The 66486-nt window shown below is 46.7% G+C and overlaps 3 protein-coding genes across 4 annotated transcripts in view; 2 read left to right on the forward strand and 1 right to left on the reverse strand.

Moving 5' to 3' along the window:
• Positions 1 to 39372: 39372 nt before the first annotated feature.
• FKBP6 (FK506 binding protein 6) lies at positions 39373 to 50922 on the reverse strand. Its single transcript, XM_006088289.1, has 8 exons — positions 50890 to 50922; positions 47380 to 47497; positions 46828 to 46917; positions 45851 to 46053; positions 44486 to 44605; positions 41257 to 41451; positions 41026 to 41135; positions 39373 to 39463 (listed from the first exon to the last, which is right to left on the reverse strand). Exons 1-8 carry the CDS (start codon positions 50920 to 50922, stop codon positions 39373 to 39375), a joined length of 960 nt encoding a protein of 319 aa, XP_006088351.1.
• Positions 50923 to 53182: 2260 nt separating this feature from the next.
• On the forward strand, positions 53183 to 60690 carry TRIM50 (tripartite motif containing 50). 2 transcript variants are annotated; one of them, XM_023753402.1, is made up of 6 exons: positions 53183 to 53581; positions 56522 to 56617; positions 57445 to 57675; positions 57780 to 57802; positions 59059 to 59183; positions 60101 to 60690. In XM_023753402.1, the coding sequence occupies exons 1-6, from the start codon at positions 53183 to 53185 to the stop codon at positions 60688 to 60690; spliced, it is 1464 nt and encodes a 487-aa protein (XP_023609170.1). The 2 variants fall into 2 exon arrangements, with proteins under 2 accessions (XP_023609170.1, XP_023609171.1); XM_023753403.1 differs by having other exon boundaries at positions 57783 to 57802.
• Positions 60691 to 65286: 4596 nt separating this feature from the next.
• NSUN5 (NOP2/Sun RNA methyltransferase family member 5) overlaps positions 65287 to 66486 on the forward strand; it is a 10372-nt gene continuing 9172 nt past the window's right edge. The window contains 7 exon segments of the mRNA XM_006088251.3: positions 65287 to 65418; positions 65517 to 65603; positions 65605 to 65652; positions 66115 to 66271; positions 66274 to 66288; positions 66371 to 66456; positions 66459 to 66481. Coding sequence (XP_006088313.2) covers positions 65326 to 65418; positions 65517 to 65603; positions 65605 to 65652; positions 66115 to 66271; positions 66274 to 66288; positions 66371 to 66456; positions 66459 to 66481 — 509 coding nt within the window. The 5' untranslated portion in view covers positions 65287 to 65325.

Genomic DNA, 66486 nt, shown 5'->3' on the forward strand with positions numbered 1-66486 from the left:
AGTTCTCCCGTCTGTAAAGGGTAATCATGGTACCTGCTTTGCTGCTGGGAGTATTAAATGAGTTAATGGCACATGACATAGAATGTTGGCTACTGTCACTGCCAGTCCTGACCCAAGAATTTCCCAGGGAGCAGTGGGAAGATGATGATGCCTAATATCCTGTGGCAGCCCCAGCATTCTTTCCCTCTGATGAGTTCAAGGGGCCCACCCTTGCCTTTCACTCTGATCGTTTCCTCTCGGACCACAGCCTCCCAAACAAGTGACAACCTCCTGATCCTTATGCAGCTGGAAGAAGCAGGAGAAAACATGGACACCCCCTGCCCCCTGACTTGGTTTAGTTTTTATTTTTCAAGGAAGAAACCTGCCGTTTATTTACCACCTTCTCCCTTCTCATTAGCACCCTCTTGGTGTCTTGCATTGGGTGCTGCCAGTTCATCAGAAAGGAGAACCCCTGATGGGAGCAGAGGGGAGCGATCACAAAGCCCAAGCACTTTGAGCAGGGAGAGCAGCGCGCTGGGGGAGGGGCGGGGCAGGGGGGGGGATGTGCTGACAGAAAAGTGGGTAAGATTATGGCGTCTGGTTAGCAACCCTGCTTGACGACTCTCTCCTCAGCAATTGGTCTGAGCTATAAGTGGATCGAGCAGTAATAAAGAGAGACAGCTGAAAATGCTGGGAAATCTAGTCATCTGGGCTATTTCAGTAAAAGGCCAAGTAGTATTAAAATTTAAACACCTGAGAATATTTTTATATTGAGAAAATCTTGGGACACATGAATAATAATACTAAGGCTGTCTGTGTGCCAGACACTATCCTAATGTTTTGCAGATGTTAATGCAATAATCCTTACAACTCTCTAATGAATTAAATATTATCTATCCTCAAATATCAGAAAGAATGGCTGGAGCAGTGGTTCTCCAAGTATGGTTCCTGGATCAGCAGCATCACCTTTACCTGGGAACTTATGAGAAACATGCATCCTCTGGCACCAACTCAGATTTGCTGAATGGGAAACGCAGTGGGTAAGGCCCCGCACTGTGAGTTTTCGCTAGCCTTCTGGGTGATTCTAATGCATGCTCCCGTTTGAGAACCGTTAAGCTGGATTTGCTGTGCTAACAAAAACTCCTGACTCTCAGTGGCTTACAACAGCAAAGAACGAGTTCTCCCTCACACTGCTTGTCCACTGGGGGTGGGAGGCGGACTTTGCTCATCACAGCACCCAGGCACCCTTTGGAAATGGTCCTAAAGGCTTATAACAAATGAAGAAACACTTAAGAAACTCTACTAAAACCTGGTAAGAACAGTGAAAGTCTGTGGTATTTGAACAAAAACTTCCCCCAACACCAGCTTAGCAAGATGGAAATTCCACACCACACGGGCAGCCCAGAACCCACAGGGCCCTTCCCCTGCAGCTCCGTCCCCTCCAGCTTCTGTTTCCCAGAAGGGGCAGGGCGGCAGCACTGCTCAGCCTGCTCCCATCTGCCTGTTAGTGAGGCGCTGCTCTGGACACGTGTGGCTGAGAGGTGGGGCTCTCTTCTTCTGCTCAGCCAACGTCACTGAGAATATTTGGGTCCCGATCCCTTTGCCCTGGATTTGAAGGCAGAGGTTCTACCCTGGCAGAGGCAAGCCAACAAGACCTGAGGCTACTGCCCTTGCCCGCACTGAGCACTCAGTTCCTAAAGTAGGGGCGTCATTTAGAGAAGCAAACCATTGTCTGTATCCCCATCTCCAGAGTCAGGACACAGAGATTCTTCCCAGAGGAAGAGGCAGGCTGTAGAATAGTGAGCTCCCAATCTCTTCTCAAAGAAACTGACTTCATTTGCAACAGAGTGTGGAGAAGTTTAAGCCTACAGGTGCTCTCAAAAACAGCGGTTGTGGTGAAAGGCAATTGGTAGATTCATTGGAGATAGAGGCTAAAATGCAGGCTTGCTAGTTTTTCAGAGAGAGTGAGGGGAAAAGACAACCGGAAGAAACCCTTCTGGGGGCAGATCAAATGTGAAACACAACGTTAGGGACTATCTCTTCAAATGAGCCCAAATTTGATTGGATCAGTTTGGGAACAATTTATGCCCACAGGACATTGTTGAAAACAATAGAGCAATTAGCCATCAGCTAGTGGAGCTTATCAGATGGGTGTGGTCAGAAAAGGGGGCCGTCAGAGAGCCCTGCCCAAACCACTGTCATTCCAGGGCAACTGAAGGCAAACCCAGAGCTGCACCTCCTGAGGGACAATAGTAGAGGCTGCGCATTGAGAGGGGGAGAGTGTGGAATAAAAGTCACTAAATAATCCATCCAGCAACTAAACAAATAACCAAACAAATAACAATACAAGCCACAGGTGTACTTCATCAAACATTTTAAAAATTTGTGCTTCAGAGGTCATTATCAGATAAGTGAAAAGACAACCTACAGAATGGAGAAAATTTCTGCAAATCATATATCTGAAAAGGGAGCCGTATCTAGAACAGCAGTTCTCAACCTGTGGGTCATGACCTTCAGAAAACACATATAGCATATCAGATATTTACATTACGATTCATCACAGTAGCAAAATTACAGTTATGAAGTAGCAATGAAAATAATTTTTTAAATATATTTTATTGATTTTTTACAGAGAAGAAGGGAGAGGGATAGAGAGTTGGAAACACCGATGAGAGAGAAACATCGATCAGCTGCCTCCTGCACATCTCCTACTGGGGATGTGCCCACAACCAAGGTACATGCCCTTGACCGGAATCGAACCTGGGACCTTTCAGTCCGAAGGCCGACGCTCTATCCACTGAGCTAAACTGGTTTCAGCTGAAAATAATTTTATGGTTGGGGGTCACCACAACATGAGGAACTGTATTAAAGGGTCGCGGCATTAGGAAGGTTGAGAACCACTGATCTAGAATATATAAAGGACACTTACACCTCAATAATAAAGAGACAAATAACCCAATTTTAAAATGGTTAAAAGCTCTGAACAAACAATTCTTGGAAGATATGCAAATGGCCAATAAACACATAAAAAGATGGTCAAAATCATTAGCCATCAGGGAAGTGCATATTAAAACCACAACTAAATACCTCTTCACACCACCATGATGGCTATAATAAACAAATCAGATAGTAACAAGTGTTGACTAGGATGCCAAGAAATCAGAACCCTCATACACTTTTGGAGGGAATATAAACTAGTACAGTCACTTTGGAAAACTACCTGGAAGCTCTTTAAACAGTTAAACATTCAGTTACCATATGAACCAGCTATTTCATTTCTAGGTGTATACCCAAGACAAATGAAAACATATGTCCTCAGAAATACTTGTATACAAATGTTTATAGCAGCACTATTCTTATGAAATGAAAACAAGCCAAATGTCCATCACCTGATGAATGGATAAACAAAATTCGGTAGATCTATACAATAGAATATCATTCAGCCATAAAAAGAAAAGAAGTACTGATACATGCTACAACATGACCATTATGTGCAGTGAAAAAAGCAAGTCACAAAAAGCCATATATTGTATGATTCCATTATATGAAATGTCAAGTTTAGACAAATCTATAGAAAGACAAAGTATATTAATTTTTGCTTAAGTCTAGGAGAGATGGGGGGTAGGGACAGGATAGTTAAAGGTTACAAGGTTGTTGTGATTTTTTTTTTGTTGAGGTTTTGAAAATGTTCTAAAGTTGACTGTGGTGATGATTGTATATATCTGTGAACATACTAAAAACTATTGAATTAAATAGTTTAAATTATATGTTTTGTGAATTATATCTCAATGAGCTGTTTTATGAGGCAATTCCTAATACGATTTTTATAAGTTTTTTTTTGTATGAGATTCTTTTTAAAAAATATTTTTTTATTGATTTCAGAGGAAGGGAGAGGGACGGAGAGATAGAAACATCAATGATGACAGAGAATCATTGATTGGTTGCCTCCTGCACGCCCCCCACTGGAGATCGAACCCACAACCCAGGCACGTGCCCTTGACCAAACTCGAACCTGGGACCCTTCAGTCTGCAGGCTAGGGCTCTATCCACTGAGCCAAACCAGATAGGGCATTGTATGAGATTCTTAATACACAGAACAGATGGAAGTGTTATTTTATTAGTATACTTTTTATAGTGTCAAATTTATTTACTTATAATAATGGCAATCATTTATTGAATTAACTTTAGTCGTAAGTTTTGCTTTGTGTAAACATTTGGTATAAAATACATTGAGTATGCATGTTGATCTTTTGTAAGTAGCCAAAATTTTTATTTTTAAACAAATATGTCAAGCATTCAGAAAGGGATTCAGAAAATAAATTACATAACCAACAGCTAACAACAATCCACCTTTGTTAACTCTGCACATTTTGTGTTATTTGCTTCTGCTTTTTTTTAAAAGAAATAAAATATATCAAAACCAGTTGAAATTCTTTGCATAAATTTCACATCCCATTTCTCTCTCCTGAAGTTGATGTTTATCATTCCCATGGATTTCTTTTTACCACACACACATATATATGTAGCACTATGCAATATAAAGTAGGGTTTTGTGTGCTTTTAAATTATGTAAATACTCTATAACTTTGAATATATCATTCTTCAGCTTGCTTTCTTTTCATACTGTTTTGCCCTCAAATGTATACATGCAATGAACCCCCATGTATCCATATCCCAGCTTCAACAATGACCAGTTATGACTTCATGTACTTCATGAAAACCCGTTCCCATGTCCTCTCACTCCTCTGAATTACTATAAGGCAAAACAGATATGCAATTTCATCTGTAAAAATTGTCATATGTATCTCTAAAAGATAAAGACACTTCTTAAAAAACCAACACAGTGTTTTAGATCTATCCATGTAGATGTGGAACTCTATTCTGTCATTTTAACTGTAATGCAAAATTTGATTTCTTTAACCATTGGGTTGATTCTACATTTTCATAAAAAACATTTTTTTAATGAAAAACAGTGAACATTCTTGTACATGTCTCCTTATGTATTTATGCAAGAGTTTGAGTATTACCTGGAATTGGAATGGTTGGGTCATAGGTAGGGAAACCATATGATTCCCCTTTATCCTGAAGAGTATCATATTTATTTTTATTATCTTACTGCACTGGCCAGGAATTTCAGTACAATTCAGAGTAGAGGCCGTGGGAGTGGATGTCCTTGTATCATTTCTTGATTGGAATGAATTGTCTGATTTTAAGGTAGTGTTTCTACTATTCCACCACCACATATGTGACTCAGTGGTTGAAGTGTCAGCCCGTGCACCGAAGGGTCGGATCGTAGGTTCGATTCCCAGTCAAGGGCACGTACCTGGGTTGTGGGTTCATTCCGGTCCAGTCGGAGTGCATGCAGGAGGCAACTGATTGATGTGTCTCTCTTGTATTGATGTTTCTCTCTCTCCCCTTCCTCCCTTCTAGTCTCTCTAAAAAAAAAATCAAGGGAAAAAATATCCATCGGTGTTTCTCTTCTCTCTCTCTCTCAAATTCGTGTGAGCACTGTCTCATGGTAATAAATTTCCTTCTTGTCTTTCTGGGGCTAAAGGTTTTTTCTTTCTTTTTCTTTTTTCTAGCACATTATTTCACTGAGGGTGTAATCCCAGCTTTAGTTGGGGTGTCTGTTTCAATCCCCACTTTGGGTAGGTCCAAGGCCTCACCTTTGGATGACAACCTGCCCCCATGTCCTGCCTGTGCTGTCACCACATGTCCCTTCCTCCACTTAGTGCAGCTGTGGCCAACGTATTCTCACCGCCCTCTTCATTTCTGGCTCTTGGAGATTTCCTTTTCTTTGTTGGACCATTTTTGTTTGTTTATTGTTGTTTTAACCTAGCTTTCTTATGTGTTTAGAGCAGGATGGTTTTCAGGTTATCTATCTAACCTACTATATTGCTCAAAACAGAAGTCCAAACATAAACACAAATTATTTTTCTTAAGAATCAGGATGATACATTTCCAGGGCCCTCAAAGCAGGCAGAGCTCTGTAGGACACAATCGAAAACCACTGAGCAGAAGGGAGAACTCGGGCTTCCTGCCAACTGCTTCCACAGTTCCAGTCCCAGCACCTTCATGCTCTGTGGCTTGGGACGAGTTACTTAGCTTCTCTGAGCCGTCCTTTTCCCTCTGTATGGACAGTCACACCTAACTCCCACGGCCTGGGAGCAGGGAGGGGAGCCCTGGCCCGACGAGGCTTGAGGTGGGGGTCTCTCCAAATGGTATAATCTGGAAATTACTGTAGGTGCAGCACACTTCTGCCCGGCCAGGTGGCTGGTTGGCTGGCTGGTGACGGGTTTGCAGACATTGTTGCCGGCGGTTTTAAGCCCACACGCAGGCATCTCCCCAAGCAGAACCTGGGATCCGGGGTCCCATCTCCTTTCCATCCATTTCTGGGAGGACACCCCTGGCTGGCCACACCTAACGACAGTGCTCTCTGACCAGCTCTGGTCAGGGACCCCCGGATAAAATACCCCACCCGCTCCCCACTGATTTCGACCTCCAAACACTGCCCATTCATCCTGGGGTGGGTGTGCGGGCCGAGGCGGTGATGGGGGCTGGGAGGGGTAGACCTCAGCAGAGGCAGCCCCCCCTCCCCGCCCCAGGCCCCTGCTTAGGAAGAAGGCATTTCTGTCTCGCTCTGAATCCGCCTCGGGTTTCGCACTTCCCTTCCCCAGGACAATCCCGACCTTCACCGTGAAGGGCCTTTTGCAAACACACACACGCACATGTATTTTTGGAAGAAGGGGAAAAATTCCAGGAGAACCTCTGCTCGGTTAAAAATGAAGTGAAGATTATATTAAGAATGAAAGCCGAGCGGGGCCGCTGGGGCGCAGACAGAAGGCCCTTTCATCGCGCCCGGCCGCGCGCCGCAGGCAGCTGCCAACACAAACGCGGGCGGAACAGAAGCTGCGGAGCCGCCGCCGCGCTGCCAGGCCGCGTCCCCCCGGGGCTGGCGCCGCGCCCGTTTCCGCTCTGCTGACGCGCCCAGATCGCCGGGCGGGCGGGCGGCGGGGACCCGGGGCCGCGCGGGAAGGGCGCCCGCGGGGAGCGCGTGACTCCCCAGTGGAGCTTCAGCTGCAGCGCCCCGAGCCCCCCGTGGGGCCCGGGGTTCCGGCCTCCGCACCCCTGTGCACACCACTGCCTGCCTCCCTGCGCTGGGACCGGCCTCTCCTCCCGGGACTGGTCCTCCCCGCAGCCCCCGGAGCATCGCGGTGCTCAGCGAGCGCCAGGCCGCCACCTGCGTGCAGCTGGCCTGGCTCATCCTGCGCTGCGCGCCCGCAGGCCCCACCTGGCTCTTCCCGGGGGTCCTGCGGGCTGGAGGCCCCCACAGGGTCTGTGCCTTGCCCGCAGCCCCTCGTCCAGCGTGAGCCTGTCTCACACCCCAAAGGTGGTGCTGGGCCGAAGAGAGGGCCCATCCACGCTCGCCACCGCCCCTGGACACCCAGCGCCCGCTCTGAGGGAGGGCCTCCTTAGAGAATGGGCAGCCCAGTGGTTTGCAGCGGGGGACTCTAACTTCCATTAATGTGGGGAACGCCATTCAACCACACCTGTAAAAGGGGCCAAGTCAAGTCGTCCTCCCCGGGTTCTCAGGGCTCCCGGAGCGGAGGAGGTGAGGACCGCGTGGCAACTGCAGGGCGCGGGCCTTCTCAGTGAAACAGCACTCCAGTCCCTGCCCAGGTCCGCCTCCTCATTCATTTCCAGTGTGTCACCTCCCACCACCTCACAGGTTTAATCACTATGGTCGGCCCCATGACTCCGTTCTTGCAGTGGGAAAGGTTATGTCAGTCCTCAGCCTGGCCAATTCTTCATCACTCGGCTCCCACCTCAGTGCAGAGGAGGGCACTCACTTGGCCAATTAGAAGCGACATCCACCTTCCCGATTGGTTCAGGGATGGGCACCTTAAGCCAATCAAAGCGTTCTGTGTGAAAGCCCGCAGTGAAGCTCCGAGTCTGGGTACCTGGAGGGGTGAGGTTGAGGGGTTTCCCTGGACCGAAGAGGGAAACAGAGGTGAGAGATGCAGTGGCTGAGGGACAAGCGAGAAAGAGGAAAACCCCGAGAGATAGAGACAAGGAAATCATCCTGGGTCCCCAGAACCCAGCTCTGGTGCAGACAGAGCCACCTCTGGATCACTCGTGACAACAGCCAATCCATTCTCTTTTGGTTTGGGCCAGTTCAAATTGGGTCTCTGTCAGCTGGGATTGAAAGAGTCGCACCTAATATCCTCACCACACCTTCACGGTAAAGCCTGGGCCCTTGCACTTGGTGTTCATGGCTTTCACAATGTGCAGCCTGCTTCCCTTTCTGGCTGTGGACTGCCTTAAGCTCATCCAGCACTTTACCATTCACAAAGGACTTCCACAACCATGTTCACGGGTGATCCCCACCACAACCCAGGTGTCAGATCAGGAAACTGGGGCTTCCGTATTAAGTGCTGTATCTGAGGTCATAAAGGCATAAGGGATGTGGATGCCAAGTCATCTCAGATCCCAGCTAGAGTCCCTGCCACACTCAGTCATACTCCCTCTACCTTCCCGAGCCCTCCCTCCCACCATGGCCAGGACTGACTGCTCCTGAACCCCACACTCAGGGGTCTCTGTGGTACAGGGTGGCTCTGGTCTTCCCTCCTGTTCTCTGTGGAACTCAGCTTCACAGCTCAGTGTGGACCCACTTCCCTCTGCCCCTCCTCTGAGCCTTCAGCCTACATTGTCATTTGGGATTTGTGCTTCGGGCGCTGTGGGCTGGGTTGCTGCACTCCCACCTTGTTCCCCATGCACAGAGTCAGGACCTGCCCTATGCCAGCGGTCCAAGGTTTCTTTAAACCAGCGGTCGCCAACCTTTCAGACCTCACAGACCACCAGGGCCTATGCCACTTTAGATCTCTCTTTTGAATATTTAGGGGGCAAAGCAAAAGGATGTGACATCTGATGAGATTTGCGAAGTGAGGGCAAGAGAGGACAGTCAAACACGGCGACTCCTAGGACTGCTTTTGACTGGGGTGTTATCACTAACCAACCTCAGGAACATGAGAAAAGGCCCAGGTGACTGAGCAGAGTCCAGGGAGCGGTGGTCTCAGGCCCTGGGGGTACAGCACTGAAGGTCCAGCAAGGGTGGGGCTGGAGGAGGATGTCTGGGAGGCTGAGAGGTAAATTGGAGGCTGAGGCTTTGGGAGTCGAGTTTACCGAAGATGAACTCATTCATGTGGAAGAGAAGATGAACAAGAATAGAAACCCAACATTTAAGGGGCTGGGGGAAGATGAGGGAGAGGGGGAAGAAGAGGAGGAGAAAGAGAGGAGTAGGATCAGTGAAGGATACAAACAAGAAGAGTGGTTTGTGAAAGCCACACAAGAGGAATTTTAAGAAAGAAATGTTCAGCCCAGCTGGTGTGGCTCAGTGGTTGAGCATTGACCTATGAATCAGGAGGTCAGGGTTCGATTCCGGGTCAGAGCACATCCTGGGTTTCGGGCTCGATCCCCAATGTGGGGCGTGCAGGAGGCAGCTGATCGATTATTCTCTCTCATCATTGATGTTTCTATCTCCCTCGCCCTCTCCAAAATCAATAAAAGTATATTAAAAAGATAAAAAGAAAGAAATGTTCATAGTGGCCAATGATCTCAGAGGTCCATGGGAAGAAGACTTTCCAGAAGGAAGGTGTTCACTGGACAGTCAACTAAGAGGTCACTGACGACCTAGGTCCGAGTAGTGTCCATAGAGGGGTGATAGTAATGGGACCAGAGAGACAACTAGATTGAGATGAAGCTGAGAAAACAAGTGCAGACAACACAGCTGAAAGCCTGGCAAATGTGAACTCAACAAAAAGGAGCAAGATACACTGAAAACTACACATCATTGAAAGAAATTAAAGAAGATACAAATGGAAAGATGTGCATGTTCATGAATTAGAAGGCTTAATATATTGTTCTACTTTTTTTTTTTTTGCAAAAATGAACAAGCTGATTCTAAACTCATATGAAAAAATGTAAGGAACCTAGAATAATTAAAACAAAATGGAAAAAGAAAAAAGAACCAAGTTGGAGAACTCGCGATTCCTGATTACAAAAACTTACTATAAGGCTACAGTAATCAAGACTGTGGCAGTGGCATAAGGACAGATACATTGATTAGTGAAATAGAATTGAGAGTCCAGAAATAAACCCATACATCTATGGTCAACTGATTTTTGACAAAGGTGCTGAGACCATTCAATGGATCTTGAATACTCTGTTCTACAAATAGTGCTGGGAAACTAGATATCACATGCAAAAGAATATAGTTGGACTTTTACTTCATACCATATACAAAAATCAACTCAAAATGATCGGCAACCTAAATATCAGAGCTAAAGCTATAAGATTCTTAAAAGAAAACAGAGGGGCAAATCTTCATGACCTTGGATTTGGCAATGGTTTCTTACTATGGCACCAACAGTATAAGCAACAACAAAAAAAGATATGTACTTTTGGACTACATCAAAACATTTGTGCGTCAAAGGACATCATCAAGAAAGTGAAAAGGCAATATACAGAATGGGAGAAAATTTTTGTAAATCACAAATCTGATATGGAACTAGTTCCAGAATATATAAAGAACTCTTATCACTCCACAATAAAAAACAAGACAACGACCCAATTTAAAAAATGGTTAAAGGATCTAGATAGACATTTCTTTAAAGAAGATATACAAAAGGCTAAATAAGCACATGAAAAGATGCTTGACTTCAATTATCATTAGGGAAATGCAAATCAAAACCATAATTAGATACCATTTTACATGCACTAAGATGGTTATAATTTAAAATTAAACAGGGGTTAGTGAGGATGTGGAGAAAACAGAACACTAATCCATGGCTTGTGGGAATGTAAAATGGCAAAGCTGCTGTGAAAAACAGTATGGCAGCCCTGGTCAGTGTGGGTCAGTGGTTAGAGCACCGGCCCATGCACCAAAAGGGTTGTGAGTTTGATTACCGGTCAGGTGGTGGGTTTGATCCCCAATAAGGGCGTGTATGGAAGGCAATCAACAATGTTTCTCTCACACATTGATGTTTCTCTCTCTTTCCCTTCCTCTCTCTAAAATCAATTAAAGAAAAAAAAGAGAGAGAAAACAGTATGGCAGCTCCTCAAAAAATTACATATGGAATTACCATATGACCCAGCAATTCTATTCCTAGGTATACCCCCCCAAAATTGAAAACAGGTGTTCAAAGAAACATATTCATGAATGCTCATAGTAGCATTATCCATAATAGCCAAAAAGTGGGAACAAACCAAATGTCTATCAACGGATAAATGAATAAACAAAAGCTGCTCTCCATACAATGGGATATTATTCAGTCATAAAAAGAAATGAGACACTGACACATGCTATAACATGGATGAGCATTATGCTGAGTGAAAGAAGTCAGACATAAAAGGACAAATATTGTATGATTCCATTTATATGAAAAATCCAGAATATGCAAATCCATAGGGACAGAAAGTAGATTGGTGGTTGTCAGAGCCTGAGAGGAGAGAAGATGGGGGAGTGACTGCTAATGGGTTCAGCATTTCTTTTTGGGGTGATCAAAATATTCTCAAATTAGTTAGGGTGATGGTTGTACAACTTTGTGAACATGCTAAAAAAAAAAAAAACACTCCTCTGAGTTGTATACCTTAAAAGAGTGAAATTCAGCCCGGCCAGCATGGCTCAGTGGTTGAGCATCAACCTCAGTGGTTGAATGTCAACCTATTAACCGGGAGGTCAAGGTTCAATTCCGGGTCAGGGCACATGCCCAGGTTGCGAGCTCATTCCCCAGTGGGGGCCATGCAGGAGGCAGCCAATCCATGACTTCCTATCAATGTTTCTATCTCTCTATCCCTCTCTCTTCCTCTCTCTAAAAATCAATATATTTTTTAAAAAGAGTGAAATTCATAATGTGAATTATATTTTTTTTAAAGGAGGAAGTATATATGAAGATATCCTCTTGTAAAAATTGTTAACCCTTGCCCTAGCTGGTTTGGCTCAGTGAATAGAGCGTTGGCCTGCGGACTCGATTCTGGTCAAGGGCACATGCCCAGGTTGCAGGCTCGATCCTTAGTGTAGGGCATGCAGGAAGCAGCCAATCAATGATTCTGTCTCATCATTGAGGTTTCTATCTTTCTCTACCTCTCCCTTCCTCTCTGAAATCAAAAAATATTTTTTAAAAAGATTTATTCTTTTAAAAAAATTGTTCACTCTCCTGGGAGGATAAACTAGGAAACTGTCAACAGTGAGGAGGGGCAAGGATTGATCAAATGAATTACATTTTCAAGAAGTAAATAGACTAAAATAAAAGGGGTCTGGCTCTGGGGGAAAGGAGCCAGCCGGGGTTTAAGGAGTGTTCTGTTAGGAAGGAGAGACTGGGCCATGTTTGGAGGCAGAAGGGAAGAAACCTGTGCCACAAATAGAGGATGGCTGGTGAGCCTGATGGGGCCAGATCAATTGCACAGAAAGTGGCAAGGGGTGGGCATTTCTACCCCCAAGGACCCAGGGGAGGAGGGGAGGTGGGTAAATACAGAAGAGGTAGTAGTGAGGAAAAAGGGGGGGCCTTACTTCATGCTCAATGGCCTTTATTTTCTCTGTGGCGGAGGAGGCCAGGTCACTGTGCTTGGAGAGAGGAGTGTGTGTGTGTGTGTGTGTGTGTGTGTGTGTGTGTGTGTGTGTGTGGCGGGGGGAGGTACTTGGGAAGGAAGGGGGCCTGAGAGTCAAGGGTGAGGTTAGGAAGGGCCTCCTCATGGAATCAAAAAAGGAACCAGTGACGCAGGAAAGGGCTGCTGAGTAATTTTGAGGTTGGAAACGCACCTTGGTGATTTTCACATCCATTCCACGGAGCCTGAGTAAGGCTCTTTGTGTGCTGGGGGACACTGTGCTATTGATGGCTGGTAGCTATCGGCTGTGCCCATACAGGGGCCAGCCTACCTCGGCGTCTGCTTTACACACCAAATGCCAAGTGTGGTGGGGGAAATGGGCCTTTCAAGGCCTATGGGAGGGAGGGCCCTTGTGTGGCTGGGCTCCTGGCAGGGGTGCATGAGAAGTGGGGGTGGAGGTGCACAGCCCTAGCAGAGAAGCACAATGGGCAGGTGCCCAGGGGAGTGGGACCATGAGAAGAGGGGGCTGACATTGCAGTGGTCTTCAGGCCTCCCAGTCTTGACAACTATTCACAACTAAGTTTGAAACCCTCATTGCATTTCCAGCAAAGTAGTTGCATCTGCTGTGGCCCCTAGAGCTCTCCTGACCCTGAGGATTGGATTTGGCTCTGAAATGGAGAGAGGTAGCCTCATCATTCAGGCAGAGAAGTGAAGCACAGAGCACAACTTAGTCCACGTGCCCTTGGCCTTCTCTGGGTCAGTGACCGTCCTCAGATCTGCAGCCTGAAGACCTGCCTGGGGTCCTGTGAGTAGGGTGTGAGCCGGCACAAGCCACGGGGCCCCACCTGCCTTGATGGACGCTGTCCCCAGCCTGCCCCCATCAGCACTTTCCCGGTCCTTTTTAGCAGTCATTGCACCCCATGGCTCTTACTGAGCTCACAATCACCCTGGGTTTGTCTTTTCTTTTTCATCAAGGGCCCTCGAACCAGATTTCCCCGACACAGCAGACAAATGCGGAACTCATGCTAAGCCACTAATTCTGCATTATCTTTCTGACTTGTCCATAGGATTTCAAGGGATGGTGTGGACATATAAGTGAGATCCATTTATTCTTTCAACAAACTGGGGCTCTATCTGACTGTGCTGGGGAGTAAAGAACCAAAGTCAGGTGAAATATTGACCTCACAGCCTTGGGGAAGTCAGGCCAGACCATCCAATGACTGTGGTGTGATGGGAACCAGGGGCCTGGGCATCTTAGAGGCAACTATCACAGCTGTTCAGGGAAGGCTGCCTGGAGAAAGTAGAACTTAAGGTTTTTTATTTTAATCCTCACCCGAGGATGTGTTTTTATTGATTTTTAGAGAGAGAGGAAGGGAGGAGAGAGAGAGGTGAGAGAGAAACATTGATCACATTGATCAATTGCCTCCCTTAAGTGCCCCAACTGGGACTGAACCCACAACCTTTTGGTGTACCGGACCACGCTCCAAACAACTGAGCCATCGGGTCAGGGCTTAAGGTTTTTTTAATTTTTTTTCCTCTCTCCAGTTTATGCATGTATTTTTAACGACCTTATATGGTTTTCATGTAAAGAAATTAAAATGGTTTTTAAAAACATGAGAAAAAATATTTTAGTACCAAGTGAAAAAGAAAGCTTCTGTGATTTTGTTTGCTGGATTGGAGACAGAGAATTCACCATGGTTGGGGGAGCTGATAGTTAGCTGGGCACGTGTACCTTTTTTTATTTTAAAAAATGTTTTATTTATTTATTTATTTTTTGAGAGAGAGAGAGAGGAAGGGAGAGGAAGAGAGAGAAAAAAACATTGATTTTTTGCCTTACCGGGAATTGAACCAGTTACCTTTCAGTGCATGGGACGATGCTCAAACAACTGGGCTACACTGGCCAGGGTGTGACACTGTGTCTTGACTCCCAGTCCTGCCACACTGTAGGCTTGTGAACCTGGGGGGCTTCCACTCAGGATCCTGTCTTAAGCTAGGCGTGGAAATGCAGCCTGAGAACAGCACATGAGGAGGCACAGAGGTGTGGAGTAGTGTGAACATTTAGGAACCATAGGTGGTTCCCTGTGGCTGGAAGGGAGGGAGCCTGGCAGAGAGTGGCTGGAGTGGGGCCAGGCCTTCTGTGCTAAATTAGGGAGTTTGAACTTTATCTCAAAGGCTACTGGTAGCTACGGAAGTCAGGGTAGGACAGGGCTAGTTGGGGGAAGGCTGATGGAGCCCAGACTGGGACTGGGGAGGCTGGCTGGGAAGGTGTGGCAGTGATCAAGGTGAGAAGTCCTTAGTGTCTGATCCAAGCAGAGAAGAGAGATAAGAGTTGAGGCAGGAGGGTGATACAAGGGACATTAAGGAGGCAAAATCCTCAGCTGTGGTGACTGATGGGATGAGGCTGAGTGGGAGGAGGGAGGACTGCTCAGGGCCCTGGGCAGGGGGACAGGAGCAGCTGCAGCTTGAGGGAAGTGGCTCTCATTTTCCCTATGCGGAGGGTATTGAGGTACACTGTATGTGTGGGGGTCTCATGTGCTACGTTGAAGTCCTTCCAATACAAACCAAACCCAACACAAATGAGTTTGGCAAGAACAGATGAGTCCAGCATATCCATCTCACAATTTACCACAAAGGTTCTTAGAAACCAATGGGTGGTTTTGCATCAGGAATGTGGATTCAGATTCAGCCAGCGTGCAGCGACACCTGTCACCACGTGGATGCCCAGTCTCTTGGCAGGAGTACGTTTGGGGCTCTTTCTGAGCCATGTGGCCTCTTTTCCAAAGTAGCCATTTGTCTGGAGCCTGTCTCCTGGTGCTGCTCCTGTTCCCTGGGATTTCTCAAAGAGCAGCCACAAAGCCACCCCCAAAGTCCTTTCCCTTTTTGGATGGTGTATTTCCTGGGTATGAATGTTTCTCCTCCCTAGAAGGGCCTTTCTACCCTTGATCTGAGGGATGAGGGTGAGCTCAGCAGGAGGGAGCTGGGAAAAAGGAGCAGGATGAGGGAAAATGAAGATTTGACTCATCTTCCCCCACCTGTACTTTTAGTTTGAAGCTTTATGAAGACTATCACCTTCATAAAAAAATAAAACATTTCTTGGTTTATTACAATATTTATATCATACTAGAGGCCTGATGCACGAAATTCGTGCATGGGTGCAGTCCCTAGGCCTGGCTGGTGATTAAAGCCTGAGTGTCTGTCGTGGAAGGGCAGGTCCCAGCTGACCTCTGGGCCCTGGGCAGCATCTGGGCCCCCAGGCCCCCATGTGCCCCCCTCTGCCTGAGTCATCGGGCCCCCCGCCCAGCTCCCTCAGCGCCTGGGAGCTGGGCGGTGGCCCCAACCCCTGCCACTGCCACTGGTCACCATCTGCGGGATGATTGGCAGGGCAATCGGGCCCCCACTTGGCTCCCTCAGCTGGTCGCCATCTGCAGGGCGATCGGTGGGGTGATCGGGGCCCCGCTTGCACCCACCTTGGCCTGGCGCCACCCGCTAACCTGGTCCACCATCCTGCCGCAGTCCCACTCTCATGAGGCCTATTGGGGCCTACAGGGCCTCCACTACCACCCGCTGCCAGTGCTGTGTTGCCAACGCCCACCATGTTCCACGCCGCCCCCTTGTGGTCAGCTCATGTCATAGTGAGTGGTTGAACTCCTGATCGAACTCCCAGTCGAGGGGACAATTTGCATATTAGGCTTTTATTATATAGAATTGTATTGCTATCTGCTGACATTTCTGTCTCTTTCTAGAATGTTTGCCTTCTAGGCAAAAGCATGTGTGCAAACACAGGTGTTTTGCTTAACCTGTGCTTTGGATTAAGTCTGACTGCTCACCATTATTGTGTCACTATAATGACTAAGTCGACCAAAGCAATGAGGGAGGTCAAGGTAAGCTTCTTAACACGGGCAGGTGAGACAAAGAGCCAAGGGAAAGGCACAGCCTTTCTCTGCAGCCAGCCCCGCTCTTGAGCCTGAGAGAACAGGAGTCCCCAGGACTACTTTCGCCCAGGGAAGAAGAGTCTTTAGGACGCCCCAAGGCTGACAGCAGGGTCTGAGTCCTTAGCCTGGCACACACAGCCTTCTGGAATCTGGTTCTGTCTGCCCACATGCTCTCCACGAGAAAAAACATCATTTTCCGAAATGCACAGGCAGGATTGTGCTTCAGGCCTCTGCTCCCTCTGCTCTGTATGCCTGGAGTAGACCCTGCAGGCTCCATTGTCACAACCCTGCTCTAGTCACCTCCCTGCAAAGCCTTTGGGCCCCTCCCAGCTTTGTGCTTATGACTGACTACACTTGCTGCCTGTTCCTACTCTTTGAGTACAAGGGCTGGACTCTTGGAGCTGAGTCTCAACACCCAGCACAGATCAGTCTTTACTGATGAGCATGGTGAGCAACTGGGCAGAAAGAGCCCACAAGCCAGGTCACTTGCCCTGGCACAGGTGAGCCATAGTTTCTCTGGGGCCACCTGGCTTGCCCAGAAAGCAAAAAGTGGGTTATGTCGCCACCTGTTGCTCAGTTTGCTCAGCAAAAGTCAGTCTGGGCCTTTTGGCTTTTGTAGGGAGGGAAAAGTTCAAATCCTCTCTCCAAAGACAGTGACTGGCCTTAGATAGAGAGAGAGGGGAGAGGCCATTGACCACTTAGTGGACAGGGCCATGTTCCAAGTTCTAACCGGGTCCTAACTCAGCTCTAGCTGCATGACTTGGGGCAATCCTTCCTCCCCTGAACCCAACCACCTTCTATCAAATGAGATAGTAAGTTGTCAGTGCTGCTGTTAGATTCCAGGGAGGAGAGGGTTGGAGTAAGAAAAACAAGGCTCCCAGAGGAGGGGCTGAGCACCAGGCTGTGTGGTGAGGATGACGAAACTCTTGGGAGAGCTAGAAGCTCCATACGATCAGTCCAGCTCTGACAAGGAAAGGCCGGTTGCTCTGTGTCAGTTTCTTAACCTCTCTAAACCAGCTTTTTCCTTCCTTGGTCAGAGCAGGTGCTGCCACTTGCCTCACTGAGTTGTCAGGAGAGTGAACTGAAGCAAAGCTGTGAGGGCCCCGGATGGCTCCACAGATGGCAGCTGACATCACCCTAATACCACATTGCCCAAGATGCCATGGGGAGTCTGGCTTCAGAACACATCCTGACACACAATTTGTAAAAATGCATCCAAGACAAAGACATACGTGAAACACCTTAACATGGTTGCCTATGGGAGAGGATTTGGGGATACAAGAGAATCTCTATATATAAAAGCCTAAGGGACTGACCAATCAACCTGTCAACCATTCACTATGATGCACACTGACCACCAGAGGCAGACGCTCCACGCAGGAGCCATCCCCTGGTGGTGTGTTCCCACAGTGGGAGTGCTGCTCAGCTGACTGCCCGGCGCCAGACACCGGGCTCATAGCAGTCTCCTGATCAGGACTGACTGGGCGGGAGCCCGCAGCAGGCATGGGGTGGGGGTGGGGGACAGGATGAGCAGGCATGGCAGGCAGGAGTGGCAGGTGGTGTTGGACTGCCAGTTTCGGCCCAATCTCCGCAGGCCATGCCCAGGGACCCCATAGGTGGATGAATCCGTGCACTGTGCTTCTAGTAATAAATAAAAGGGCCTTGCACACGTTGGCATGGTAATGTGCCATGACTGAGGGGAATAATTAACTCTATTCTCTGTAGTACAGCTGTCCTGGGTACACTTGGTGGCTTTTAAAGTCCAAAATAGAACCGGGAGAATACGCAGAATCTGAATACATTGATGTGTATAAATAAAGGACTGGAAGAATGGACTCCAAACTTAATAGTGGCCACTTCTGGCAAGAGCAGCAGGGGGTGGGGGGGTAAAGGAGGTTAAGAGGGGGAATAAACCCCCAAACCCATGTAAGGTGCAAAATGGTTTACTGAGAACCAACTGTGTGATGTGACTAAATAAGATGAATGCCACCTGAAAGCCACCTTCGTTGCCACATCCTGCCACCTCAGTGGGGAGCCCTTTCAGAAATTCTTTTTTGGAGATCAACAAACAAGCTGGTTTCCTTGTTCTTCAGGGGCCACATGTCCCCTGGTAGAAGCAGAAGACATTGTCACTGAGATACACACGTGTGGTGGGTAAGGGGTAGCCAGATGGTCTTCCCTCCAAGTGCTCTTCATCCATGCTGCCCACCACATTCCTGCAGGCATAGCCCTGTCTTGCTCCTCCAATTCATCCTCCATGGTTTACACTGCAGCCAGTTACCTTTCCTTCTAAGTTTTAAATTGCACCAGTAACTACAGATACATCTTAAACATCATACAGAAGTCCTCAGAACAAAACATGGAAGCCTCTTTTATTTCCCATGCTGCTCTCGCCAGAGTGGCCACTGTTAAGTTTGGAGCCCATTCTTTCAGTCCTTTCTCTATTTATACACATCATTATATTCAGATTCCGTGTATTATTCTCCAGGTTCTATCTTAGACTTTAAAAGCCACCAAGTGTCCGTAGGACAGCTGTGCTGTGCTGTTTCTCACCCTCCCCTCTGAAAGACTTATAGTTGTTTCCAATTTTGCCCTGTCATCTACCCTGTGCAATGCTTTTAGCTCACAAGTGGAATGGTTTTGAAGGACAGAGTCCTACAAGTGGATTGCTGGGTTGAAGAGTGTATATTCTTAAACTTTTAATACTTTCAAACTGCCTTCCCTAAAGCTTTTACCCCAGAGTAAACCTCCAGAAACACCAATCTCATGACATTCCTCTGCTAAAGTTCTAGCAGCAACTCTTCTCCAAGATACAGCCTGGAAAGGAGCCAAACAGAGGATGGGCAGTGATGGGTCAGCCCCACTGCTGGTGGAGGCAAGGCTGGGAAATGAGTCAAGTGGCAAGAATTGAGGCAGAAGAGGTCAGCGAAGGCTAACAAGTGAAGATACCAGATAGCCACATAGGATGGCAGGGTTAACTCTTAGACTGATTTGGCTGTACGGCTACATCAGAAGCTAAAGAGGAAAGAGACAGCCGTTGGGTGAACAACCTTGCTGGTTGCTGGATAGGGCTGGCAGAGCTGACTGGATGGAGTGTGGGATAAGGAGATGGCTCTGATTTGGGCTCTCCTGAATCTGGAGGGACTAAGGGACTTCTGACACTAGGTGAACCCAAGCCGTGGTCATCAAGTCTGGAGGTACACAGCTAGGAACCATCAGCAAGGCTCGTACAGCCTCTACAATAAACCATTCTTCTGAGGCTATCATTCCAGCAACCCAGATTGAAGGAAGCACCCGGAAAGGGCAGGAGTCTCTTGGGCAGGCCTCTTTGTACCCTGGTCCTGGGCAGTACCCCCTTCACCCTCCTTCCCCAGGCAGAGAGGCAGGGCCAAGCCTGCTCTAAAAGGACCTGACTTCTGTTCTCTAAGTAGATCCTGTCAGAAAGTGAGGCACTGAAAGGTGGGGCACAGACCAGGTGCCTCTCCAGTCAGGGAATATGCCCAGCCTTCCAGAAAAGCCCAAGGTCTGGTTGGATCACTTGTCTAAAACTCAGCCATTGATTGTCTAAATTGCATATGAAATGCTCTGAAGTGTTTTTTTGAAGGGTGAGAGATTGGAGGGGTGGCAATGAAAAGAGTGAAACCAAAGGGTGGCCCAAGGGGTAGGAGGAAATCCAAGAGTATGGGAGGTTAGAAATTCAGGGACTAGAGACAGAGAAATGCCTGCTGGATTAGACTGCCTAGGCCAGCCGTGGGCAAACTACGGCCCGCGGGCCGAATCCGCCCGTTTGAAATGAATAAAACTAAAAAAAAAAAAAAAAAGATCGTACCCTTTTATGTAATGATGTTTACTTTGAATTTATATTAGTTCACACAAACACTCCATCCATGCTTTTGTTCCGGCCCTCCGGTCCAGTTTAAGAACCCATTGTGGCCCTCGAGTCAAAAAGTTTGCCCACTCCTGGCCTAGGGGGTTGGGTGAGATGGTGGGCTAGGGAATAACTGGCAGTGAGTGGGGAAAGCCAGTGTAGATAACACCCTTGAAGAAGGTTGGCCAGGAAGGGAAGACGAGGGTCAGGGAGGGTTAAGAGGGAGGGCATGGGGCTGATAAAAGGATCCGAGGCAGTGTGGGTGTTGTGGGAAAGACTAGGCAGTTTACCTGCAGATGAGAACACACAACTGTGGGGTGGGTGGCAGAGGCAGAAGCGGAGCCAAATGACAGGGTTGTGGCAGCCAGCCAAGGAAGCACCAAGGCTGCTCTGCCAGGGAGTCAGCCCCAGCCCTGAGAGGTGTCTAGGTAGCTCTGGGATGTACAAGTGCAGTAGGACTGACTGGCTCCAAAGTTTCCAATTAACTGTCTTGAAACTGCTCCCCACAGAAGGCTGCTGGTTTCAAGAGAACCCCTATCCAAATGCACAGCATTTTATTAGGCTAATAGAAAAGAATAGTTCTGGCTCTAGAAACAAACCCAATAACCCTTCTTGCTGATCCAACTGGTCTTAATGAATGGCTGCCCCTTACCCCACCTACTGACTTTACAAGTTTAGTTGAATTCACACAATTAAATTTATACTGGATTTTGCAAGGACAAGGAAGTGTTTTATTTATTTACAACAAAAACATTTGTAACATAATTCTCCCTCTTCAAAACAGAGAACACTATAAAATACACACAGCAATCTCTATTTGTATTTACCCAGGGACATTAGCAGCTGGAAGGGGGGTTGGGACTGGGAGAAAAGCCAAGAACTAATTCCATTAAAAAAACACACACACACAACTAAATAAAACAACCAAGAAACGGCCTTAAAAAATAGCATTTTCTACTTGTCAGTAGAGACACTTTCTCTACTATGTACTGTGTGTATGAAAATGTGAAACAGAAAACAGCACCTGTGAAAACTCGGTTCAGTGGCTTCAGAGATGAGGCAGTGCCTGGGGCTGTGGAATTCCAGCCCCTCTTCCAAGCAGGCCAATGTGACAAAGTGTGCCCTGGGGAGTTCTTTCTTTCCAAAACAGATATCCCCACCCCAAAACCAATGGCGAACTCCAGCAGCCTCACTTCTCTTGCTTGTAGTTAGTTGAAGAATCTAGGAATCAAACACAGCAATTAGAAACACCATGGGACTCAGTCATCCCGAAGCTGAGCCACTGCAATCTGAAGGTGCTGCCCGTGGTCACAACCATGAGTTAGAGGGAGCCCAAACTGGTCCTGGGTCTGCAATGATGACACTAGGTAGAAATCAGGGAACAGATGCCATTACTGGACAGCCCCTACTGGATGGGTTCTAGGAAATTGTTACCAATTCATATGGTGGCTTTGAAACTTCAAATCAAGAACACAGGACACAGTTGCAGAAAGTCAGAACAGAAAGATGCTAAAATCATCCAATTCAACTTCTTCATTTTTGAGATGAGGCCCTGAAATAAGTGACTAATTTCTGAATGCAATAAAGCTTTATTCATTTGTCTTTCTCAACAGTTCCACAAGAAGTAACTTCCTTCACCATTTAAGGATGTGAAAACACCCCCAAAGAGCCAAACATCTATGCAGCTGCTTTTCAATGGGCTACTACAAATACCTGTAACAAACACTGGGGCAGCACAAGCCATTCAGGATGTAACCAGATGAGACGCCCAGACAAATCTTTCATGGGCAGCTATAACTGGCATCTTACCACATGGACAGATCACACACCCATGTTGATGGCAAAGAGACACTGTGGTTTATCTAGAACAGCGGTTCTCAACCTGTGGGTCGCGACCCCTTTGGGGGTCGAATGACCCTTTCACAGGGGTTGCCTAAGACCATCGGAAAACACATATATAATTACATATTGTTTTTGTGATTAATCACGATGCTTTAATTATGTTCAATTTGTAACAATGAAAATACATCCTGCATATCAGATATTTACATTATGATTCATCACAGTAGCAAAATTACAGTTATGAAGTAGCAACGAAAATAATTTTATGGTTGGGGGTCACCACAACATGAGGAACTGTATTAAAGGGTCGCATTAGGAAGGTTGAGAACCACTGAACTAGAACCAGATGATCTGGGTCTCCTAGGCCCCACTATTTCCTGTCCTGTGATCATGGCTGAGTCACACACCCTTTGTTTCCTCATCTATAAAATGTGCATGACATGTACTTCACTGAGCTGATACAATGAGGGTACATAATGAAGGCTATTATAATGGCCTGTTGATAGTTCTGCAGTTATTGACAGGCCACCATTCCTCCTCAATTCCCCTGGAGCCCAAGGCTGGCCCTCAAGCCATGTAAAATGCTGGTACACAAAGGGTTCTGGCTGGATGAGCCCTCTCAGCACTGGTGTACTGTTGTGATCAGCTGTCTGGGCCATCCTGGAAGCTGGGGGGTCTAAGTAAGAATACTTCCTTCACCCTCTTCTTACAGAATAACAGTTTCTGAGGTAAGGAGAGAAACGTGACACTCCCCTCTCTCTGCCCCTTGGGCATCAGCGGCAGCAGGTGGGCACAATGCAGAGCAGGAGGGGGAGATCAACGCTTCCCCAAGTTGTCCATCGTGCTTCTCACTTAAATCTAGTGTGAAGAGTGTTTTCTTGCCTATAAATACTATGGCACTCTGCTGATTAAGCCTTTATTAGCTGGCCTTTATAATAAATTATAGAAAAATACGGTACCAGTGAAATTCAACTTACAAATCTTAAAGTCACCACCCTTATGAACTCTTCTTAGTGGGATAAAGAGATGAATAAAAAAAATGTGCTATGAAGAAAAATAAGTAGGCTATGGGGACAGAGAATGACATAGGTTTCTGTTTCACAAAAAGTAACCAGAGAGACCTCTCTAAGGAGACCCTTGGAGTAGATTGAGCTCTGTGAATAATCAGAAGGGCTTCCCAGGCTGTAGAGATATTGAGGCAAAGGCCAAAAGTCAGGAACACAGACCAGCATGTGTGAGAAACATCCAGGAAGCCAGTGTGGAGGAAATGACATTGGAGTGACAGCAAGGGGTCAAGTCATGCAGGGTCACAGAGGCATCAAGAAGGACCTTAGTTTTTACTTGGAGTGTAATAGAAGCCACTGGAGGTTCTGAACAGAGAAACGACTTTTTAAAACAAGATTGTCTGGCTGCTTTGTGAGAAAGAGACTGCAGGGGCATAGGAACAGCAGCAACAAAAGCAGCCCCTTTAATCTGGGCAGTTTCACAGAGTGCTCTGCCCAATACACTAAGTCATGATGTTGTGCCAGCTTCCTCATCCAGGCTTTCGGAAACTGGTACCTCACTTTTCATTTATTTGTCCACAAATCCAAGCTGCCACATAATTCCAACTATTTTAAGACCACACTAGAGAGGCCATCTGAGGGCTCCAGCACACAGTCCATTCATACACCTGACTAGAATGAGGGCCACCCAGCCACTGAAGTGGGAAGCACTGAAGTACTCTGCTGAGCACCCAGAAGAGGAGGGGTGAGGGCAAACCACGCAGGATGCATGAGGGCAGAAACATCAGAAACATCTTCCTGTCCTACCTCAAGGATACTCATGGAGAAACAATTTGCTGGCAGTAATCTCATGATGATCTCTGATTCAGTCATACTGAGAAATGTCAGCTTTGGGGCCAAAACCAATTTGATATTCCCTCTGACCCCCTGAAACTGTTGTCCAGCTTAAGTTCCAACAGGACATCAGTGTTCAGGCCCAGAACCTACTGGTGAACCAAGAGAGAACTCAAGCCACAAAGTCAGTAAAAGGTGAGGGAGGCCCATTGGAACACTGGTGTGGAAAAATCATGCTACTACTAATGAAATTCAATTATTCCACTACTCATGCCAACCTTTTGTTGTAAAAACATGCACTACTCATTGTATCATTAAAATGAAGGATGAATTAATTTACTTTTTAACTCTTCGTTCAGGGTATTATATGTTATTTTAAGTCAATAAACAGAAGGTTTTAGTGCAACTATTTAGACATTTGAATGAAAGTTAGATCCCTACTTCAAATTAAGAATGTAAATAAACTGATGATGCTTAAAAATCTAAACATAAAAAATAAAACGATACAAGTAGTAGGATGAAACAAAAAAACATTATTGTCAGTTAAGAAGGAGAAATGCGAACAGCTAGGGCTCCCTCCCATCAGATGATCCTCGAGCTCTGGGCCCTCTGCCCCTCTTCTTGGAGCTCCTGGGCTCTCCTCCTTTGCTCTCTTCCCAAGTCCAAAGTCACCCAAACTCTTCCCTCTCAGGCATCAAGCAGCTTGAGGAAAACAAAAGGAAACTCCTGTTAACCTATGCTGAAGAAGAAATCTAGTTCTCTTTTGCTTCAAATTCTCCTACTCAGTTTAATGGTCTTTCATTACAAAATGTGCCATCAATGCATTTCCTTAGGAAAGGAACTGTTCTTCTGTATAAGAGGAACTGTGCTGCTCTCCTAAAGCAACCAAGTAAAGATGCACAGTATTTCTATTCCTGCCACATCAAAGAATCAAGATTATAAACCGTAATAATGGGCTAATGGTTAAAAAAAGCTTACCTTGGTGATAGAAAGGCATCTAATAACAATCATTCTTGATAAAAAACCATTTCCTTAACATGATTAAAAGATTATATCTCAACCAAAAGTCAGCATCATGCTTGACAGTATAATAGTGGCAGTTCCATTACAGTCATGAAAGGTGCAGGTGGCTCAGTCATCACCACTATTTAACACTGTCTGGAAGCACTAGCCCACATGATTAGATGGGCTCTGAACACATGAAGAGATGTTAAGTGGTAGAAAGGAGAAGATAAATTTACCGTTATTTGCATATGATGACCATGTGTCTAGAATATCCAGGAACCAACCTGACCTAACTATGAGAAAACTAGAACATTCAGAAAGGTGTTTGGTTATAGAGATACAAACAGGCAATTTATATGCTGACTCTGTGTGTGAAAAGATGACTGATCAGGAACATGCTAATTCTAGTAAGATGCCATTTCATATGTACCAAACAGGCAAATACTAAAAAGTCTAAGTACAATGAAGACCAAACATGGAAAGAGATCACTGACACCAACGAGAGAGACATAAATCGGTATAGCCATTTGAGAGATCAATTTAGCGATACCTAGTTCAGTTGAAGATATACCTATCACCACCCAGTGATACAACATTTAAATAAATACCACAGAAAACTCAGGTATGATGATAACTATATTGCCTCCTATCTATTTATCATTGTTAAAAATATGTATTTTGATGCCCTTCTAGGATGGACTGCTACTCAATCGTTGTTGTTTTTTAAGTACAGTAGTTCTTTGTGTAATGACTTTGAAAATACCCCAAATGCATTAGAGAATATATTACACAACAAAATGTATCATTTTACTTATGGGGAAGATTACATATACACCCACATTCTCAAATTTCACCAAAAAACAACACCAAAAAGAACACCCTTTAGGAAGGACACATATGAAACATCAATAGTGGTTATCTCAGAAAGTGGGCTTGGGTACTGGGGTGTTTACTTTTACCTTGTTTAAACTATAAGTGTGTAGTATTTTAAGTTGTGTGTTTTTTAAAAATATTTTTTAATTGATTTCAGAGAGAAAGGGAGAGGGAGAGATAGAAACATCAATGATGAGAGAGAATCACTGATCGGCTGCCCCTGCACACCCCACTCTGGGGATCAAGTCCGCAACCCAGGCATGTGCTCTTAACCAGAATTGAACCCAGGACCCTTCACTCCGTAGGCCAACACTCTATCCAATGAGCCAAACAAGTTAGGGTGTATTTTAAGTTTTAAAAAATTTTGCATGTTTAAATTTAAATACTGACAGAAAGTTGCAGGGAAGGGTAGAGGAACAGAGCAGCAGAATGCTGGTAATTGTCAAAGATGGGTAAGGAGTACAAGGGCAGATTGTCATGCTAGTCTTTCTACCTTTAAATAGGTTTTAAAAGTTTAATAATAGCCGAGTGAGACAAAAAAAAACTGTTTCAATCTAGTCTGTGTTCCATGAAATGACTTTAGAAATAAACCTGTAATCAATATTCATTCAGCTTGAACATGTTCCCGGGAAGGCAGATGGGCAGAGATAACCTCCAAGATCAGACACTGAAATTTTATGAGGTCCAGTTAGTGAATTTTCAAGTTGAAACTGATAAAAAGTAACACATTAGCATAAGTGAAAATGTGTCAAAATAGAAAAGTTTACACTTAATTTTGAAAGTCCAATAATCTTAGCACATCGAAGTACAAAGTCAGAGAAAAAAGCTGTCATGTATCCATGGCTCAAAGGAAGATAAGCCCTGAGACCTACAAAGACAAAAGCAGTCAGACTTAGGCAGGGAATACAGACAAAGGTCTAACAGGGCAGATGCCAGCTGAATATATGAATACTAAACAAGCTGCTTCCAATGAGAGCAAACCCCAGGCCTGGGGAAAAGGCACAATGTGAAATAGAAACTCAAGCAACGATATGATCAGTGTCCACAATAATGAGCAGTAATCAAAGAAGAGTGTGAAAATGTAACAGAGAAGACAGAGAAGTGATGTAATCCTGGAACCATGAGCCGGAGGGAGCAGTGCCCAGGATGTTTATGTTGGAAATCCGAGGACAAAGAACTGAGAATCAGGGCAGGGTAAGCAGAGTTCCCACGGTGTCGTGTACCAGCCCTGCCCTGTCTCGCAGCCCCATCCTACAGCACTTTCCTCCAGTCCTACAATGAACCAGAGTGAACTCTCAGACCTATTCCAGGAACAATGAGTCTTAACCTTTTACAGTCATAGACCCCTTTCAAAAAACTGATGAAAGCTATGGATCCCTTTTCCAAATCCCAGAAAATGCACAAACATTGTACATAAAGGCAAAGATTCATAGACCCTCCCTGAAGCATTTACTTGGTTCCCTTTCTCAAAACACAGTATTCAATTGGAAGAACATAGTCTGAGTATCTCACATAATTCCAATTGAGAAAGAAGAATTCTAGAAAGAGCCCCAGCCCATTTGTATTCTATGATGTGATGTTCTGGCCATCCCTCCAGTTGGCTGTGTCCTCTGGCCGGTCTGGTCCTCCATCCTGTCCCTTCTGCTCCTGCCAGGCCACTGTTCAAAGTTGACTCTTACTTGTCTCTCCCTTCACCTGCTGCTCTCCAGCTAGGCCCTGGCACTCTTGTGGCCTGCTCCACACTGACTCAGCCTCCCTGCAACCTGTCCCTCCCTTGGCTACATATCTCTACCTCTTCTCACTGTTGACATGAGTCAGGAGTCACAGGGTGGTGTTCCCTACCTGCTAGAAACACACATCAAGCTCTCTGAGTGGTCCCCTGAAACCACCCCTTTTTAGGCTGAAAGTGAACAAGAGAGCTCTCCAGACCTCTACCCCAACTAGGGGGTGGGCAGGACTCACAGCACAGCCCTGCTGCACTTCCTCTGATGACAACTGTCAGCTTATGATTGTTAGTTGCCACAGTGCCATAGTCAAGGCAACAGGATATGTATATGGTCAAAGAGGGGTCAAAAGTAGCACCCATCAGCCACCCTTATTTCAAAACAAGGTTTACATTATTTAATATTAGAGGCCCGGTGTACAGATTTGTGCACCGGTGTGGTCCCTCAGCCTGGCCTGTGGGGATTGGGCCGAAACTGGCTCTCTGACAACCCCTGAGGGGTCCCGGATTGTGAGAGGGAGGTTCTCGGGTGATGCACCCCAAAATCGGGCTCCCTCCTCTCTGGTTTTGGGTGTGTCACCCGAGAACCACAGCTGCCAAGTCACCGCAGCTCGGCAGCTCCTTGTTGAGCATCTGCCCCCTGGTGGTCAGTGTGCATCTTAGCTACCAGTCGGCCGGTCACTTAGGCTTTTATATAGATGCTTCTATAGTTACATCCAACCATGTCTCCTCCTCTCATGAAAACATCTTGATAAAGGAGCCTACGTTATTGTGGTCCACAGACTAGCTATGTCTGTATCCCCTGAGAGTTTATTCTATACAAATTCTTGGGCTCCCCCACCCAACCTGTTGAATCTGAAGAAACCCTGGAAGTTTAACCAGCCCTCCAGGATAATCTGATGAGGCTGATTCCAGCAACACTGCCTTGTAATTCCCTACTTTCTCACTTCTTCCTCACTACTCACCCAGGGCAGTCTTACCTTCGTTCTCACCACTCCACTGTTGCCACAGGTCACCATTAGCTGCACATTGGCAATTCCAATGATTACTATTCAGTCCTTATCTTTCAAATCCTTGGTGCTGCTGAATTTGAAAGTTGGCCCTCTACAGGTTCTTTACCCTTTCTGGTGTCAGAGACCCCACTTGGGAAGTTGATGGCAGCAATGGAATCTGTATATATACATGATCATTCAGGGATTCGTGGATCCCTGAAACCCACTAAGGACTCCCAATTAAACCCCCTATTCTACTTTCCTGGTTTTCATGGTGGCTCATTCTCTTGGTTCCTGACCTCTTCTTTCAGTTACATGTTGGTGTTCCCAGGCTCTATCCTTGGCCCTCTGTCTTCCTCCTTCTACACCTCCTCCTGGGTGACTTCATTTACATACCTGGATGTTACTGTCTGGCATATACTGATGGCTGCTACATGCATTCAGGATAGCCCTCTTCTCTGACCCTCAGACTCGTATCTGTCTGTTAGCCACTTCTGCTTAGATGTCCTGCAGGCACCTCAAGTTCAAGCCCCAAACTAAAAATACCTTAACCCAAACTTCAGTTGGAAATACCTCCATTGACTCAGCTATCAAATCTGGACATCTTGGGGATCACTCTTGATTCTTTCCCCATCCCAACACCAAATTGTTTGATTCTGCCATCTAAAATAGTCCCTGAATTTTTTTCTCTCCTTTCTATTCACCTCATGTCTGTGTTCAGGCCCTCATCTTAGATGTGTTAGTCTCCTGGTTCCAGTCGTTTCCCCTTATAACCAATTATTTCTCCAGCCACCTCTCTCTGCATCCTCACTTGGTAGCCATAATGAGCTCCAAACCTTTCTAATAAGGTTTACGTTAGTGGATTGCCAATGTGCAAACCTTACAACATATCAGGATGTCAAAAAGAATTACAAAACAAAGGCCTGCATCTGTCACAGCCTTTTCTGTTTGGACTGTGACAATGAGGACTGTAGATGCTGTCACAATAACAGGGCAGAACACATCCTTGTGAACATACACTTGTCCTCTGTGCTAGAGACAATTTTTGCTTATAGCTATTTGCTCCCTTTGTCTAACAGATTTGCAAACCCTTCTCTGTGTTCTTGAAACTCTTAGGCTCATTGCAGTTCATTTCAGCTTCATCCTGGGTCTGTGACTTCTCTGGCAGAACCATACAGAGGGTAGTCAGGAAAACTAGGCTACGACTCCTTATCTTCTCCCTCATGTGGCTCAAGGCACTAAGACACTCACTTGATGTTCATTATGTTCATTACACATTGATTAGGCTCACTTCCTTTACCATTTGTCTGTTCCCTATTAACCTAAATCTTTGTCTGGGCTTACATATGCTTGGAGGCAGGGCTTATGCACCTAATTATGAACCCAAGAAATTAAAAAGACTAAGCCATCATCTGATGGAACCTAAGGGAAGTGCACTGTAACCTTAAAGCTCTGATCACTTCATCCTACAGATGATGACACGGAAGCCCAGAGCAGTTAAATGACTTGGCTAAAGTCACAGCTAGAGAGCTAAGACTGGGAAGCCAAATTTTCCATCTTTTAACCCTTTTATGAATGGTAAAGGGTACTTCAATACTGATTTTGACGTGTAGAAAAAGGAATCTAGTTATCTCCTGAAATTTAATTAAGTAGCCCTCACTGATACCAAAAAACACAGGATCCACTAACATAAACTTTAGTAGGAAGCAGGTTTGGAGCTCATTACAGCTACCAAGTGAGGATGCAGAGAGAGGTAAAGGGGCCAAAGAAACTCTACCAGAGGAAATGCTTTCCCGGGGAGAGGTATAATGAAAAAGTGCCAACCTAAGTGCAGTTATTTATAGTCACACAACAAAGGGATGACTTCAATAACACCTCCTGAGCTGGGAGAAAAGGCATTTCACAGATATCCAGATCAAGAGACTGTGTCTAAAAGTTTGCCTGGAAAATGACACGGACATCATCTGACAACAAGAGAATGCCTGCCTGGCCCAGTTACCCTTGAGAAAATACAACTCCATTTTGAGGAGGAAAAAAAAAAAGTGAAGATGCAGTGAAAGAAAATCAGAAGAATTAATAATATATAAAAATTTAAAAATACAATTAAACAAGTTATTATTTGTTCAGAACTCAAATGAGTCTAACTGGGAAGCATAAAATATCTTTATAGATTCAGCAGTCCATCTAAGAGTTTCTTCTTTATCTCTTTGAGGAAAAGGGGATCAACTGACTATTGCCTAGATCTAGTCACATACTGTGAGAGATGATGATCTGCTCCCATAAAGTTTCCTAGCAACTAAACAGTTGGGCCCAGACACAGGAAGGCTGTTTTGGAACATAGGAACCCTTGACCCCAGAGGACACCTCCAGCCTTAGCATTGGCACCAACCTCTGTGGGGCCTGAAGCTCCAGCGCTCACTTCAGGCCAACTCTTTGAACCAGGACTAAACTCCAGAATCTCAACTCTAGGAGTGCACTCTCCCCAGCCTGGCCTTTATTTCTATCTAAGCCTCCTGGGAGCTGCTTTGACTTCCCAGAAAACATTTTTTTAAAGTCTCTTCAGATACTCTTTTCCTGAAGCTGGCCAAGCAATATGGCTCAATCTTCTTAATTTTACAGCCCAAAGGCTTCAGCTTCTCTTAAATTGGAAAGGAGAGAAGAGGGAGTAAATTCCAAAACATCTAAGAGAGGGATAAAAACCAATGGCCACCGAAGGGGTAATACTCCAACTGAAGAAAGAAGCTGAATATATTTAAAGCTTCAGATATCATCTGGCATTTACATTTCAAACCAAATGAAAATGGTCAGTTGTTTACACATATGCATAAAGAACTCCACAGTAAAAGGGTCTAATTCTCTGAGCTTTTTGTTCTTCCCCCAATCTGTAAAATGAAATAATTATTTCTTCCTCAAAAGAATATTGGGGAAATTAAACAGGTTTATGAACCTTATCAAACACTATAGACATAGAATGATGCTCAGACTCTAGAAGAACTGTTAAGAAACCCTGTACCCCAAGCACTCCTGTGCACTCTAATTAGAGACCATCTGCTTACTTCCATAGATAGGTTAAATGTAAGCATAATGTGAATTCCACATGAAACAGTGACATGTATAACTATATGAATACTCAAAACATTTACTGGGGAAATTTTAAACGTACATAACAGACATTTAATTTATCTCCTTTACTTAGAAGAGGGTTCTTACTAATCAACAATTAAAAAAGACTCAATGCCAAAACCGGTTTAGCTCGGTGGATAGAGCGTTGGCCTGCGGACTGAAAGGTCCCAGGTTCGATTCCGGTCAAGGGCATGTACCTGGGTTGCAGGCACATCCCCAGTGGGAGATGTGCAGGAGGCAGCTGATCGATGTTTCTCTCTCATCGATGTTTCTAACTCTCTATCTCTCTCCCTTCCTCTCTGTAAAAAATCAATAAAATATATATTAAAAAAAAGACTCAAAAGAAGAGTGAGCAAAGGATATCTATAGGCAATTTGCATAAAGAATATAAATAGCCAATAATTATATAAAAATATGCTCAACTTCATTAGAAATTGGGAAATACAGATTGAAATGATATAGCACTGTATCCACTATTTTAGGGAAAAATAATCCACCTGAGGAAAATTTGGGAAGATGGTGTAAGAGTTGATACTCAGTGCAAAGCCTCTTCTTTCTCATATCTAAGGATCCCAAAGTATTTTGGTTGGTCCCCACCTATTCAGTCATTTTATTCTTAAATGTGAATAGAAAACCAAGAAACACCAACCATTTTGGAAAGTCTGCATTGACAAGAGAAAGGTCAAGGCACGTAAGCCAAAAAATACACATTTCAGGGAATAAGTGAAAATGTGCGAGAATGGTCCTTACCTTTTAGAGATACGTAGGGAAATACTTGTGGATGAAATTATATAATTACTAAGATTTGCTTCAAATTAATCCAGCAGTGCTGGGGCTAGGGGAGGAAATGGGTCAGGTCACAGATGAAAACATTCACTTTATGTTGATAATTGTTAAAGTTAAATACATGGAGTATATGGAGGAATCATTATACTAGTACTATCCTCTACTTGTGTAATTTTCTCCCCCCTTTTTTATACAAAGAGCGGAGAAAAGAGTAGGATATTATGAAAAAGGAAAATCTAAAAAGAGCTCATGAATTCATATAATTGATTGCTGAGATGAAAAAAAAAATGGAAGAGTTAAAAAATGAAGTATATTTCCAGAAGTGGGGGGGAGAGGAAATTTTAAAGAGACATAAAGAATATAGAGGATTCCTGCAGGAGGTCCAACATCCAGCCAGTAGGAGGACCCAGAACATGAGGACAGGGAAAAAGGGAAAAGTGTCATTAAAAAAATATTACTGAAGAATTGTTTAGCTCTTTAAGAACTTGAGCCTCTAGAATTGAGGTACCTATCTAAAGGACTTGAGCATCTGGGGGTACCTTGACATATTACTATGAAATTTTAGATGAATCAAGAATCCTATATAATAAAAGGCTAATGTGCAAATTGTCTCCTCGGGAGTTTGACCGACTGGGAGTTCGACTGCTCGCTATGACATGTGCTGACCACCAGGGGGGCGGCGCGGAATGAAAGAAGGCCCCGGCCAGCAGCCAGAAAGCCCAATCAGCCCCGATCGCCGGCCAGGCCTAGGAACCCTACCCCTGCACTAATTTCGTGCACTGGGCCTCTAGTAGGTCCTATCTAATAAAAGGGTAATGTGCAAATTAACCATCACTGTCACAAAGATAGCGGTGCCCATAGCCACATGATGGCGGCACCCAGTCCTCTCAGCCCCGCTGGAGTCCCCCAGTCCTGAGGGGGGCAGCCGCTGAGAGTGGGCAGCGTGAGCAGCCTGGCGGAATGCTTGCTTCGTCGCCACGCCCAGCTCAGGAGCTGGAGCAGACATGGACAGGGACGGGGGGCCTCTGCGGCCAAGCACAGGCCCGGAGAGGAGATGGCGGGCCAGCCTCCTGCAGAAGCAGTGTGGGTCCCTCCCGCCTCCCATGGAATCGGCATGGGTCCCTCCCGGCTCCCACTGCCTACCACGGAATGAACGCGGCTCCCTCCCGCCTCCCGTAGGTGCCGCAGCTCGCTTCTACCTCCCAAGGTAGCCGCATGGCTCCCGTGGAAGCAGCGCAGCTCCCTGCGGCACGCTGCGGTTCCCGCTGGCTCCTGTGGAAGCGGTGGGCAGCCTACTGCGCGCAATATCGCGTGATGGGCTACTAGTATGTACATATATGTATATCCTATATAATAAAAGGCTAATATGAAAATTGTCCCCTCAACTGGGAGTTCAACCAGGAGTTTGACCAGGGGGTGGGGCAGGCCGGCCAACTGCCCATGGCCCCTCCCCGCAGCCGGCCCAGCCCAATCGGCCCCGATCAGGGTGGGCCAGTCGGACCCCACCCATGAACGAATTCGTGCACCGGGCCTCTAGTATATATATTTTTATATCCTTAATGTAAGTGTGAATTGGGCATATAAGGAGTTAGAAAATTTCTCTTTACATCTCATTTTAAAATATTACTAAAAATACCAGAACAAGGAAGTAAACCAAAAAAAGGTATCTAGGAAACAGTGGATTCAACCCAGGAGATGAAAGAAGTCCCAGAATGGCAGCTATGCATCAAGCCTATAGGAAATCTGTGCAGATTGTTACACTAACATAGAAATTTCCAAGAAGAAGCTCCCTGAGAAGAAAGATGCATACTATATACTAGTAGTACCACTGGGTTTTTAAAAGGATAAATGCAAACAAATCAAGGAAAAGAAAAGAAATTCAATTAGAAATTGAAGAAAAATTTAAAGCTTAAAAATTTTTAAAAAGCATAGCACTGGCTTTTTAGTTAGTAATATTCTCATTATACAAAGTGGAGTATAGAAAATACTGTCTTTAGCTTACAAAATCAGAAACATCAATATGAGTGTAATTTTTATTACAAGAATCTAATAGAAGGCCTAAAAGTAGTAATCTATACTAATAAAAGGGTAATATGCTAATTAGACCAGCCATCATTCCGGACGTCCTTCTGGATGAAGCCAGGGCCGAGCGAAGCCCGGGTCCCGGGTGCCTGCAGGCGGCCGGAGCAGAGCCCGGGTCCCAGGTGCCAGAGGGAAGCCAGTGGCGGCAGCCGGGGGAAGGAAGGCCTACTCTTGCACAAATTTCGTGCACTGGGCCTCTAGTAGAACTATAAAGGGAGGAAAAAGATTGTACTATATCATATCACAGCAGGAAGTCTATAGACACATGTCCAAAACTGATAAAAATCAAGAAATGGCAATACAAACAGAATATTTAGCTATATGGAAGAATCCCCAAAAGAAGCTCAAGTTAAAATTGGTTTTTTCTGTTGAACCCTTTTGTATTGATTGTTTCCTCAACTTGGTGGCCTGGGCCAGACTGCCAAGGTTGGAATCCCTGGCACTATCGCTTATTAGCTTTGTAACCTTGGCAAGTTACTTAGCTTCTTCATGTCTAATTCATCATCTATAAGATGGAGATATCTATATTATAGAGATGTTATATTAAAAACAATCCACATAAAACATACAAAAGAATGCCTGGCATATAAAATAAGTTTAATATATATTTTGACAATAATTAATAAAAACACATTAAAAATAAAATGAATAAATGGTGAGCAATGCCATTAAAATAAAATATGACAAACCATGAGGGTGAGTTCCCTCTATCTAGCCAAGCCTACCAATTAGCCTTGTGAACTCACTCAAGTTCTGCCTTCTCCTCCAGAAGATTTCTCTATCACTCCTAGTTCACTGTGATCATCTCTAACTCCTAATTCTGCATACTCTCCACTCCAAGCCACTTCGTTCCATTAGCTAACACATACCACTTAAAGCTTCTCTTCTCCAGAATAAATAGCTTCAGTTCCTTCCACCTTTGCCCATAGGTCACCTTGTACACCCTCTATGGTCGTTCTTTATTAACTAAGTTCTCATTTGCCACTAGAATTCTTTTGACTGAAAGCACCTCCCATCCATTCTAGATGGGAGGCCTCATACTCCTGTCTTCTTTCCATTTCTGCTGGTGCTTTTACTTCTAGGCTGTCATCACTTCTCAAACATCTTCTACCTGCCAGACTTGATGCTTCCAACACAGCCCTTCAGCCCCTTCTTACATGAGCCTGTCAGATCATCTCAACTCTGATCACATCTTTCCCCTCCTCTGATGCCTATAGAACACAGTCCACACTCCAAAAAAGACTGAAATGCCAGGACAATACCTGGTCCACAACTGACCTCAGCACTGGACTCCTTGTCTTGTCCATTCACACACACCCCCCACTCCCTCCTTGTGCCCAGTGCTACCCTTTGAAGCTTCAGGACTGCCTCAGCAAAGCTTTTCTCTGGTCAGGATGCTGCCCATCATAGCACTCTTCTTGTGTACTCTGTGATCCAACTGATCATCCTGTCCTCCCTATTAGAGCACCACCCCTGCAGACCAGCAGTGCCACCTAGCACCTGCCAGAGCATGTGAAAACCACCAGTTCTCAAGAGGTACTTGGGGAAGGAGTAATGAGGTGGTGCAGTGGGACCCTCTTCTTCACTCATTCAGGATGATGGGAGGAGGGGTTTAAGTAGGGGGGGAATTGGAGGACATCTGTAATACTGTCAACAATAAAATTCAATAAAAAAAGAAAAAAGTTAGAACACTATTCCAAATGTTTCCAGCTATGACAGCATCTGTTACAAAAGCTCTTTGATGCCCCTGGTAAAATCACTACTATGGATGGATATATGTGAAATCTTAACCAAGTACGTAGTTAGAAAATGTCCATTTATGAAAGTTTGAATGTAGTATATATAAACAGGAACACTGCATTGCAAACCACAGGGAAAGCAGTTTCAAAGCAGCTTATCAAATATTAGCTAGGGGAGGGGTCCTATAAAACTTTAGGTCTTCTGATGTACATGAGTGAACACACTGACCACCATCTTGACTTTTTAGATTACCCCCAGGAACACTTCCATGCAGAGGTCTGTGTTTTTCCATGCCCTCTGAAAATCCAAACTAAGGAAAAAGACGTGATGGCAGAACTATGGATGTATTTGCTCTTTCCACTGTTGAGCTCCTAGCAGGAGGAGCTGCAAGAGATTCCTAATTCACCAAATTGGCAAATGACCCACCGCTCTGTAACAGCAAGACTAAAGGGCACAACTCAGCAGAACAGTGGCTGCTACAGTTAAATACCCTTTGATGGGCCTCTTACCCTTTGCCCATTGTCTTCATCCCCTTGCTTTTGGGGTGCAGCAACCTTCTTCAAACAACCATTGCTCCTCTAACCTGTGGTGCTAAGAAGGGGTGCCACTCATGGGACTCCACACACCTGAAACCAGGCCAGAGTCCTGCCTTAGGATTTTCAAACTGGAGCTATGGTTGGTACAAGAAGAGGAGGAAGGTGTGGGATAAGGAGAGCCCTCTCTTAAATAGAAAGACTGTGCAAATGGATGTCTGGGCACTCCTTATAATGGAAGAGAATAAAGCAGCAATGAGATCAGGACCCTGAGGCCCTCAGAACTGCAGGTACCTGCTTGAGTATTGGTTGTTCAACTCCTCCTTTGATTCAGTGAGCTACCCCAGGATCCCTTCTGTAATTCTCTTTTTTAGCTGATGCTAGATAAAGATGTATTTCTGTCACTGGTACTAAACAACAGTCCTGACAGCCAATACAAGAGCCAGCCTGGGGGGTATGGTTTCAAAGAGACTGGTCTAGCATTTCCGCTATTTTACACTTGATCCAACCAACATTTACTGAGTGCTAATCATGTGCCAGGCATAGTTCCAGGTACTAGAAAATACAAAGATGAAAAAGACATGGCCTTTGATCTAAAAAAAAAATTCAGTCTATTACAGTCAGAGGCTTAGAACACTCAACCCACCAAGGTAACTGTCTAATATACTAGGAGACAAGATGAAGACAAGTCAGGAATACCTAACATCTGAGAAGAACAAATTTTAAATGCTCCTACTCAGTTAAAATTATATTGTCAAAAGAATCTAAAAACCTAGACATTTTAAGTGACTAACTCAGCACAAGTACAACAGAGGAAAAGGTGGAGTAGGAAAAATACCAATGACACAAAAGCCACAATATGTTACAACTACAACAGCACAGGAATATGACAATCATAACCACTTTAGACCCCAGTCACTGCTGATGATAAGAAAAACACTCACGATTTAGAAATGCATGGGATAGCATCTAAAAATCATTAGGCTCCAAAAAATCTGATTGACGGAGAAAGCTGAGAGGTAAAGATGATGGAAAGGGAACTTGCTGCTCTGCTGGGTTTTCCAAGATCTGTTTCTAGGATGGACCCTGGAAGAACTGGATATTCATTAAATGGCAGAATATACCAGGTCACAGTCTAAAATGTCTTGCAAAAAGCCACCGGCCACGCCCTAACCGGTTTTGCTCAATGGATAGAGCGTCAGCCTGTGGACTCAAGGGCCACAGGTTCGATTCCGGTCAAGGGCATGTACCTTGGTTGCGGGCACATCCCCAGTAGGAAGTGTGCAGGAGGCAGCTGTTTCTCTCTCATCGATGTTTCTAACTCTCTATCCCTCTCCCTTCCTCTCTGTAAAAAATCAATAAAATATATTTTTTAAAAAAAGCCACCGGCCTCCATTTGTACTGGACATTAACAGCAGCCAAGTAAGAGAAATCCTCTGGCTCACATCTCAGTTCAAATACTCCAATGTCCCTGAAAGACCTGAAGGCCAGGGTCACAGGGTCAGGGTCAGTGAGGAAGGCACATTTACTTCTGATACTGATAGGTTGTTTCTGACAGGGCAGACAGCAGCAGTTTGTAGATCACCTGTGAAAAAGTCTGGGATGAATAGGCCTTTTCACTGCCTTCTTCTCTCAAGCCTCTTTTGTAGAGGGATGTAGGTAGCAACAAAGGAGAGATTTATCACCAAGAGCCCGTTGGGCAGCTGTTTTCTTGTTGTCCCTTGTTTAACTTCTCTCGAGAGAGAGCAGAGTTATCTACCAGCTAAGCAGGTGTTTAAGGCAGGTGATTTTGTTTCCATTAATTTTCTTAAGTAATAGTAAACCAGACGAGAGGGTTATCTCATGTACTCATGGGAAACCTTAACCCTGTGCCTGCTAAATCACAAGGTAAATGCTGTGGTAGAAATGTGAACTTCTGCTCCCTGTTGGTTCTAAAATCTTCAAATCTCTAATTTTAATAGCAAGCAAAGCTTCAGTCACTGCTCATGCTTACCCCTTGACATTTGAATGTAGTCTTTTTAAATGATGTATTAGATGTAAAGTGAAGTTGGAGGCATTCAGGAAAAACCAGATAAGAGAAGTATTACTGTTCATTTCAAAACTCAGATAAACCATCACATTAATGACTATTACATTTTCATGTTCCAAGCTTCTGTGAGGGAGAGATTAACATAAAATATGAAAAAATTGTTTTCATTTTAAAGCCTAAGGCTTCACAAACCTAAAAACTTATCCACAAGCTCTGGATGGACTTTCCAAACTTTTCTATGATCTTCTCTATGAGAAGACCCACAGTGTGTGCATTCTGCACTAGACTTGTGTCACTACCTTCAATAGGAATTTTGCTACTCCCATTCATCCTCAGCTGTAGACAGCCACTGGTGGGTTGATGAGAACCACATTTTTATATTTGCTGGACAAAATCCTTTTATGCTTTAGTCCTTTTATTACCTTTACTTTTCTCCTACTGTAGAGCCATTATCACAAGGAGCAAACATTCGATGGCACATTTCTTTCTCTTTATCTGTGTAGTCCCTGTAGTGGCTGTAAAGTGAAATACACAGTAGTTAGAGAAGATCTGTCTTTGTAGGAGGTGACATCTGGTGGCTGGAATTCTCCACTCAGCTCCAAAAGCACTGAAAATTCAGTGGGCTTTAAACTGAATCGGGAGCGGGTGGAAGCAATACTGGAGAGGTAGGTGAGACAGTGGAGGCTCCCAAGAGCTGTTAAGGAAGCCCTTGGACAAAAAGCCCATTTCTGAAAAGATGGCAGCCTTGAAGGCTAGGAGCCACTGTCAGTGAAGCTGCCAGGTGACACCTCACACTGAGTAACCACTAACTTATCTTGAGATTTTTTTTGCTAAAGAATGGTTAGATTCCAAAATTTCTACATTTATCCTGACAGGATACTTATAAATAGCAGAAAGGAAATTGTTGGAAAGTTCTAAAAGGCCCAAAATACAATTGGATCCAAATATAAAGAGGTACACATACATCAGCTTTTTTTAATTTCAAGAAAGCTTTAACTAAGCAATTTGGATTAAATGTTTAATGTTAACAGGAGTAGAGAAATTCACCAATACTGAACAACAACAACAACAAAAACATCTTAAAAAACGGTGGATGTAGCCTGGCCAGCGTGGTTTAGTGGAGCATTGACCTATGAACCAGGAGGTCACAGTTTGAGTCCCAGCCAGGGCACATGCCTGGGTTTCAGGCTCGATCCTCAGTAGAGGGCATGCAGGGGGCAGCTGATAAATGATTCTTTCTCATCGTTGATGTTGCTCTCTCTCTCTCCCTCTCCCTTCCTCTCTGAAATCAATAAAAATATATTAAAAAACAAACAAATGGTGTATATATTATGGGGTGGTGGAATATCAAATTTATGTTGATATTTTCAAAATTTTCTACAATGAACATGAAATTTCTATAATCATAAAATGTTACATTACTGGCCCTGGCTGGGTGGCTCAGTTGCTTGGAGCATCATCCCGTACACCAAAAGATTGCACTTTCGATCCCCATTCAGGGCTTGTACAGGAGGCAACCAACTGATTGATATTTCTCTCTCACATCAATGTTTTGCTCTCTCTCCCCCACTCCCCCTCTCTCTAAAAATCAATAAAAAACATACCCTCAGGTGAGGATTAAAATAAACAAACAAATAAATAAATAAATAGTTACATTACTGAAAGACTGGTGTGTATATATATATTACTTGGATAACAAAACACCCTATGGGTATGAATCAGACCTGAAAGATCAATTTCAGATCAAACCAGGGTCTATAAGGCACCTTTCTGCAGTCAGTTGAGAACAGTTGGTGTCAAATAGAAAGAGTATCTGAAGAACAAGTCCCTTTTAAAAATCACATTAGCCCTCCTCTTTAGGGATGGAAAATGATCCAGACAGATGTAGTTGGGAGTTGGTCCCACTTCCCCACTAGGAGCTGCTGGTTTAGAGTATTGAACACTTCAAACAACTAGCTCTAGGGGGCGCTGCCTCATAACAGGTGCTGGACAACATCCCCAGGTGGAGAGATCAGAACCGTAAGGCATCATCATACCTCTCTTTCTCTGTTAGCAGAAGTGCAAACACAGGTCTCACCTGGCCAGTTTCTTCAGCTCATTATTGATGTCATGATTGAAGGGCTGTTCTTTCTGGGCTCGGACTAGAAAATCTCGGGCCTTCTGATACTCAGTCATGAGGAGACAGGCCTGTCAAATGACAGAATTTAAAAGCATAATTAGGAAAGAGCATTTTTTGCACTGCCCAAGTTGAACACCATTGCCACCTTTGCTTAGGCATTTGTTCTCAAGTCCTTGTCCTCCAACTCACCTGTCCACAACGGAAGAGGGCTTTGGCATTCTTTTGGTCAATAATCAGAGCCTGCTCTCCATAGTGCAGGGCCCTGGTGGGATGCTCCAGCTTCAGGTATGTAAAGGAGAGGTTAAGGAGAACAAGAAGCTTGGCGGCTTCCACCAGGTGCTGCTCTTCAGGGGGTGCTGATCGCCGGCAGAGAAGCAACAAGGCCTGTGGAGAGGAAAGACAGGTGGTCAAGAGGAGTGACAATATTATATACAGAAAAGCCTAAGAATCCACAAAAAAATCCTTTTGAGCTAAAAATTTAGTTCAGCAAAGTTTCAGGATACAAGGTCAATATATGAGTTAGCTATATTTCTATACTCTAACAATAAACAATCCAAAAATGAAATTAAGAAAATAACTCCAGCCCTGGCTGGTTTGGCTCAGCATATAGAGCGTCGGCCTGCCGACTCAAGGGTCCCAGGTTCGATTCCGGTCCAGGGCATGTACCTTGGTTGCGGGCACATCCCCAGTGGGGGGCGTGCAGGAGGCAGCTGATCGATGTTTCTCTCTCATCGATGTTTCTAACTCTCTCTCTATCCCTCTCCCCTCCTCTCTGTGAAAAATAAATAAAAAAAATATTTTTTTTTAAAAAAAGAAAATAACTCCAGCCCTAGCTGGTTTGGCTCAGTGAATAGAGTGTCTGCCTTCAGACGGAAGGGTCCCGGCTTTGATTTCAGTCAAGGGCACATACCTCGGTTGCAGGCTCGATCCCTGGCCCTGGTTGGGGTGAGTGTGGGAGTCAATCAATCAATGTGTCCCTCTCACATCAATATTTCTCTCTGTCTCTCCTACTCCCTTCCACTCTCTCTAAAAATCAATGGAAAAATATCCTCAGGTGAGAATTAACCAAAAAAACACAAAAAAAACCACCTCTATTTATAGTATCATCAAAAGAATAAAATAAATAGCAATAAATTTAAAGTGGAAGACTTGTACAGTGAAAACTACAAAACATTGTTGGAAGAAATTAAAGATGACAAATAAATGGAAAGACATCTCATGTTCATGGATTGATGTCTCTCTCTCTCCCCCTCTATAAAATCAATTTTAAAAAATTAAAATTATGACAATACTGGGAAAGTAGAAGTGAGAACTAAAGCCTCACCTTCTGTAATGAGAAATAAAAAAATGTCTGAAAGAGCAACTAAAGCATGTCATTTATAAATTCAGAATATCATAAAAACAGCAGATATAATTAAAAAGTGACTGCCTCAGGGGATCAGACCCAGGAAATAAGAGAGAAGGAGTGGTCTGTTTTCAAGAGAAAAAAATTTTTCAAGTAAGCAGGCTCTCAAGAAACTTTATGAATAGTATCTATGATTCAACTGTGAGACAAAATCTGTACTATCCAAGTGTAAGAACCAGATTTTGTCAGCATTCCAAAAGACAGGCACATGCATGCTCTCCTCTTTTCTCTCTCTGAAGCATATTCACATAAGCCAAATGTGGCAGATACTGTTAGCTGCGTAACCAATATCTATTCCCCTCCTCTTCTCCTAACCACTTCCATTTCATCCAAAGCAGCAAAGTACTAATTTTAAAAGTACATTTACCAGCTTCCTATACAGCTAAGGGCTGTCCATTTAACATGGCTAATGAAATATAAAGGGAAGTAATATACAAACACACCAGACTCCTCTCCCCTCTCTTCTTTCTGCCCAGGTACTCATGTGATGCTACAAGTTGAATGACCATCTTGGGGGGAAAAACAGGACACATGTAAGGGTGGCTAAGCAGAAAGACAGAAGGAGCCTGGATCCCTGGTGGCTTCATCGAACTGCTCTACAGCCTTGGACTGCCACCCTTTTTATGTGAGGAAAAAGTAAATATCTATTTTGCTTAAAGAAGTTTCCCAGAATTCTGTTGCTTGCAGCTGAGTGCAAATCCTGAATGATTTAGGCTCATATGCAAATGAGATATAAAATCAGACTACCCCTAGATTTTAAACTCTGCCCTGTTTGAGAACTTCAGGCACGGAGTCTGGAACACAGAAAGTGCTCATAGTATTTACTGAATGAGTTACAAAGCACAGCGAATTCCTGTCAGCATAACCTACACAAGAAGCCAAATCACAATAAAAAACTTGGCGAGAAGGGAGTCACCTCAGAGAGTTAAATGAATCTCCACTGTCAGATAGGAAACTTCTCAGAGGGGTGGAAAATCAGTTGATAGAAGACCTAATATAATTCTAAGATGAGAATTTTAAAAAACTTTTTACTGCCCTAGCCGGTTTTCTCAGTGGTTAAAGTGTTAGCCCGTGGACTGAAGGAGACCAGATTCAATTTGGTCAAAGGCACATACCTCGGTTGCAAGCTCCCTGGCCCTGGTCGGGGTGCATGTGGGAGGCAACCTATTAATGTCTCTCTCTCTCTCATCAATGTTTCTCTGTCTCTCCCTCTCCCTTCCACTCTCTCTTTAAAAAAAAAATGAAAAAATATCCTCAAGTGAGGATTAACAATAAATAAATAAATCTATAATAATAAAAGCATAATATGTAAATCGACCAAATGACTGAACAGTAGGACGACCATCCAGATGACCTTACAGAGGAAGCCGGGGTTGTGAGGGCCGAGGCGGCTGGGGGAGCCGGGGCAGCGAGGGCCTACTCTTGCACGAATTTCGTGCATCTGGCCTCTAGTCTATATATATAAAAGCCTAAGCGACCCTTATGACTGGTCAATCAACCAGTCGACCAGTCGCTATGACGCACACTGACCACCAGGGGGCAGATGCTCAATGCAGGAGCTGCCCCCTGGTGGTCAGTGTGCTCCCACAGCCAACCTCCCACGGTTCCTCATCACCCCGCCCCATCCCCTTCCCCCAGGTGGCTGGCCCCGATCAGTCCCAATCAGCCCCAATCACTGGCCAGGCCTAGGAACCCCACCCGTGCATGAATTCGTGCACTGGGCCTCTAGTAAATAGATAATTTACTTTTTACTGAGATGCATACACACACATAGGTAAGTACAAAAATAAGTACAGCTCAATGAATTTTCACAATCTGAACACACCTATGTAGTCAGCATTTAGTAGCAGACACAGAACACCAGGCTTCCCCCAAATACCTTGTCCCCTCTCCCAGCTATCTAGTTTGAGAAGGTTAATGGGATTTACTGACATTTTTCTTAAAGAGACAACATCTATGTCTTTTAAACAAGAAAAATTTCAGGATCTAAACACACTTCTTAAGCATTCTTACCCGTTTATATCTCACTTTGGCATCATAGAAACGATTTTGGCGGAAAAGGTAGTTGCCAAACTCCCGTTCAGTAGCTGCCACTTTTAGGACTTTCTGAAGTGGAAATTGATCTTGTTGCTCCTGAGGACCAAAGATAAGGACACCCAACAAGAAAACTGAAAGCTACGATGCCACAATGTCAGTATAATTACACCTGTTCCATTTTTCTTCAGATTATGGACTTTTGTTTATTGCCGTATGTGTGCCAAGCATTGGGCTAGGTGCCTCTGCCCAGGTCATCTGTGTGAATTCCAATAGAAGCCACAGCAGTTCGGTGTTATCACCGCCCCCACTTCACAGCTAGAGCCAAAAGGAGACCTTCTATAGTCCTCCCAGAGACATTCCCTAAAGCAGCAGTTTTCATGGAATTAGAAACTGATAGAACTTGTCAAGCACAGAAATCAGAACTATTTATCAACCAAAATTTAACAGGTCTTGGTCTGCCCCTGGCCATACTGGTCTTTATAGCCACAATGCACTACCTTGGGTACATATCAAAATCATCCATAGCGCCTCCTTTTAAAGGCAGATGTCTTGTCCCCCCCCCCCCCCACCCAGAGATTCTAAATCAGTATACTAGAAGTGGGACCCAGGCATCTGCAAGAACCTGTTATGTGTAAAGATGAAAAAAGGTAAGATTCCTCACTTGGGGTGCTGACAGTTTAGCTGGGGAGACATCAGATACAGATGTAAATCTAGGGTGGACATCTAAGATCACATATACAGTCAGAGTGAGATAGAATGACAAAGTGTGCCTCTGACTACTAACGAGATTTGAAGCCCTACCTTTATAGGAAGGGTTAAGTAAAGGCAACAAAGAAATGGCAACACTTAAATTATGAGAACAGAGTCCATATGTCCCACGTTTCCTGGGATTATCCCATTTACACCTGATGTCCTGGTATCCTATCCACTTAATAGCCCATTTCACTCTCAAGTGTCCTGGCTTGGACAACAAATTAGATGGTCACACTACTTATGAACTACCAAGGCTTCACTTGCTGGAAACCAACCTTAATGTTGAGAAGCAAATGCCCACTATCTTGCAGAGAGAAGTAGGCAAAGGTGACTGACTGAAAAATCAACTCAAACTGCTGGTCCATAACAAACCCACAGCCTGGCCTTGGCCTTGCACAGTGACCCACATCTAAGGGCCAACATTAAGGACAGAGTATGAAGTGGGGGAACACCACCGCCGCCACCACCACCCAGGAGCCTCAGGGGTGGAACCTGGGCCAGAGGAGCATCAGCGTGGCATGATAATTACCAAAAACACAAACCCAACCCTCTCTCTATGAAGTGTGACATTTGTACTCCAGAACTTACGGCGGTCAGGGCACAAAACTTGTCTGATTCAGCAGAATCCAGGAAGTCAATTAGCTCAATCTCAAATAAGACAGTGGAGTTGGGGGGGATCAAGGGCGGGCAGCCCAGTGTTCCATAGGCATAGGGTGGTTTGAATAGAAACCTGGCCAGCTCTCCCCTCCGCATGGTCAGAAGACCCAGCTCCATGCCCCAAAGGGTAATATCTGGAAGAAGGGACAAAGAACTTGGTTGAAGTTCTCCCAGTACCCTGTTCCAGTGCTATCAATTTCTTTCCTCCTTACGTCCAAATCTCTTTCTGCACTGTGGCCCCAATTCACTTTTCAGCCTATTCCCCATTACCACCACCCTTCCAACTCTAACTTCTTTAGGCTCTGCAGCATTCTGGCCCCTACATCTTTGTTCACACAGTTCTTTCTTCTTGCAACATCTTCCTCCCCATGCCCAGCGTCTGGCCTGATTGAAATCTTATTCAAACTTCAGGGCTCATTTCCAATGCCGCCTCTTCCAGGACACCCTCCCTGATCTTCCCAGCTGGAACTAACGATGCCTTCATTAAGGGCTCCTGCAGCAGTGGGAATCCCTCCCAGGAACTTAAACGATTCTACCAGGTTAGTTGTCTGAACACGAGTCAATCTCCACCACCACACCGGCTCCCGTGTTCTAATCACCTGGGTACATTCTCTCTTTTCAGCGTGCATTGTGGGTAGTAAGCATTCAACAGATGTTTAAACAAACAAGAACACAATGCCCAATGGTTAGGTCAGGATGCAAAGATAACCTTGCCAGGTAGGACATTTCCCTAATACCCAGGTCTCAAGGGGAAACGTAGGCGAGAGCTGGCTGGTTTAGCAAAAACCCAGCCTCCAAAAACCGACCCAAAGAACCTGTGCCCGGGACAGTTTCCCAGGCCTAGCGCGCTGTCCCTCATCAATGCCCCCGAAACACTCCTTCTTTTCCAGCTCCTCCTGTGAACTTACCCACTCCCAGCTTCATGAGTCGGGGCGTTTTCCTAAAGCAATTCGAATCAAAAGGCTTGTCCATGTGCTCCAGGTACCCAGAGTATTTCACTAGGACAGAGGGCACAGACACAGAAAAATGGACCAATACCCTCACCTCCGTAACATCACGTCTCTTCAATTATCACACAAAAGCAACAGAATTAGGCCCTGACCGGTTTGACTCAGTGGATAGAGCGTCGGCCTGCGGACTCAAGGGTCCCAGGTTCGATTCCGGTCAAGGGCATGTACCTTGGTTGCGGGCACATCCCCAGTGGGGGGTGTGCGGGTGTGCAGGAGGCAGCTGATCGATGTTTCTCTCTCATTGATGTTTCTAACTCTCTATCCCTCTGCCTTCCTCTCTGTAAGAAATCAATAAAATATATTTTTAAAAAATCTAATTCTAACAAAGCATGTTCTACCCAAGCCAGGTGCCTCCCCTCCCCCCAAGGTAAGTGCCCGGAAGCCGCCAGTCCTCCCGCGCCTTCAGCTGCCCAGGACAGATGGCGGCCCCGGGGGCGAGAGCGGGCCTACCTAGCACCGAGGCGTCCGGCACCACCAGCTCGCCAGCGCCCTCGCGGATGACGTCCTTGAGCACGCCCTGGTCCCCGGAGATGTCCAGCATCCACTGGCTCAGCCTCTGGTAAGGAGACTTTCCGGGGAAGAAACACAGACTCAGAGCCCCCACACTGACCGTGGCAACCGCGCCCCATCCTGACTCGCCCGCGTGGGGCCCTCACCTGCCCGGGGGCGCCTTCCACTCGCATGGCGCCCGGAGTCCGGGTGTCCCCCACCATGTCCACGTGACGCTCCCGAGACACCTGCCCCGTGCCCGCGACTCCAGGGAACTCCCGAAGGCTGCAGCCAGCCGCCCTTTATGCCCTGCCGCCTGCCCCGGGCCCGGGCATTCCTTTCAGGGCCTCACGCCAACTGCAGCCAACGGCTCTCGGCTGTCGGCTGTCGGGCCGTGGCCGGGCACGTGACCGGGCGTGCAGCACGTGGCAACAGCACGTGAGGGGGAGGGGCACGCAGTGGGGTCACGTGGCCGGAGCACGCTGGTGAGCACAAGGCCCCAGAATTTCCACCTTCCTTCTTTCTCGTTCGTTTTTCCGAGAAATTCAGGCCGGGACAGGGCTTTAGAGTCAAACTGCCCAGTTCCTGAGAAGACAAGCGGGTGCCCCCCACTTTTCCGTCAGCAGATCTACAAAATCCGTGCTGCACTTGCGCTTTCCGGGTGCAAAGGGAGAACAGTCCTGGGTTCCAGCCGGGCCCTCCCGCTCGTGTCTCCTCATGCACTTCAGTTCCCCCTCCCGCCTGCATCGGTCCTGCCTCGAATACGGGATCATTTTCTTCTTACGTACAGGAAAATCTCCTACCATAAAAGGAACAAGCCCCCTTTTGTCCCCCTTGAGTCCGCAGGCCGACGCTCTATCCACTGAGCCAAACCGGTTCGGCTGCAAAGGCCTTTTTAACTTCTCCGTCTCTACCTCCTCACCCCCCATTTTCTGTTCAACCCACCTTTCCCTGCTCCGCTACAGAAGACTGAAATCCATCAGGCGCCTCTTGACTGCATTTGATGAAGTTGACCTCTCTGACCTTTAAACACTTTTCTTTCGGCATCAATATTCGCTGTCCATCATTGTCATCACAGATGGCCACAAACCTCGCTGTTTAAGCAACCCCTGTTTATCCTCTCTCATTTCCGTAGGCGAGAGGCCTGACATCAGTCTCATTGGGTTCAAATCAAGGCATGGGCCCGAGGGAAGCTTTGGGGAAGAATCCACCTCAAAGCTCGTGCAGGTTGTTGGCCAATGGAGATCCTTGAAGCTCTGAGCCTGAGGCCCCGTGTCCTGCCTGGCTGCCAGCCAGGAGGCGCCCTTAGCTCTTGGAGGCTTCTCTCCATCCTCCCATAGGGGCCCCAGCACCCAGAGTCCCCGATAGGGTGCTGAGTCCTTAGGTTTGCAGTCCTCTTGCTTCCTCTTCTGCAGCATCTCTCTGACTCCAGCAGAGGAAGTTCTCTGCTGTTAAGGGTTTATGTGATTAAATCGGACCCACCTGCATAATTCAGGTTTATGACCGTGATGACATCTTCAAATTCCCTTTTGCCTTTTATGGTAACATATTCCCAGTGGTCCAGGAATTTGGGCCTGGATATCTTTGGTGGGTGGGGTGGGGGGGAGGCATTCTAGCTCCACAGTTTCCAATCACCACACTCTCCTGATGGTCCTCTTACCTCCTGGCTGTCCCCTCTCAGTCATCCTCCACGTCCTGACCTCTAAAGGTTAGCAACCTCAGGGCTGTCCTTGGATCCCTGCCCTTCTCTGTTTTCAATCCCTAAGAGATTTCCAACCATTTGTTTAAATACTCAAGGCCCAGTGCACGAAATTCATGCATGGGTAGGGTTCCTAGTGGCTGCCGGCTGCTGGCTGCCAGCCGGGGCCTCCCTTCCCCCAGCTGCCTGCCACCACCGCCAGCCGGGGCTTCCAGCCGGCCCCGCCCCCTGGTCAAACTGCGGTTCGAACTCCCAGTCAAACTCCCGGTCAAGGGGACAATTTGCATACTAGGCTTTTATTATATAGGATGTGCTATAAACAGGTGGCATATACCTGGCTAGCTTAGAGCCTCCCAAGTGCCACTGTTCCAGGTGCCTGTATCCAACTGCCTTTTCCAATGGTTCTCAAAAGTAGCATCGATGCTTGTTACAAATGCAAATTCTTGGGCCCATCCATGTACTCCTGAGTCAGAAACTCTGCAGCCGGCCTAGACATTTGTCTGTGGACCAGTTGGGCTACTCAGTTCCTCCACCTGGATGTCCTCAGGCTTCTGACTCTGGATTCCCCTTGTCTTTTGTTTACATTGTTCTTCTGCGTATCAGTCATTCGGCTTCATCAGCCATCCATCCAAGTGCTCACACTACTGTGATCCATTATGTACACAGCAGCCAGAATGATATTTAAAAAATATAAATGAGATGATATTCCCTTGCCTTAAAACCGGTTTCTTCAGTAGCTCCCACTGCCCTTGAAATGAAATCCAAACCTTTGCCCTAGTCTACACAGCCCTCCTTGCCAACCTCGCTGGCCTCATCTTCTGATATTTCCTCTCCCTTACTATGTTCCGGCTACCCAGGTCTCCTCTCTCAGTGCTTTCCAGCCTCGGGGCCTTTGCTCTTGCTGACCCAGTGCCAGTCTACCCGCCTGAATCCTTTCAGGTGGCCAGCTTCTGTGTATCCTTTTGGCCTCAGCTCAACCATCCCTCCTCAAAGACATTGCCCTTGCTCAAGTGCACCTCATACAACCTGTCACCCCATCCTCCTTTTCCACCACAGTGCTTACTTCCTGCATAGCATTTAAAACTATTATATTAACTTATTTATGACCTTATACCTCCTACCTCCATACATCATAAACCCCAAAAGGATAGAAACCTTGTCTGTCTTGTTCTTTAATATATACCTAACTAGAGGCCCAGTACACGAAATTTGTGCGGGGGGGTGGGGGGGGGGGGAGAAGGGTCCCCTTAGCCCAGCCTGCACCCTCTTCCAATCTGGGAACCCCTCAGGGGATGTCCGACTGCCAGTTTAGGCCCGATCCCGGGGATTGGGCCTAAACTGGCAGTCAGACATCCCTCTCACAATCCTGGACTGCTGGCTCCTAATCGCTCACTTGCCTGCCTGCCTGGTTGGCCCTAACTTCCCCCCCGCTGCCGGCCTGGTCGCCCCCAACTGCCCCCCCTGCTGGCCTGGTCACCCCCAACTGCCGCCCCTGCTGGCCAGGTCACCCCTCATGGCCCCCCTGCCGGCCTGGTCACCCCAGGCAGCCTGCTTGTTCAGTCGTTTGGTTGTCCCTCACTAACCCCCCTGCCAGCCTGGTCATAGGCAGCCATCTTGTGAGGGTGTGAGGGTCAATTTGCATATTACCACTTTATTATATAGGATACCCAGCTCAATGCTTGATACATAGCAGGTTCTCAATAAATATTTCTTGAATTAACAAATAAAATTAGCTGTCTATTTGCCTATACCAGACCTTAGTCTTGCTTGACACTGGGGTGGAGACCACTCCTGCTGGCAGACATGGGTGCTTAGGTCTGTGGGAGTTGTGGCCTGATGTTCTAGAGCTCTCTCTCTCTCTCTCTCTCTCTCTCTCTCTCTCTCTCTACCTTTATAGAGCTCCTGTTCTAGAGTTCTCTCTCTCTGGTTTAATTCCAGGTGGTACAGAATTTGGGATAGAACAAAGACCAAAGAACACACTTTGGCAGGGTTCTGGGCTGGGTTTACTCTGACCTCACAGCTAAGTTGAGATGACTGAGTGAAAAGAACTAAAGAGATGAGTCACTGCATGATTATTATTATTATTTACAAAAGTTAATTCTTAAATATACCATAGGCTCCAAGACAACACTTCATTCTAGCTCTAGATGGCAACAGATGGTATGACAGGGAATCCAGAAGTTAAAACAGGAATGGAATTGAGGATCACCAATGCCCCAGGCACACGGAACAGCTCACTATTTGCCAGATTTGTTCATTCCACCTGTGACCAGGGGACCCTTCCCCTGAGCCTTCGCTTTAGTTCCTTGAGTTTCTTCCGCTCCTCTTTTTACTTTTGCTTGACTGCCTTACCCGCCTCACCCATCTCCTTGGCCTGCTTCCTCAGCTGCTTTAGGGGCTTCTTCTTGCCACCTTCGAGGCAGACATGGCGCCTGCCGCCGCTTCCCCAGACCCTGCCACCGGGAGCTCTAGCGCTCCTGTTCTTAACACTCCTGGAAGCCTCTCACCCTATCCTTTCCAACCAGTAATTCCCACCACACCCCTGGGGTATGTATAGTATCTTATGACCTGCATATCACATATCCAGCACACATAGTATATTATTAACTGTATAACAAAATGTCACTGAACTTTTAAACCATTGAAAGACTTCATATAAAAAAGTTCTTAATGCATGTTGAATAAAGAAGTTAGACACAGACAAGCACATACTATATGATTCTGTTAATTTGAAATTCAAAACTGGGCCACGTGAATCTGCAGTGATATGAGTCATGTGAGCAGCTATTCTTGTTAGACATTCTGACTAGGGGGCGGCACGTGGGAGGTTCTGGAAATGTTCTGTATCTTGATCTGGAGAGTGAGTATATATTAAGTTTACTTTAAGTGTGTGGTTGAGATTTGTGCTCTTTTTAGAAGATATACCCCAATTAAAAAATCTAAATAAGTAAATAAAAATATCTTTAAAAGAGAGATTCAGAAAGATTGTGTTGAAGCACAGATCTGTCCCGTTGGGGTCTGTAAGGTGTGAATGGGTACCCAGTCTCTCTGTCTGTCCCCCTTCCCCTTGCCTGGCCAAAGCAAGCACCTGAATGTTACAGTTATCAGAGCCGGCCCAGCAAAGGCCGCCTCCCCAGTCCCGTGATGTGGCCCAGTTTCCACCTGATTCTGGGTGACCTTGAGGACATGGGGGTGTTGCTGGGAAAGAGGAGGAGGAAAGGGTAGTGACAAGGTGGTGGAGCAAGCATCCAGCTGCAATCCTCAGGTCTCTGCTCCTGCTATTCTATCCTGGGGAGAAGAGGCCAAGCCAATCAGGTCAGTGATGCTGGTTTGAGGCCCTGGTGGGAGGCTCAGTGGATTCTAAGAAGCCAGGAAGTTTCATGGGGGGGCGGGGGGGGGGCTCTCCTTGGGTCTGCTGCCGACTTCTAGTCTGCTGCCGACTTCTAGCTCCGTGCTTCTGTCTTTAGAGCCAATCAGTTTTCAAGGAGGAACAGGGTGGGAGATTAAGATACAGCTTTCCTAAGTCCCAGACTCTCCAGAACATTGTTGTTCTAAGACAGAACTCTGCTTTAGGGTGATCTGGGAGTGTCTAATGTAAATGTAGATTTCTGGGTCTCACTGGAGATGTGGGAAGGGTGAATCAAGAATCTCTATTACAACGATGATTCCAACATTGCTCACCAATTTGAACACTTATCTAGAAGGTGGGAAGCACCTTTGCTTGTTTTTGCTGTCCAGTTCCAGGTCAGGACACGTGCCGAGGCTGGAGCTCGCATTATTTGTCATCTAAATGATGCCGCAGATGGCCCCTTCCATGTTTACCTCCAAATCTGAGTTTAAATAAGTTAGAATCATCTATCTCAAAGTACACCCCACACCCCCCAATTTAAGCCCTTTGTTTTAAAGACGGAAAACAGGCCCAAGATTATAGAGGGTCAGGACTGGAATCTAGGACTGGAGTCTGTAAGGCCTCTAATTTCCCGAGGCCCCTTCCAGGGAATTGTGGGCAGAGGGAGTGGAGGGAGCCCGCTCAGAAAGGCCCCTGTGCGACAGCCCGCAGGGTGGATGGCGAGGCTGGTGAGCATGACGGAGCTGGAGGACCGCCTGCAGTGCCCCATCTGCCTCGAGATCTTCAAGGAGCCCCTCATGCTGCAGTGCGGCCACTCCTACTGCAAAGGCTGCCTGCTGTCCCTGTTCTGCCACCTGGACTCCGAGCTGCGTTGCCCTGTGTGCCGGCAGGAGGTGGACGGCAGCCGCTCCCCGCCTAACCTCTCCCTGGCGCGGGTGATCGAAGCCCTGGGACTCCCGCGGGACCCGGAGCCCAAGGTCTGCGCGCACCACCGGAACCCGCTCAGCCTCTTCTGCGAGAAGGACCAGGAGCTCATCTGCGGCCTCTGCGGCCTGCTGGGCTCCCACCAGCACCACCGGGTCACGCCGGTCTCCACCGTCTACAGCCGCATGAAGGTGGGCCCCGAGGCTGCTGGGGGGCGGCAGCCAGGTCACCCGGGGGGCCCACAGAACCCAGCCTCTGCGCTATCTGGCGCCATCGCCCGGCGCAGAAGGGTCCTGGGACAGCGCATTCTCTCCAGCCCTATCCTGGAGCAGAACTCGGGGCATTCATTCCGTCCCTCACGTTCTGAGCAGGTGCTGGGGATTAAAGTGGTTCTAAAGCAGGAGAGCCCCTGCGTCACGCGCCAGCCCATCTCGGCTTTGTTTGTCTTTGTAGCTCTGGTTGGTTTCTTGAACGCTCCTGGGACTGCACTCTCAGGCACAGGAGGACAGGGACTCTGTTTTGTTCCCTGGGGTATTTTTGTGCCTGGAGCCGTGCCTGGCTTAGTAAACGTTCAAAATGTATTTGTGGAATCAATGGATTCCTGCCCTCCTGACCTTTGCCTCAGGTCTAGCAGATCATTATTTAACATAATAATAATAATAATAATAGCAACAATAACAATAGTGGTACCATCTTAGGTTAATATGTTGATCTAAGGTTGGTGAAGGATTGTTATATTTTGCAAACGAGGAAACAGGCGCAGACAAGGTCACACAGCTTGGCTGGCAGAGCTAGGACTCAAACCAAGGCCAGTTTTCTTCGCACTGCCAACAGATCAAGAAAGGGCAGGAAGGGCACTTGGAAGTGAATTATTATAGGGTTCGTGGCCTGGTATTGGAGGGGAAGTGGGCATACACTCGAGGAATGACCAAAAAAAAAAGTGAGGTGGTCAGGAAAAGAAAGAACATGGAGATCTGCAGGCAGGCGGCTAAGTGCTCTGGGCAGCATCTCTTTGCTTCTTCAACCCTGGGAGACAAGTAGGAAACAGGCAGGGCCAGCCAGGTCATCCGCCAGCCCCGCCTCCCCACAGGCATTTACTGGGCATCTCGTCTGTGCTAGGTGATGTGCTAGTGCCCATCATACAGCACGCTGCCCTGGGGGAGTTCACAGTCTGGATGTCTGGTGTGTCAGGGGCTGCTGTCAAAGTTAAATAGTCTCCAGGTGAGACTTCCTGGAACATGGCTCCTGCATGGTCTCAGGTGGGCAGGGAAGGCTTCCTGGAGGAAGGAGACTACTGAACCAAGACTTGAATCACAAGGAGGACGAGATAAGAAAAGAAGGGGAGGAAAAGCATTCCAAGTGTAATGACAGCACATGCAAAAGCCCAGGAGGCAAACAGCATGGCACATTTGAGGATTTATAAGTCATTGCATTAAGCCCAAGGGAGAGCGAGATGGGAGCCAGATGGGGCAGGTCATGGAAAGACCTGTGTGACATGTGTTGAGATTTGTAGTTTATTCAGAGAACCATGTGGTGTGCTTTGGGCACTAGAAGTTTTTAAGCAGAGTTGTGATGGAGTCCTATCTCTTTGCCAAAGGGGTAAATTGGAGAGCGAGGCTGGGGATAAGAGATTGGGAGTCAGAGTCTGCAGAGTGATAAGAGAAGACACTGATGATGCTCCAAGGAGCACCAGGGTTTAAGGTTTGAGGAGGGAGAGAACCCCGAGGAAGGGGACAGAAAGAATCAACAGAGGAAGCATGTGGCTTCCTGGAAATCAGAGGAACAGAGCATTTTAACCAGAACAAGATCACTTGTGTGAAATGTCTGCTGAGGATTCAAAAGTGTCAGCTTTAACAGTAAGAATTGGTTACCTTGGCAAGAGTAGTTTTGGGGAAGTGTGGAAGGAGGACATCCAATTAGAAGGTTCCCACAGAGAAGTAATATAATGAAATGGAACCCATGTTTTATTAGCAGACAGCTGCCTGGGAGAGAAGGAAACACTTGGGAGCTTGCTCATCATTTCTGGCAAAGAGTCAGGGCCCAGCTTGGGTCCTGGTTTTGGATATGGTTTTTTTTGTAATCCCAAGATTCTTCTGTGTGATGTGACTCAACTATGTTTCTTTATCAGATCCCTGTTATGCTTTCCTGTTTTCTCCTATTGATTGAGATCTTGAGATACTTTATTTATTTTCACAACTGTGTTTCCCCTCACTGTGGCCCAATTGCTGAGGAAGAACTAGTCCCATCTCTCTCTGCCTCATGAGGGTTACCACTGGAATGCCCTTTCTTGGGTTGCTGTGAAATTTTATGCTTCCTTATTCAGAGCAAGGTCTCTGTATCCATTTATTCTTTACCCAGCTCCCTTTCTGAAAGGCTCTTGTGGGCGACTTCTCCATGGGAACTTTCTAAGCGAGAGTCAGTACACACCATGGGCATAAACCCACAGGGCCCTAGTCAAGTAGTGCAGCCTAGATGGCGGTCTAGGTGGTCCTGCTTGGACTCCTAAGGATAGATCAGATTTGGGGCCAGAGCATCCCAGGAGAAGTGAGTTTATTTCACCCTTGGGAGCCCCTAAATCGAGGCTCAGATCAAACCTGCCAGGGATGGATTCAGATCTTTATAAGGTGTTGGGAACTCACCAGGTATAACCTGGGCCACCACATGCACTACTGGCCTCACTTGGGGACAGCCCTTTTGTAATGACTCTTGATCAAATGCCCACTGATTCTGGACCTCCTGGTGACTGGAGAGTTTACCTGGTGGGTACCCTACAGGTGGCATTCCATGCAGGGAGTATTGGCTTGAGACCGGCAGTCACCTCTCTTGGATGTTGTGTGGTGACTTCCAGGTGGCTGTAACACGTTTAGCATCTCTCTCCATGTCTTGGAGAGGGGTGACTTAGAGTTCCTCTGCTGTCTGGGCAGTTCCTGCCATCTGTATGGAACATTCTTGAATAATCGTAATTATTCAATCGTAGGCACCTGGGGTAGCTCTGGTGCCTAAATGGTTGCACTGGGAGTGCTAGTGGCCATTGGGATGCTCCCTAGAAGTGTGAGGCCCAGGGCTGGCCCCAAGGAGCTAAGAGCCTAAGGGGTCAGCCACTCACGGGGGCCATGGCACATTGCCTCCAGGAGGAGCTTGCAACCCTCATCTCTGACCTGAAGCAGGAGCAGAAGAAGGTGGATGAGCATATCGGCAAGCTGGTGAACAATAGGACCCGGATTGTTGTGAGTGCCCTTTCCCTCTGCCCCTACGCTGGGACCAGCCACCTTCCCTCTCCTACGGAGCCCAGTTCTCATTTGTCCTTTACAGGAATCCATGCCTTCCATATAAAGCCAGCATTCAAAGCATTCCAGGGCAGGGTGGGGAAGGTGCAAATCTCAGGGGACTTCAACCCAGTTGTCAGGACTGCTTCTAAGTTGGCTTGTATTCCTGGAGTCCTTGGGACTGAGATAAGCCAGAAGCTAAGTCCCAGAGGTAAACACCCAAAGTGTGGGCATGACGCCCCAGCCCCTGCCTGTCGTGTCTGCTTGACCTTGACAGTCTGTGGGGTGCCTCCTCAGTACCTTGCAGCTCAGGCATGGAGAGGCCTGAAGCTCCCCTTGGCTGTCTGACTTTCCTCAGTGAGAGGCACACTGGGGCTGGGAGGTGCGGAGCTCAGGCCCTGCAGGTGATTGTGAAACAGCAGTGGTATCCCCGGAATATCCCTCACTTTTGAGAAGGAGGCAGCATCACCCCGATCAACTGAGATAAACTCGAGGTCACACAGGAAGCCTGGCTATCTCACTCCAAATCCTGCTCTCCTGGGGCTTTTCAGACTTTTCTTCAGTTTTAAAACCCTGTGATAAAGCAAAATCTTACTTGCACACATAATAGTTAAGACGGCAAAAGCAGAGCCACTGCTTTGAAATGGGATCTGGGGACCCTGCCTCTGCCCTGCCACTGTTGCCCACTCCCATGGTCCCCATGGGGCCTCCAGGCACAGTGTGAAGGGGTGGGCAGGATTCAGCCCAGGGACTTGGGTACCAGCCATGACAGGACCTCCCTGTTCTAGAACGAATCCGATGTCTTCAGCTGGGTGATCCGCCGTGAGTTCCAGGAGTTGCACCACCTAGTGGACGAGGAGAAAGCCCGCTGCCTGGAAGGGGTGGAAGGTCACACCCGTGGCCTCTTGGCCTCCCTGGACATGCAGCTGGAGCAGGCCCACAGCACACGGGAGCGGCTGGTCCAAGCCAAATGTGTGCTAGAGCAGTTTGGTAATGAGAATCACCATGAGTTCATCCGGGTGAGTGGCTAAAGCCCCCAGGGCCTCAAAAGCCTCCCCTTCCTAAGTAAAGGCTTTTGTATAGCCTCTACCATGCCCTAACCTACCTCTCTCTTGTCTTCCAGAAGTACCACTCCATGGCCTCCAGGTAATAACTTTGGGAGGATGCTCTCAGCATGGGTCTGGTGGCTGCGGGCACAGGCATCTCTTCTCTATGAGTTCCTCCCCTCAGTGTCACCAGTGCCTCAGGAGCAGCTGGCCACATCTGGCTCTGTAGTGGGGCCAGGGAAAACAGAGATGAAGTCAGGTCCCTGCCTTCAGGGGTTTTGCAGACTGGTGGGAGGTGGCCAGTGAACTGTGGTTACGTCGTGGTGGGTACCTAGAACAATAGAAGCTACAGAAATACACCGAGGAGGAGGTGACTGTGGAGAGAGATTGGCAAAGACAGTGTATGGGTGGGGTAGCTGACAAGGGAGAGGACAGGAGTTTGCCATGCAAGCCAAGCCATACTACTTGAAGGGGCAAAGTAGTATGTGGACTTGGGAGTATTATGAGAAGTTCAGTATTGCTGGGCTGTGGATTATGCACAGATTGACACGGGAAATAAGGTGGGAGAATGGTCAGAATGAGGGGCCTTGATCTGCACTCTGGCTTGTGGAAAGGGATCGAATCCATGTCTAGTCCCAACAAGTGAATAGTCCATGCAGTCTCTGAGCCTTTCTCCTACCCCATTTATGAGTCTCTTCGTTTTCTCAAATTTTCTTTTTTTTTTCAACATTTATTGATTGATTTTTAGAGAGAGAGAAGAAGTGGGGTGGGAGAGAGGAACATCGGTTTGTTGTTCTACTTATTTATGCATTCAATGGTTGATTCTTGGTGTGCCCTGACCAGGGATTGAACCTGTAACCTTGGCATATTGGGACGATGTTCAACCAACTGAGCTTCCTGGCAAGGGCCTCAGATTTTCTTTAGTTTCCGGGACAATTTGATTGGGAGCATTGGTTTAAATGAATGGACAGAGAATCTGATTGGCTCTGTATCAGGGTCATCCATTACAGAGAAGTGGTCCTGAAATGTTAGGATGTACCAGAATCACCTGGAGGGCTCATTAACACACTGGGCCCCAGTATTCAGTTTCTGATTCAGCAGGTCTGGGGTGCTACCCAAGAAAATTTGCATTTCTAACAAGCTTCCAGGTGATGCTACTGGTCTAGGACCTGCACTTTGAGGACCACTGATGTAGAGTATTTCCCCTTCCAGGAAGGAGGCGGGTCCTCGGAGAAGGAGGTGGAGGGAGGAAATGATGGGCATCTTGAGTGCACAGCCTGCTGAACTGTAATGGACTTGCCTGTGGGTAGGTGCATGGTACGCAGCTCTGCCAACACTGCACCCTGTTGCCTCCAGGGCAGAGCTCCAGCCGGCCCGACCTTTGGAAAGCACGTTCAACCCCATCTCCTTCAAACCAGGCCTCCACCAGGCTGACATCAAGCTGACTGTGTGGAAAAGGCTCTTCCGCAAGGTTCTGCCAGGTGCGGCCCCATCCCATCCTCATTTCTGAGGGCTGCTGGTATAAAGTACAGAGAGCTGGGAGGCCTGCATGGGCTAGTGGGGAGAGAACGGGAATGGGGTTCCACCAAAGTTTGGGTCAAACTCAGCTCCATCTCCTACTAACTGGGCAAGTTGTATAATTTCTGAGACTCTGTTTCCTCACTTGTAAAGGGCTATTAACCCCCACTTGCTAGGCTGATATTTATAAATGTGTGTGTGTATGTGTGTGTGTATGTATGTGTATGTGTGTGTGTGTGTGTGTGTGTGTGTGTGTGTGTGTAGTTTAGTGCTTAATAAATGTAGCTGTTACTTTGTCAAAAAATACTCAGACATTTCATTAACGTTTTCATTACTGGAACATAAAGGCAATCAATCAATAGACTGATTTCATCCAACAAAGACATACAAGGTTTATATAATAGAAAAGGGGGGGGGGGAAACCATGTTCTTTGAACTCTGAATGTTGTTTGCACATTTTTGTTGTAAACTGATTAGCTGGCAGCTAGCAAAGAGGTCAGTTGCGAGTTTGTCCTTGAATAGGCTGCTTAGGGCATCAAAGAAACCAAGTGCAGTTGCTATGGATTCTCCAGAAAACCTGGGGAGCTTAGCTGTGGACCACACATGACAGGCTGTCTTCCAGGTCCTTCCATCAGCACCTCCACCTGAAGCAGGCCTGTACCATGTCCCTTACAAGAAGGCCTTGGCTCACAGCTGTTTATTTTTTCTACCCTGCAGGCATCATTCATTCATTCAGCCAACATCCTAAGGGTGCCTACTCTGTGCCTGGTCCCTTCTAGGCCACTGCAGTTCCTCTTCTGAGGAGCTAGGGCCTCCAATCAACCTTCCTTGGGGCAGGGTCTGCTGCCTTTTGAAAACTGCCTTCTCTGATCTTTCCTAGCCCCGGAGTCTCTCAAGCTGGATCCCACCACCGCCCACCCACTCCTGGAACTCTCCAAGGGCAACACAGTGGTGCAGTGTGGGCTCCTGGCCCAGCGGTGTGCCAGCCAGCCTGAGCGCTTTGACTACAGCACTTGTGTCCTGGCCAGCAGGGGCTTCTCCTGTGGCCGCCACTACTGGGAGGTGGTGGTGGGCATCAAGAGCGACTGGCGCCTGGGAGTCATCAAGGGCACAGCCAGTCGCAAGGGCAAGCTGAGCAAGTCCCCAGAGCATGGCATGTGGCTCATTGGCTTGAAGGAGGGCCGGGTGTATGAGGCTTTTGGCTGCCCGAGGGTGCCCCTGCCCGTGGCCGGACACCCCCACCGCATTGGCGTCTATTTGCATTATGAGCAGGGAGAGCTCACCTTCTTCGATGCTGACCGCCCAGATGACCTGCGACCACTCTACACATTCCAGGCTGACTTCCAGGGCAAGCTCTACCCCATCCTGGACACATGCTGGCATGAAAGGGGCAGCAACTCACTGCCCATGGTGCTGCCCCCGCCCAGCGGGCCCAGTCATCTCAGCTCTCCACAGCCCACCAAGCTGTAGGGGTGCTCATGGGGCTGCCTGCTCACAGGCCCTTCCCATCTGGGCATGGGGACTCCAGGGATTCTGTTGGGTCCAGCAAACAGAGGTTACGTCTTTACTGTTTGGAAGGTCTTCATGCCTCTGTGACCCTGGAAACATTTAGTGATATGGAGAAAAGGACCACAGTTCCCCATCAGCGAACCGCGTGTTTATTTACCTATTGTTAGATTATTAACCTGCTTCTTAACCAGCAGAACTGGGCCTTGGGCTTCCCTTGGTCCCTCCTACCATGCTTGTTGCTTACTCCTCCAACTGAGGGTGGAAACATTCCCATACATAATTTTTCATTATCATTGTGAACTTAAAATAACTTCAAAGACAAGAAATTGGACATTATTTATTTCTTTTTATTTAAAAAATTATTTTTTATTTTTAATGTTGACAAAATTGCAGGTATTCCCCCTTTCCCTGCCCTTTGCTCACCTCTACCCACTTCTGCCTTCCCATCCATATTTCTCTTTAAATGATTTGCAAATATTAATTACTGTACAGAATTGCTTTATTCTTGGGTCTCCAACCTCTAGTGGGGCCAGAGCTTGCTTCTACCCACTGCCCATTGTTCTGTGGTTAGAGTCACATCAACCATTCCATCACTGCTCTGTCCTTAAAGACTCTTTTGACTTCCCTCTCAGTGAGATGAGATGGAAATGACACTACTTTAAAGCAGAAGCAAGTTGGAACCAATCAGGGGTTCAGCCCATCCCTGAAAGCTGCCATGCACATGGAGGGGGGCCAGAGCCCATGAATGTTCATGGTGAGCCTGCTCCTGGCCACAACTGATGTTGTCTCTCCCAAGAATCTGAACACTGGGAGAGAGAACATGGTTGAGGACCCAGTCACCTGAGACCTGGTGCTTTAGACTCTAAAAGTTTAGAGAGCTCCCCAGACTTGAGGTCTGTGAAGCCACCTGAGAGCCTTCCATGGGGAAGAGCTCCATTATGGTGCCATGGCAAGTATCCACATAGGCCACACAGGCAAAGGCTTGACTGACAGCCTGAGTGATCCTCCAGGAACAGAGAGGATGGGAGGCTTGTGAGGTGCTACCTCAAGGCCATGTCCACCCACCTCCTTATCTCACAGGAGACTATCGGGAGATATCACCTCCTAGGCCCTGCTGAAGAATGAGGCTTTTTGCTCCATCTCCCTCCAAGTAGAGTTGCAGACTACAAAACAGCTTAGCGGAGTGTAGAACTGGCCCCTCAGCAACAGCATATCCCACAACTGGTGTTGCAGTCATCAGCCCTTTGATTTCCACGGCATCCTTTTTTGTGTGTACAACAAGGACCACCTGGAGCTGGCACTTTTGGCTAATTTTCCTTCTGCTTTCGATGTAAGTAATAAACTGTCTGAATCAAATAGTGTTTGTATCTTACTGGCTGAATCTGCCAGGCGCTGGCCCTGGGTGCTGTGTGCTTGAAACCTTTCAGACCTTGTTTTTGGTTATGCAGCAGTTCCTTCAGTCCTAGGACTGGGCTGGAGTGTCACCCCTCCAAAGTCACTCTCCACTCTTCTTCATCCTGCTCTGTGTCCTGGGAGGCTGGCCCTGATGGAACACAAAACTCTTTGGCTTCTGCTGGGCTCAGCTGATGGGAGGGACTGGCAGGAGATCCAAGGGCAGGAGAGGGGGTTTGAGGTATTTATTTTCCTGGTTTCCTGCCTGCTGGGCTATGGGTTAGCAGCTTCCCTCTACTTAAGAGTCCTGGCAGGTGGCTCCCTCCTTCTGTTACTCTTTCCTTGTTCCTCGGGCCTGGTGGTGAATAGTGCTGCTGCTAGCCCTGAGTACTGCACCATCCCCTGTAAGTTCTCTTAACTCTAACCAGTCCCTTCTTTAAAATGTCCTCAACTACTCTTTTGTGTGCATCTTCCTGCCTTCAGACAGACACCTATTTAATAAATTCTGTTTGGCTAGCCAGAATTAGTGTTTGCAATCAAAAGATCTTTTTAAAAAAAATATATATCTTTATTGATTTCAGAGAGGAAGGGAGAGGGAGAGAGTGATAGAACATCCACGATGAGAGAGAATCACCGGTCAGCTGCCTCCTGCACACCCCACACTGGGCATCGAGCCCGCAACCCAGGCATGTGTCCTTGACCGGAATCGAACCCGGGACGCTTCGCGGTCTGCAGGCTGACGCTCTATCCACTGAGCCAAACCGGCTAGGGCAAGATCTTTTTTTTTTTTAATTAAAAATTTTTTAAAATCAAAGACATTCTCTTATATAACCACAATGCAAATGTGTCAAAATCAGGAAATTAACATTGATAAAACACTGTTATCCAGCCTACAGACATTATTCAGATGTCACCCATTGTCCTCCTTGTCCTCTGTTGTAAGACTAGTTCAGGTCCAGGATCCAATCCAAGATCACTAGTTACATTTCAGTTGTCATGTCTCTTTAGCTTTCCTTCATCTGGGTCAGTCTTAGTCTTTCTTTGTCCTCTCAATTTTGCCATTTTGAAGAGATGGGACCAATTATTTTGTAGAATGTCCCTCGATTTGGGTGTGTTTAATACTTCATTTGATTCAGGTTATGCATAGATGGCAGGAATACTGCGGAAGTGATGCTACCAACTGGTCGGAGATTGTGACTTGCTCCCATATTGGCAATGTTACTTTTTTCCCCTAAAATATCTTATTGATTTCAGAGAGGAAGGGACAGGGAGAGAGAGATAGAAACATTAATGATGAGAGAGAATCATTGATCAGCTGCCTCCTGTATGCCCTCTACTGGGGATTGAGCCCACAACCTGGGCATGTGCCCTTGACTGGAATTGAACCCAGGACCCTTTAGTCCGCAGGCCACTGAGCCAAACTGACTAGGGCTGGCAATGTTAATTTTGATCACCGAGTCCTGGACATGTCCTCCAACTTTTTCTACTGTACAGTTACTTTCCCAACTTTGTTTTAAATAAAGTAACCTGTGGAGAGATTACTTGAAGTTATGTGAATATCCTGTTTCTTATAGTAATTGATGGCTCTTGCCTGAATCAAATTACTGCTATGATTGCCATATAGTGATTTTAAAACAATCATTCCTTCTGTATTTATTACTTAACATTTTATTGTAAGGGCCTTTCCTTCTACTTTTATTTATTTCTGTCAATATGAATCCATGGATTCTGATTTTATTAATGAATTATAGTCCATTATAATTCATTAATAATTTATCATAATTTATTTTTATGCTCAGATTGTACTGGATTTGGTCAGTTGGAGCTCCTTCAAGCTGGCTTCTGTGCCTGCCATTCTTTGGGCACATTCTTACTTCTGGCACAAGATGGTCCAGGTTACTCTCCCAGGCCCAGCCCTGGACTCAGCCATGTTACTAAGGACCCCTGATTCTTTTTAGTGGGAAGTGATATTAGAACCCAAGATCTGGAATCTAGGTGTGCTCATTGCCACTGAAGTGTTATTGAGAATATCCTTCCTGTGGACAGACTGGAGAAAATTGCCATTTTGTATAATTCTTGCCTTTCACCATTTTATATTTGTAGCTCCTTTCTCTCAGCACAAGAAGCCTGGCTCCCGCCCTAGCTGGTTTGTCTCAGTGAATAGAGCGTCAGCCTGCGGACCGAAGGGTCCTGGGTTCGATTCCAGTCAAGGGCATGTACCTTGGTTGCGATGTGTGCAGGAGGTTGGGGTGTGCAGGAGGCAGCTGATTGATGTTTCTCGCTCATCGATGTTTTGAACTCTCTTCCTCTCCCCTCCTCTCTGTAAAAAATCAATAAAATATATTTTTTTAAAAAAGCCTGGCTCTCAACAAAATATAGTTACTTCTTTGCTCAATTCTACAATACACATACACTTGTTTCAGAATTACTATCATTTTACTTTTTACCCAATCCCAGAGGTTTCCCCACTTTGCTTTCTCCTGCCTCCCTAACCTATCATCAATGATTTCATGTAAACCACTTATATTTCCTCTTATGATTATAATGTATAAAATAAATTGCAAAACTGCCATTCTCTGGAGCATATTCTCAATCCATTGAGACTACTTCCGGGCAATTGTCATCAGTTTGGCTCAAATAAACTCACAAAAATTCTCTACAGGCTTGAATGTTTTTTACGTTGTCAGTATATAATGTTAATATATAAAGGGCACTAAGGGAAAGATGGCGTAAGAGTGAGCTGACTTCCAGGGCAACACATTAATATCTTCTATAATAATAAAAGCGTGATATGCTAATTAGACCAGAGGACCTTCCCCAAGAAGCTGGGGTGGGCGGAGGCAGAGGTGGCCCCGCAGCAGGCCCCAGCCCTAGCACAAAACGTGCATGAGGCTTCTAGTGTTATGATAACAGAAGTACAAATGACCAATAAGTATGAAGACATTCAACCTTAATAACAGCAGTAAAATCCCACTGTTTGCTATTAGATCGGCAAAAATGGAAAGAAAAAAAAGTGAAACCCTAACAAGAAGTGGAGAAACGCGCTCCCAGGGCCCGCCTCCCTACTCTAACATACGGACATCCGCCTTGGGAGGCTCCCACGGCACTGGGGCTTCCGGTGCCCCGCCTCTGCGCCCTTTAACCCCGGAAGTCGGGGCGGCCGCGACGTTGCGACAGAACCGTAAAGGCGCGCGGCAGTGGTGCATGGCGCTGTACGCGGCGGCGGCGGCCGTGCTGGCTGGTGTGGAGAGCCGCCAGGGCTCCATCAAAGGACTGGTGTACGCTAGCAGTTTCCAGGTAGCGGGGTGCGGGGTGCGGGGTGCGGGGTTCGGCTGGGCGGGAGGCTGGCCTGGGCCGGGCCCCGCCTCAGCTTGTGTCTCTCTGGCCGCGCGCAGAACGTGAAGCAGCTGTACGCGCTGGTGTGCGAGACGCAGCGCTACTCTGCGGTGCTGGACTCGGTCATCTCCAGCGCCGGCCTCCTCCGCGCCGAGAAGACGCGCCGAGAAGAAGCTTCGGCCGCACCTGGCCAAGGTGACGGGCGAGGGGCGGGGCGGGGGCGGGGCAGTGAGTCCCTCCGAACCCGGTCCGAGCTCCCTCCGGGCCGCCGTGTGGCCGTAGCGCCTCTGAATTGAGGACGCGCCTCTGAGTTGGGAATTGAGGTGAGATGAAAACGCTTTAACTTCAAGCCTGTGTGAAAGAGTAAACAAGAGCAAAAGTACGAAGTAGCAATGGCAGGGGCGGTTTAGGTAAAGCAAAGGGTGATGTTGACGCGGAGGAGGGCTGCGATCTTGAGCTCTGCTGGTGAGCGGAAGGCTTCAGGTTCAGATCCTCCATCTGCCATTAATTTCTGTGTGATCCGCACAAGGCACCTCACTTTCACCCGTTACTGCCTCGACAGGTGATCTGTTTAGCCTTTCCAGTTCCAACGCTATGGAGCGGGAAGGCAGGAATGCTGAGGGTTTTGTTTTTACCTCTTGGTCTTTCCATCTCCAGGTGCTGGTGTATGAGTTGTTGCTGGGAAGAGGCTTTAGAGGGGGCGGGGGCAGATGGAAGCCTCTGCTGAACCGACACCAGGCCAGGCTGAAGGCCGAGTTGGCCCGGCTGAAGGTCCATCGAGGTGTGAGCCGGAATGAGGACTTGTTGGAAGTGGGATGCGGCCTGGCGCAGGTGAGCTGAGTTGTGGGGGTGGGGGCAGCCATCAGGCCTCAAATGGCAGGTTCCTGCCCACTGATGGCTGGTTGCTTCCTAGCCTCCCAGGTGCCTCGATTTGTGCGGGTGAACACGCTCAAGACCTGCTCTGATGATGCAATCGATTATTTCAAGGAGACAAGGTTTCTTCCTACCAGGGCCGGGCTTCCAGGTGAG

The sequence above is a fragment of the Myotis lucifugus genome, unplaced genomic scaffold, assembly GCF_000147115.1.
Source record: "Myotis lucifugus unplaced genomic scaffold, Myoluc2.0 scaffold_45, whole genome shotgun sequence".
In the NCBI taxonomy this organism is placed as follows: Eukaryota; Metazoa; Chordata; class Mammalia; order Chiroptera; family Vespertilionidae; genus Myotis; species Myotis lucifugus.

Coding starts and splice junctions, on each gene's coding strand:
- FKBP6 (XM_006088289.1), bottom strand. CDS start 50,922: ATGTCTGCCAGCAGGAGTGGTCTCCACCCCAGT. Junction 46,918..47,379: donor GCCGGACGCCTCGGTGCTAG/GTAGGCCCGCTC, acceptor CCTCTGTCCTAG/TGAAATACTCTGGGTACCTG. Junction 41,136..41,256: donor CCCTCTTCCGTTGTGGACAG/GTGAGTTGGAGG, acceptor GTCATTTGACAG/GCCTGTCTCCTCATGACTGA.
- TRIM50 (XM_023753402.1), top strand. CDS start 53,183: ATGGCGAGGCTGGTGAGCATGACGGAGCTGGAGGACCGCCTGCAGTGC. Junction 57,803..59,058: donor TACCACTCCATGGCCTCCAG/GTAATAACTTTG, acceptor TGTTGCCTCCAG/GGCAGAGCTCCAGCCGGCCC. Junction 59,184..60,100: donor CTTCCGCAAGGTTCTGCCAG/GTGCGGCCCCAT, acceptor GATCTTTCCTAG/CCCCGGAGTCTCTCAAGCTG.